At 37.8% G+C, this 72,089-nt stretch overlaps 1 protein-coding gene across 4 annotated transcripts; it reads left to right on the top strand.

Annotated features, from left to right (window-relative positions):
- Positions 1 to 11,712: 11,712 nt before the first annotated feature.
- Positions 11,713 to 48,958, top strand: ZNF326 (zinc finger protein 326). 4 transcript variants are annotated; one of them, XM_068964491.1, is made up of 12 exons: positions 11,713 to 11,841; positions 14,299 to 14,343; positions 22,087 to 22,122; positions 22,219 to 22,330; positions 24,427 to 24,832; positions 27,199 to 27,397; positions 33,154 to 33,265; positions 35,083 to 35,230; positions 36,355 to 36,454; positions 41,215 to 41,345; positions 42,430 to 42,525; positions 47,795 to 48,958. In XM_068964491.1, the coding sequence occupies exons 1-12, from the start codon at positions 11,826 to 11,828 to the stop codon at positions 48,131 to 48,133; spliced, it is 1,740 nt and encodes a 579-aa protein (XP_068820592.1). In that variant the 5' UTR covers positions 11,713 to 11,825; the 3' UTR covers positions 48,134 to 48,958. The 4 variants fall into 4 exon arrangements, with proteins under 4 accessions (XP_068820592.1, XP_068820594.1, XP_068820595.1 ...); XM_068964493.1 differs by lacking the exon at positions 22,087 to 22,122; XM_068964494.1 differs by lacking the exons at positions 22,219 to 22,330; positions 24,427 to 24,832 and having other exon boundaries at positions 11,785 to 11,841; positions 22,087 to 22,176.
- Positions 48,959 to 72,089: the final 23,131 nt, after the last annotated feature.

Below are 72,089 nucleotides of genomic sequence, written 5' to 3'. Positions count from 1 at the left end.
AAATGTAAACATTTAGTTCCAGTAGAGGATATAAAACACTATCACTGTTGTTAAACATTGTGAAGAGAAGAGTAGTATAAGATACATGCTAATTTTCATACTGTGAAATTGATTGATATTGACTAAAGTTGGTGGCCTTCCCTGTTGTTCAGAAGTAAAGAATCCACCTGTCAGTGTAGGATACACAGGAGACATGGATTTGATCCCTGGGTTGAGATGATCCCCAGAAGAAGGGCATGGCAACCCACTCCAGTACTCTGGCCTGGAGAATCCCAAGGACAGAGGAGCCTGGCAGGCTACAGTCCACAGGGTCGCAAAGTGTTGGACACACACACATAAAGTTGGTAATCCAAGAAGAGAGAGAAAGAATGCAGCGAAAGTAAAGAATGCAGCGAAAGTAAAGACTGAGTGATCTAACTCCAGGTAAAACCAGTTTTCCTCTGTAGAGAGAATTGAAACTAACAAAATCACTGCAGATGGTGACTGCAGCCATGAAATTAAAAGATGCTTGCTCCTTGGAAGAAAAGTTATGACCAACCTAGATAGCATATTCAAAAGCAGAGACATTACTTTGCCAACAAAGGTCCGTCTAGTCAAGGCTATGGTTTTTCCAGTGGTCATGTATGGATGCGAGAGTTGGACTGTGAAGAAAGCTGAGCGCAGAAGAATTGATGCTTTTAAACTGGTGTTGGAGGACTCCTGAGAGTCCCTTGGACTGCAAGGAGATCCAACCAATCCATTCTGAAAGAGATTGGTCCTGGGTGTTCTTTGGAAGGAATGATGCTGAAGCTGAAGCTCCAGTACTTCGGCCACCTCATGAGAAGATTTGACTCATTGGAAAAGACTCTGATGCTGGGAGGGATTGGAGGTAGGAGGAGGAGGGGACGACAGAGGGTGAGATGGCTGGGTGGCATCACCGACTCGATGGACTTGAGTCCGAGTGAACTCCGGGAGTTGGTGACGGACAGGGAGGCCTGGTGTGCTGCGATTCATGGGGTTGCAAAGAGTCGGACACGACTGAGCAACTGAACTGAACTGAGCTGAAGCAAGAAAAGGAAAGGTTATAGTTTTTCACTGGAATTTTTTTTATACTACCTGATTACCATGTGCACAAATTATTTGCTTTAAAGCCAAAGACAGTGTGTAGGGTGGTGTCAGGACTAGTACCAGATTACCTGGTATGATTCCTTTTGCTTTCAATGATCCAAGCAAACCTATCAACTGCCTAAACATCATTCACACAAACCATACTGTTGTATCATGTTTTGTTGAGGCAGGAACCTTACTTCTGAGAGAGCAAAGGGGTAATTTTCTTAGGTCTTTGATTTGTAGGAAAGGCACTTTTGAAAAAAGAACTCCTGTTGTTTAGAAACAGATTAGGAAGGTTTCAGCTGCAAGAGAAACTTTCTGAAAGATACATCAACTGTTTCTGGTTGAAAACTATTGGCAGACAGTGGAATCCTTTGTGTGCTTCCTGTGTTTAGCATTATACAACATGTTTCAGTTTAAAAGCTCTGTACAGTCATTAGCTAATTACCTCCCAAGGGCTGCAGGGTAGTTAGAGGGAATACTGGAACCAAGCCAGATTTTAGAGCTGAAAGATGTGTATGTGTCTGTACCAGCCCTGATTCAGGGTGTACTTGTTATACAGTTTCACACACAGGGATCGATCAGTTAATGTGTGGCTATTCAATCTATAAAATTTTTTTCCTAGACTCAGCATCTCCTAGAGAAATACAAGTTACTGAAACAGAAAACTGATTCTGATATCATCTTTTATAAGTGTCTTGAAAATAAACATTGATAACAATTTTAGATTCATCATTAAATCAGAATCTTCAAAGTGAGGCCTGGATTATGGAATTTATTAAAAGTACTCAGATTATTCTAGAGTAAAGCCAGGCTTGAGGACTACTGACTTCAGTGGAAAATAGCTGCTTCTTTTCCTACCCCCAACAGTAACTAAATCTACAATGAGAATCAAATACAATACTTGGCTAGGGAGAAAATTTATTAAAAACACTAATTATTAATACATATTTCCTTTTGTATAAAATTTATGTTTTACATGATAGAAGTGCTTAAGAAATTTGGATAGAAGAGTAAATATCTTTGTCTATGTGCATATGAAAAGTCATCACAAAAAGAATCATTGTTTATGTTTTGGGATTTTTCTTTCCATTTTATTTTCATGCTTTGTCTTTTTAAGAAATATGGATGTTTCTCTTGTAATTCCACGTACAATTTTGTATCTTGGTTTTGAAATATACCAATATAAGCTTTTTCTTGATTCATCCTTCAAAAATCATCTCTAAAACTGAAATGTAGTGAAATGAGGCAAACAGGGAAATTTATATCCACAATTAAACCAAAATAGAAATTCAGGTACCTGTAGAGCACAGGCCCAGAGGAACAGTCTCTATGTCTATTTAGAACACTCAAACCAGCACTGAAGAACATGTGCTGACTTTCTGCAGCTGAATTTTGACTATATTTGGTGTGTGGTGCCCTCTACTGGCTCTTTCAGGGTTGTCCCTTTTTTTTTTTTTTCTATTCGTAAACTTTGTGTTTGGGTCCTAGGTGCCTCAGATGGTAAAGAATCTGCCTGTAATGCAGGAGACCTGGGTATGATCCTTGGGTTGGAAAAATCCTCTGGAGGAGGGAATGGCTACCCACTCCATATTCTTGGCTAGAGAACTCCGTGGACAGAGGAGCCTGGCAGGCTATAGTCACAAAGAATCAGACACAGCTGAGCAACTACCACTTTTACTACTTTTTCAACGACTCTAAAGAAGGGTGTTAAATTGTATGTGTGCATGTTTGATTTTTGCATGTCTGTATTTTTATTAATATGTGTTGCCTTAGTGTAGAATTGAAGCTATCTAAATTCTGGATTTGACTGTGGGTCTGTTTCATTTTTATTTATTCCACAAACATTTTCGAGTCTACCAGGGGTATTGTACCAGTGGTCTGGAGACGAGCTGAAATCTCCTCCTTCAAGTGGCTCATTGTCTATCCTAGGCAGGATCACGATCTCACATGCTTTGGCTATTCCAGCAGAAGAAGCTGCCTCCTTAAGGACCCTTGTCCCTGCTCTGTCGAAAATCAGCCTCTTAAATGGCATGCACAGTTTTGGGAGAGACAGGTGTGGCACAGCCAGGAAGAAAGAGGAAACCTTTCCAACAAGGCAGATCTACCAAGTCGATTCTGGCAACTGATTGCCAGATAAACAGATGTCACAGACAGCTTGTTCTTGACTTACTTAGGGAATTAAAATTTATGATGGACCATTAATAGATAAAGTGAGTAGTAATAATTCAGAAGCTTAATTGAGCCCCTGTAAGGGTATAAACCTCATTTTCTAGAAATGTAAACTTCATGTAATATGTACCCAAGCGAAGGGAGGTAATTATTACATTTTGAAAGCACTTTTGCATTTAAAATTTTACCTCCATTTGGGGAGAAGGAAATGCCTATGAAAAGAATGGAGTTTTTCTAATCTGAGGAAAGCCAAAAGCATAGAACAAAGTGAGGAATTTCTAGAATACTCATGATCACCTCTTTTGATTTGTAGTTTCTTTGACCACACTATGTACAATGATGCAGATGATACATTAGCAAACTCCTCTCCTCTTTTTAACCTGAGAACCCGGATGATGACATTGGGCCTATAAAGTTGACTCCATACACCAATGGACACAAGCACGCCCATAAAATATTTATGATGAATATTAAACAAGTTTATATTATATATATACATATATTATGTACACATATTACATATATTATGTAATATATATGTATATATAATATAAAGTGCCAGACATCCTGGAGTGCAAAGTCAAGTGGGCCTTAGGAAACATCACCACAAACAAAGGTAGTGGAGGTGATGGAATTCCAGTTCACCTGTTTCAAATCCTGAAAGATGATGCTGTGAAAGTGCTGCACTCAATATGTCAGCAAATTTGGAAAACTCAGCAGTGGCCATAGGACTGGAAAATGTCATTTTTCATTCCAATCCCAAAGAAAGGCAATGCCAAAGAATGCTCAAACTACTACACAACTGCACTCATCTCACAGGCTAGCAAGGTAATTAACGCTTAAAATTCTCCAAGCCAGACTTCAACAGTAAGTGAACCATGAACTTCCAGATATTCAAGCTGGATTTAAACAAGGCAGAGGAACCAGAGATCAAATTGCCAACATATGTTGGATCATCAAAAAAGCAAGAAGGTTCTAGAAAAACATCTGCTGCTGCTGCTGCTGCTAAGTCGCTTCAGTCGTGTCCAACTCTCTGCGACCCCATAGACAGCAGCCTACCAGGCTCCCCCGTCCCTGGGATTCTCCAGGCAAGAACACTGGAGTGGATTGCCATTTCCTTCTCCAATGCATGAAAGTGAAAAGTGAAAGTGAAGTTGCTCAGTCGTGTCAGACTTAGCGACCTCATGGACTGCAGCCTACCAGGCTCCTCCGTCCATGGGGTTTTCCAGGCAAGAGTACTGGAGTGGGTTGCCATTGCCTTCTCCAGAAAAACATCTACTTCTGCTTAATTGACTACGCCAAAGACTTTGACTCTGTGGATCACAACAAACTGTGGAAAAATTTTCGAGAGATGGGATTACCAGACCACCCTAGCTGCCTCCTGAGAAATCTGTATGCAGGTCAAGAAACAAGAGTTAGAACTGGACGTGGAACAACAGCTTGGTTCCAAACCAAGGAGTTTATCAAGGCTGTATATTGTCACCTTGCTTATTTAACTTATATGCAGAGTACATCATGTGAAATGCGCAAGCTGGAATCAAAATTGCCAGGAGAAATATCAATAACCTCAGATATGCAGATGACACTGCCCTTATGGTGGAAAGCGAAGAGGAACTAAATAGCCTCTTGATGAAAATGAAAGATGAGAGTGAAAGAGTAGGTTTAAAACTCAACATTCAAAAAACTAAGATCATGGTATCCAGTCCCATCACTTCATGTCAAATAGATGGGGAAACAATGGAAACAGTGTCAGACTTCATTTTGGGGGGCTCCAAAATCACTGCAGATGGTGATTGCAGCCATGAAATTAAAAGACGCTTGCTCCTTAGAAGAAAAGTTATAACCAACCTAGATAGTATATTAAAAAGCAGAGACATTACTTTGCCAACAAAGGTCTTTCTAGTCAAAGTTATGGTTTTTCCAGTAATCATGTATGGATGTGAGAGCTGGACTAGAAATAAAGCTGAGTGCCGAAAAATCGATGCTTTTGAACTGTGGTATGGGAGAAGACTCTTGAGAGTCCCTTGGACTGCAAGGAGATCAAACCAGTCAATTCTAAAGGAAATCAGTCATGAATATTCATTGGAAGGACTGATGCTGAAGCTGAAACTCCAATACTTTGGCCACCTGATGGGAAGAACTGACTCATTGGAAAAGATCCTAATTCTGGGAAATACTGAAGGTGGGAGGAGAAGGGGATGACAGCGGATGAGATGCTTTGATTGCATCACCAACTCTGTGGACATGAGTTTGAACAAACTCTGGGCGTTGGTGATGGACAGGGAAGCCTGGCATGCTGCAGTCCATGGGGTTGCAGAGTCAGACATGGCTGAGTGACTGAACTGAACTGACATCTAAGAGTATGAAAAAGTAGCTAGACAAAGAAGTAACTAACGAATGCCAACTAAAATTCAATGTTACTAACTGCTCTTAAGGTAACATAGAGGGAAGGGGATTCGTACTAAGAAGGAGGGATTTGAAAAGAGATAACATGGATACTGAACCTTTAGAATGGGGGAGGAGAGGGAACATAATAGATGCAGAGAGGACAAGATAAGCAAAGGCATAGAAAGGTGAAAATACATGACTCTCATGAGGGACAGCAGACGATCCTATGTTGTTGGAGCAGAAGGTATGTAGGTGGAGGGTTAGGAGATGAAGAACAAAGGTCCCTGGGTTCTCAGGAAGTTCACCCCCTGGCTCTTCTCAGGTTCTGGGGAGTGTGGGATGGTGGGGCTTCTGACAGCTCCCTCAGGATCACGTCTTAGGTGCGGCCCCTCATTTCCTCCTTCTGCCTGAAGTCTTTCCTTAGTCTCAGCCTACACATCCTTTAACCTCTGCACTGAAAAACCCCTATTCTCTCTCTCTCTCTCTTTTTTTTTTTCCCCAAGGGACTCTGCTGGTCTGGTCTTTATTAACCTTGTATCTCTTGCAAAATAGATGGAAGATGAAACGATGTAAGACTTTGCATAAAACATTGGTCCCTCAGGGTAAAAATCTGAGCCTAGCAAAGCCGGAAAAGACCAGGTAGCCTAGCTAGACTCTGGGGAGCAGGAAAGAGATAACAAATGGGGAAAACTATGTTTGGCACATACTTGGTGCTTAACCAAGATTTGTACAACAAATAATTGGTGATGTTGTCATTTAGTTGCTAAGTTGTGTCCAGCTCTTTGTGCTACCATGGATTGTAACATGCAGACCCCTCTGTCCATGGGATTTCCCAGGCATGAGTATTGGGGTGGGTTGCTATTTCCTTCTCTAGGGCTCCTCGCAATCCAGGGATCGAACTGTGTCTCCTGCATTGGCAGGCGATTGTTTACCACCTAATTGCTAGGGAAGCCCAAATAAATGACTTAGGGAATGACTTGATAGTCTCCTGAGTATTATGGAGTACCTCAGGTATTGTTACCTGCCTCTGCAAGAACACTTTGTATTAGGGAAGGAAGAAGGAAGGAGGGAAAAGATCCATGTCTTCTGGTATTTCCTGGAGTTATGAGTTTCTGACCTGGCAGTTTTCTCTTTCAGGGAAATAAAGGATGTGTGTGTGTGTGTGTGTGTGTGTGCACACACGCACATATGTGCACGATTCACAAAGTGACCCAATATTTATTTTCTTCCACTCATGCCAAGACCTGAATACCTTGAATTATAAAATCACTTCTTTACTCTGATAACAAGAAAAAAATTTAAAAGTCTCAGAGAGAGCTCAGTTCTAATCGTAAAACTTATGTGCTTGGCACTTAGGATACCAACAAGACTTGGATCTAATCTCAAAGGGCTTTTAACATGGAGAGATATAGTATTTGATGCAAAGGAGAAGGTGCTAGAGCAGAGCCTGTCCCAGGAAACTTAGAGGAGGGGCTTTTAATAGAGCCCAGGGTCTTGCTTCTTATTCCAAGTATAGTCTGACTGCCAGCAGCAGCATCTCCTGGAAAATTGTGAGAAATGCACACTCACCAGCTTCAACCCAGACTGACTGAATGTGAATCATATGCACATTCATATTTGAGAAGCACTGGTCTAGGGGCAAGGGTGGGATGTGAGAGTGTTCTTAGAGGAAATAAGTTCTGAACTGTTTTGAGCATGAGTAGGGTCAACCAGGGGGCTTCCCAGGTGGCTCAGTGGTAAAGAATCTGCCAGTCAAAGCAGGAGACGCAGGCTTGATCCCTGGGTCAGGAAGATCCCCTGGAGGAGATGGCAGGCAACCCACTCCAGTATTCTTGCCTGGGAAAGCCAATGGACAGAGGAGCTGGCAGGCTATAGTCCATCGGATCACAAACAGTCAGAAATGACTGAGTGGCAGAGAGAAAACCGTAAGCAAAAGTTCAGAGTCATGAAAAACTATTGGGGTGTTTTGGGAACTGTATGTAGCTTAAAATTGCCAATCAATAGGGAAAGAGTAGGGGAGAGAGGAGAATGGAGAAATGCAGGAAGGTGGCAGGGTAGGCAGAGGCCAGACCCTGCTGGTTGTGCTTTATGTTAGAAGTTTTGCCTTCACCTAAAGCATCTGAATGCAGAGTTCCAAAGAATAGCAAGAAGAGATAAGAAAGCCTTCTTCAGTAATCAATGCAAAGAAATAGAGGGAAAGAACAGAATGGGAAAGACTAGAGATCTCTTCAAGAAAATCAGAGATACCAAGGGAACATTTCATGCAAAGATGGGCTCGATAAAGGACAGAAATGGGATGGACCAAACAGAAGCAGAAGATATTAAGAAGAAGTGGCAAGAATACACAGAAGAACTGTACAAAAAAGATCTTCATGACCCAGATAATCTTGATGGTGTGATCACTCATCTAGAGCCAGACATCCTGGAATGTGAAGTCAAGTGGGCCTTAGAAAGCATCACTATGAACAAAGCTAGTGGAGGTGATGGAATTCCAGTTGAGCTATTTCAAATCCTGAAAGATGATGCTGTGAAAGTGCTGCACTCAATATGCCAGCACATTTGTCCAACTCTTTGCGACCCCGTGAACTGTAGCCCACCAGGCTCCTCCGCCCATGGGATTCTCTAGGCAAGAATACTGGAGTAGATTGCCATTTCCTTCTCCAGGGGATGTTCCAGACCCAGGGATCGAACCCAGGTCTCCTGCATTGCAGGCAAATGCTTTAACCTCTGAGCCACCAGAGAAGCCCTAATGCCAGCACATTTGGAAAACTCAGCAGTAGCCACAGGACTTGGAAAAGGTCAGTTTTCATTCCAATCCCAAAGAAAGGCAATGCCAAAGAATGCACAAACTACCACAAAATTGCACTCATCTCACATGCTAGTAAAGTAATGCTTAAAATTCTCCAAGCCAGTCTTCAGCAGTACATGAACCATGAACTTCCTGATGTTCAAGCTGGTTTTAGAAAAGGCAGAAGAACCAGAGATCAAATTGCCAACATCTGCTGGATCATCCAAAAAGGAAGAGAGTTCCAGAAAAACATCTATTTCTGCTTTCTTGACTATGCCAAAGCCTTTGACTGTGTGGATCACAATAAACTGTGGAAAATTCTGAAAGAGATGGGCATACCAGACCACCTGACCTGCCTCTTGAGAAACCTATCTGCAGGTCAGGAAGCAACAGTTAGAATTGGACATGGAACAACAGACTGATTTCAAATAGGAAAAGGGGTACATCAAGGCTGTATATTGTCACCCTGCTTAGTTAACTTATATGCAGAGTACATCATGAGAAACGCTGGGCTGGAAGAAGCACAAGCTGGAATCAAGATTGCCGGGAGAAATATCAATAACCTCAGATATGCAGATGACACCACCCTTATGGCAGAAAGTGAAGAGGAACTAAAAAGCCTCTTGATGAAAGTGAAAGAGGAAAGTGAAAAAGTTGGCTTAAAGCTCAACACTCAGAAAATGAAGATCATGGCATCTGGTCCCATCACTTCATGGGAAATAGATGGGGAAACAGTGGAAACAGTGCCAGAGTTTATTTTTGGGGGGGCTCCAAAATCACTGCAGATGGTGATTGCAGCCGTGAAATTAAAAGATGCTTACTCCTTGGAAGGAAAGTTATGACCAACCATAGATAGCATATTCAAAAGCAGAGACATTACTTTGCCGACTAAGGTCCGTCTAGTCAAGGCTATGGTTTCCCCAGTAGTCATGTATGGATGTGAGAGTTGGACTGTGAAGAAGGCTGAGTGCCAAAGAATTGATGCTTTTGAACTGTGGTGCTGGAGAAGACTCTTGAGGGTCCCTTGGACTGCAAGGAGATCCAACCAGTCCATTCTGAAGGAGATCAGCCCTGGGATTTCTTTGGAAGGAATGATGCTAAAGCTGAAACTCCAGTACTTTGGCCACCTCATGAGAAGAGTTGACTCATTGGAAAAGACTCTGATACTGGAAGGGATCAGGGGCAGGAGGAGAAGGGGACGACAGAGGATGAGACGGCTGGATGGCATCACGGACTCGATGGACGTGAGTCTGAGTGAACTCCGGGAATTGGTGATGGACAGGGAGGCCTGGCGTGCTGTGATTCATGGGGTCGCAAAGAGTCGGACACGACTGAGCGACTGAACTGAACTGAACTGAATCGGTGATAGAGATGCATGATGCGTTCAGATTTGCCTTTATATCACTGAGGCCCTGAGGAGCCTGAGAAGGTCAAGGTGGAAAGCAGAGAAATTACTCAGGAAGCCATCTCAACAGTTTAGGAGAAAGATAATGAGAGTCTAACTCAGGTAGTGCAGTGAATTGGAGATCACGGGCAAACTTATTAAGACATTTTAGGAGGTAATAAGCAGATGAACAACTTCAGTATGGACTGAGGATGAGAGAATGGGAGAGGGCTGAGTCTTGACTGCATTAGTAGTGGGTGGTTGCTCATGATGCCACTCACACAGCATTATTCACAGATGAAAGAATAAAAGAAGATGAACAGGTTTGAGGAAGGAAATTATGAGTTCAGTTTTCAACATGTTCTGCTCTGGTGAATAGAAAACATGCATAGGAGGGAAAAAAAGAAGAAAACACTGTAAGGGTGGAGAACTGGGTGAATCAATGAGGGTGGAGAAGGAAAGCGAGGAGGAAGGAACAGTACCCTACCCAGATCTGGGGCTGTGCTCAGTCGTGTCCAGGAACTGTAGCCCGCCAGGCTCCTCTGTCCATGGAACTTTCCAGACAAGAATACTGCAGTGCATTGCCATTTCCTACTCCAGGGGATCTTCCCAACCCAGGGATCAAACCCACATTGCTTGTGATTCCTGCATTGACAGGTGGATTATTTACCTCTGCGCCACTGGGGCTACAGTCATACACCTTCCTTAGTATACCTGTGAGTTTTTCCTTTAGTTATGTTTCCAGAGACTGTTTCTTGGAACTTGGTTCTGGAAACTCAATGGACTTCAAAGAAGGGCAAACGGCTTTATTCATGATTTCCTATCCTGTGATCAACTCATCATTGACACGATTTGCTCTATGAAAAAATATTATCTAACCTGGAGTTCAAGCTGCTCCAGGATTAGAATGACCACACAGTTGTCTTTTCCCACACTGTCTTATTGGCGAGTGACTTTGCCCACTGTCCTCAACACTATTTCCAAAGTGACAATAATACAATGCTGAGTGATAACTTGCTCAGTCGTGTCCGAGTCTTTGTGACCCCATGTACTGTAGCCTGCCAGGCTCCTCTGTCCACGGAATTCTCCAGGCAAGAATACTGGAGTGGGTTACCATTTCCTTCTCCAAATACAGTGTTAATATGTACCAAAATATGTTGATATGTGTTTGCCCGTGGTTGTTCTTCAAGTTCTGGATGACTCCTTCCAAAAATCTTCCCTCTGTTAACTTTTACAACACTTTCATTTTGCACCTTGAAATTCAGAACTCGACCGTGGTCTGTCTTGGATCACACTCGTAACTGTTCCCTATTTAGCAATCTGTTCTCTGCTCAGTCAGTCAGTTCAGTCGCTAAGTAGTGTCCGACTCTTTGCGACCCCAGGAATTGCAGCACGCCAGGCCTCCCTGTCCTCTGCTCACAGAGGTCTAAAAATATCCTGGCCTTCTGAATCGCCACGGCAGAAACTCCATAAGGTTTTTTTGTTGTTTTGTTTTGTTTTTTACATTTTCCGATCAGTCATTATCAGCCAATAAAAAGGGAAAGGTCGGCACGTGGTATATTAGTTCGGGAAGAGGGAAGGTATTCCAAGCAGATCCTTTCGCTCTTGCCAGAATCAAACATGGCGGGCTTCAGCCCGACCTTCCGGAAAACCCGGCTTTCTTTCCCTTGAGCCCGGCCAATCTTTCGGGCTCCTTTTTAACCTTCCTTGCCCCTCGGCGGCTCCGAGAGGGTCAGCACCTGGGAGCGCGACAGCAGACCTGCTTCCCGCCCCCATTCGAGGGCCCGCCCCCCAGCCCGCGCCAGCCAGTCGCGGGCTGCGCTGCGGCGGCTGGCAGCGCTGGCCGGGCCCGCCCCCCAGCCTCGCTGTGGCCTGCGGCTCCCGGGCCGGTAGCGCCGCTCTTGGTCGCGCTGACTCGTAGTGTGGAACCGCGGGTCACGGGTGCTCTTCTCCGGCCACAGAGTAGCCAAGCGCCGCCGAGGCCGTCGGCCCCGAGCCTCCGCCATGGACTTCGAGGACGGTAAGCGCGGCCTCTGGCTGGTCACCGCGGCGGGCGGCAGGCGGGGTGGCCTGCCCCCGGGGTCTGTTTACCGTCTCAAGATGGCCGTGTGGGCTTTGTTCTGCGGGCCTAGAGGCCGTCGGCCCGCCTGCCCGCCTCGGGCCCAGTGCCTGGAGTCGGCCTCGGTGGGGACCCGCGCGCCCGAATCGCCCCGCCCGGCGCCCGCTGCGGCCCGCGACCCTGAATTCCGCTCCGGCCTCGGCGCGGGGAAGGAGGCTCCCAGAGCGCCGCGGCCTCCGGAGTCCCCAGATCGGCCCCCGCCCCGCTGCGAGCAGATTGCCAGGAAGCCTCCAACTTCCCGTTCTGGGCAAGAGGGCGAGCGGGCCTCCCCCGCCGCGGCTCGCGCTCGCCCGGTGGGCAGCGACCCAGATCGTCCTTTTAGTAAATCCCCAAGTCCAGGTTACTACTTGCCAGATAGGATTTTCTGAGGCTTGTTCATGATCGTGTTCCTTGGTTGTCTTAGTTTTTAAGATGAGTTTAAAGGGCGTCTGTAAGTGATTAAGTATAGTAGATCTCCATCCAGAATGGAACGTTAAGGTATTTCTGGTTAGCAAAGTGGGATGTTTATCCGCTAACAAAGAGTGTCCGGGCGTTAATCCCTAAATTTAAAATGCTTCTGTGAACCAAAGCGTTTTCTCTGGACATTGTGTTAAGTTAGTCAAAATTTTGGCACAGCATCACGTGCCCTTCAAATTCAGACCTACACACAGCCGCCTGGGATGGACTGCTGTTTAATTAAATGAGCAGTACCTTTCGGTCGTCTCTTAAACACCAGTTCTTTAAACCGTTTAATACGCTCACGAAATAAAATTAATTTGGTCTTCATATTGTCTTCAAATCTTGCTCAACTTTTATAGTGATTGGTGTCAGGATAAGATGAGTACGTAATGACAGCATTAGGGAGACATGAAAAGGGATGTGAATATACTGAATTTACTCCTGAGTTACCGGGCGTTTCTGAATAAAATGGCTTCACTAATTAGTCGTAAGCCTCTAACCCAACCAACTTTGAATATGCTGAGCCTGATTAAATGATCTTTTGATCTTTGATTTGATTTCATGCCACAAAGAATTAAAGCTGCCAAGTCTAAGTGTATGAAAGTGAAGTCACTCAGTCGTGTCCGACTCTTTGCGACGCTATGGACTGTAGCCTACCAGGATCCTCAGTCCATGGGATTTTCCAGGCTCTACCTGAGTGGGTAGCCATTCCCTTCTCCAGGAGATCTTTGCGACCCAGGGATCGAACTTGGGTCTCCCGCATTGTAGGCAGACGCTTTACCGTCTGAGCTACCAGGGAAGCTAAGTATATGAAAAGGGACTGGAATAACCTTTTGTGGATACTTTTAAGTTACTTTGAAATAGGAAGTTCAGATATTAACAGTAGCACACTCTAGTGTTTGTTTTAGTTGAACTTTGACTCATTTTGATATCGTTACCTTTAAACTGAATATTTGAAATGCCAGAGTTGGGAATGAATTTAAAAAATATGTTGCTCTGTGTTCACACCAAACTTTGGTGACAGTACCAACACCCAAGGTGCAGCAGAAACTACCAGTGTGGGAGGAGGGAGTGATGGAAATGGTTCCCTCCCCCCATGAAGGAACCCATTGTCTTAGGATGTTTACTTTTTATTATCACCATCTGCCCACAGTTCTAAACAGTGTGAAGCATAAAATTCTAAACAATGTCACTGATAAAATGTTCCCTCCCTCCTGCTCCCTCCCTTCCCCTCCTGCTTTTTTTGGGGGATGGAATTTGCCTGACAATATGTTGAACTCTAATCCTGTACAGTGTAGTTGGAGTCTATTGTATCCAAAGGACTGCTCTATTAAATTCCTATTTGTTAGTAGAATTAACTAAAGGATTTAACAATTGCCAAATTAGTTTTGACAAAGAAATTATGATCTTTGATAATGATGCCACATCCTGAATAGAAATAGCACACACAGGTATACACATATGAATGTGCATTTCTCAAATAAGATCTTAAAATCTTTATAGAGAGCAAATTAAGCGCTGAGAAATAGTACATTGGGAAAAAAATATATATAGAATCAATTCTCACATGTCCCTGTTTTTTGCATTGTTGGATATATAATTTATCAGCCTTCCCTTTTGTTATGCTGTATAAATCAGTACTAGATCTCCTTTTTTGGCCTTAATTATATATCAGGTTTTATTAACTAATTTTTGCATTACCATGATTTGGATGATAAACCTGCCATTTGGGGAGATAGTGAAAAGAAAGGGATATATATTTTCCTATATGAAGTATATATAATTATTAACACCCTGTTTTTGCAGATAGTTGAGTTAATGGCAGTTTAAAAATTGTGTTTGTTTTTAGTAAGTGGGTATATCATTCAAGATTTTTGCTAATATTGCACTAATTCCTTTCTGTTAAATGTGTCTTCATAGATTATACACACTCTGCTTGCAGAAATACTTATCAGAGCTTTAATGGTGAGTATCCTCTTTCATTTGATCTAAAATACATTAAGGGAATGCATCTCAGTTTTTTTGTCACCCATCTAAAGTACCAATGTAAGAAGGAAATTCTACCTTGTCTCAGTCATTGTTTAGTCTTTGGATGTGTTAGTGTTAATGTTGTCATACTATGTATAGTATTTGAGTTAGGAAATTTGGAATCAGAAAACCTTAGGGCTATTCAGAGTAGTTTGACTCTTTATTTGAATTCTGAGTTCTTTATTCCAAAAGGCCCTGACTGTATTGAGTGATGGCTTATAAGAAACTAGCTGAGTTATTTTTGTTGAGTTAGAGGCTTTGGTATTGAGTAATGTAGATTAAGTGGATTATTGGCTTGGTTTTATATTGCTGCTTTCATAATTCATTTTGACCTGTTTTTGAGGTCATTTGCTTTAATGTGTCCAAATATGTTAGTATATTAAGAACTGTCTAGAGCGTATAAAGAAGCCTTATCAATATAAGTATGACATCAGAGTGACTAAAGAGCTAGATAAAATCATGACATATGCAGAATACAATTGGGGTAGAGTTTTGATAGTTTAGATTAGAGATAAGGCTTTGCCAGACGGGCTAAGAACATAAAGAAGAGCATGGAACAGTTCAAGAGGTTATAAAAGCATTATATGAAGGACCCCAGAGAGTGGAATTAAATTCCCTGATTGCCAGAAAAATGCAACTTTCAACTGTTGTACAGAATGTAATCTATTCACAAAATAAAACTGAAGCAAATGTACTACTAAACAAAGAAGACTGTGTCATTTCATGAGAATAATTACCATACAGTTAATTGCTACTTATCATCTCTAGGAATTTAGAGAAACTTCAAATTTGATGTCAGCTAAAAAGGTTAAACATATAGGAAAAGTCAATATATATTGAGTGCTGAAAAACATATTTTTGGGCAGGAGAGTGATATAATAAAGTTACCAAAAGAAGTTTAATTTTCATCCACGTGTAGGTTATTTTGAAAACTGGAAAATTATCAAGAAGGAAGATTATCAAGTTTCATAAATTCAGGTGTAGGGATTTTACACCTTGGGAGGTAATGACAGTAATTTTTAAAATATTAAGCCATTTCTTGAGAAAGTTAGCAGAACTTTCAGGCTGCCTAGTAGTGAGTAGAAAATTGAGAGGGATGCATAACAATGAATCCAGGATTGGGAACTGGAGTGAACAGTACTTGTACTTTTACCAAAGAGATTTGGAATGATACAAGGCCATGATTTCCATTATTTCCATGATTTCCAGAGAGTTGATGCCTAAATATAGGACTTTGAAATACAGAATCATAGAGGGTCAGAAGTTTATTTTCTTAACATACAGGATTGTGGGGAAAAAAAAAGAAAAAGCTTAAAATAATTCTGTCACTGACGTTAGGACCTTCTTTTGAAAACAAGCACATTGAGGTGTAGTAGACATCTAACATACTAGGTTACAGGTATACAGCATAATGATCCTGTATTTATATATGCTGTGAAATGATCACAACAGTGAGTCTGGTAACCCTTGATCACCACATATAGTTTTCCTGCAATGAGAACTTTTAAGATTTACTTTTCTTAGCAACTTTCAAACATGCAATACACTATTATTAACTATAGTCACTATGCTGTATATTACATCCCCCTGATTTATTTATAACTGGAAGTTGTTACCTTTCAACTCCCTTCACCCATTTCAACGACTCCCACCCCCTTCTCTGGTGATTACCAATCTGTTCATTATGTCTACAAGCTTGGATTTTTTTGCTTTGTTTTGTTTTGATTTTTTTTTTAAATTCTACATGTAAATGAAGTCATACAGTTTTTATCATTCTTACTTCACTTATTTCACTTAGCATATGCCCTCAAGGCCTGTCCATGTTGTTGCACATGGCACGATTCCATTCTTTTTCATGGCAAAAGTAGTATTCCATGTATATGCATACATATATATCACATTGCATCAACTTTATCAATTCATCTATTGATGGACACTTAGATTATTCTGTATCTTGGCTATTGTAAATAATGCTGCTGTGAAAATCGGGGTGCATGTATCTTTTCAAGTTAGATTTTTTTTCTAGCAGTTAAATGTTAGACTTTTTTTTCTCTTAATTTTAGTTCCATTAGTGGTTTTCCTTTAAGGGTGATTGTTAGACTCCCCTGTGGAGCTTTTTCAAAATGTATCTATTTAGGTCATACTCTATTCCTCTTGAATCTTAATTTTTAGGGTAAATGGTCCCAACTGTGTCAGCTTTAAGAACTATTGATACTTTGAATCATTTTAGAATGCACCTCTGGTTAAAGAACACTGCTTGACAACACTGAGGCCTGAGTTATCTACATTTTATAAATGAGGAACTTAATTTCAGGGTTGTAATTTGGCTTCATTCAACAGATATTTACTGAATGTTTTGTATTAGATAGTGTTATTGGAGCTGGCAATACAGTAGTGAACAAAACGGACAAATATTCCTGCCTTTGAAGTGTACAGTCTAGTGGGGTGAAATAGTAAACAAGAAGTAATATTTATTGTATTGCAGCAATTGCTTGGGAGAATAATAACACAGGACAGCTGTGTATGTGTGTGTGTTAAAATTTTAAAGAGATTAGCAAGGGTAAGAATCGCTAACAGGGTAACTTGAGCACAGAGTTGAGGGAGATGAAGATGCAAGCTATGCCATTGTCTCCATATTTCCTTCTTCTTTTATAAATAGACAAAAAAAGGGAAAGCATTTCTGATAAAGGGAAAGCAGGAACACAGGTAGGGCTGAGTGCATTGTGCTTCAGAGTGACTTAGGAAGATGGGCTTGACTACAGCAGATGATTTTTGCTGAGTGATCTTAAAACAAGGTTAGAATAGGGAGGAGTATGTAGCCAGAAGTCAGTGAAAGTCAAAGACAATATGCTTAACACACAAGAAGTAATAGAAAGTGAAGACCTTAAAGAATTGAGGGTGTGAGCAGCACAGACACAGAGGAAGAACATTCCAGGCAGAGGGAATAGTAGATGAAAAAATGGGTGTATACCTGTTGTCCTCTAGGAACGGCAAGGGACCTAGTATAGCTAGAGTGGGGTGAGTAAGGCGGGATCACAGATGATGAAATTAAGTGGAAATAGATCAAGTTAAGAGGTAAAGGGAAAGATTTCTCCACTTTGTCTCTGTTGACATTTTGGACTAGGTAATTCTTTGTTGTGGGGGAGTGTCCTATGCACTGTAGAATGTTTTAGGAGCATTCTTGGTCTCTTGTCATTTGATGCAGGCAGCACCCATTACTCATTTTGGTGACAGCCAACAATGTTTTCATTGTTTGACCCCCTCTGGGGGTCAAAATTGCCCATGGTTAAGAACCACTGATATAGGGTCTTATAGATCATCTAAAGGCTTGTTTACTTGGAGTAAGTTGGGAAGCCACTGGAAGGTACTGGGCATTGAATATAATTTAACTTACACTTTAACAGAATTCTGCTAGCTATTTTCTTGAGAATGAACAGAAAGGTTGCAGAAATGAAAACAGGAAAATCAGCTGGGGGGCTGTTGCAGTAATGTAGATGAGATATGCTGGTGGCCTGTACCGGGCTGATAGTAGTGTGGAGGTGATAAAAAGTGGTCTCATTCACGACTTAGTGTTACACAACTTGTTAGTTATTTTGATCATGTCAGTTGTTTTTTCATACTACTCCACGCCTCTTGTGATTTAATTATAAGTGAACGTAACATTTGTTGAGCTTATCATTTATGAAAAGTGAAAGTCACTCAGTCATGTCTGACTCTTTGCAACCCCATGGACTGTAGTGCATGGAATTCTCCAGGCCAGAATACTGGAGTGGGTAGCCTTTCCCTTCTCCAGGGAATCTTCCCAACCCAGGGATTGATTCCAGGTCTATCGCATTTCGATTCTTTACCAGCTGAGCCAGAAGGGTGTAATCAAATCAGTAGAATAGATTTGATTTAAAATATGTCAGATTAATTTTGAGTGAATAGTTTTCTTATTTAATATATATTTTATTCAGGGATAATTGATGGAATGCTAAATATGTCAGATGTATAACAGTGTCTCACAATTTTTGAAGGTTATATATAATATAGTTATAAAATACTGCAGTATTCCTTATGTTGTACAGTATATCCTTGTTCTCATTTACTGTTAACAGTAAAGATATGTTATAGTCTTAATAACTTTATTTTTAAAGTGACTTTTAAATTCATTCAGTAACCTGGAAGATATGTAAATGGTCATGGTCCTCTTATAGACTCTGTCCCTATAATCAACACTGATTATATGCAGTATCTATTAAGACTTTTACTCTTCTCCTTTTTAACTAACTGATTAGTGACAGTACTGTGAGCAATAAACCAAAAGACATTGCTGTGTAGAGATAGCTCTATTAATCTTTGTGTACTCTCTAGTGCCTGGGAAAAGGTGAGTGTTCAATAAATGTTAGTAATTTATGACTTTGTAGTGAAGTAAAAATATACAGAATCAAAAAACTGAAGGATTTAGTATCCAAAGGCAGCCTCTGCTGACTGAAAATAGAAATTAGCAGAAGTAGCAATTTAAGTTTTTTTGTTTTGTGTACCTAACTGAACCTAACTCTAAAATTACTTTTTAATACTTTTTAGAGGAAAGCTTTTTATTTTGAAGTCTTCATCTTAATGTCAAAATTGTCCTCTGTTTGAGAGATATGAGCGACTTATATTGTATACTTATCAACTCTAAAGACAAATGACTTTCATTAGTCTGGAACTGTGTTATCTGATGTGGTAGACACTAATAGACACTAACCATGTATGACTGTTGAGTACTTTCAGTGTGGATAGTCTGAATTGAGGTGTGCTGTCTTAATATGAACTTGATTTGAAGTCTTAGTATAGACAAAAAACATTTAGAATAGCTCATTAATACTTTTTGTATATTGGTATGACAAACTTTTTGTCATTAAAATCCATTGTTATGCCTTGTACTTTGAATGGATCTTTTAATGATGTGTAATCCTGTAATATCAGGTATTAGTTATTTGAAAAATACTGGTTTATTCAGATTTTTCAAATATTGGCAGATTTTATTGTAGAAATTAAAAAGTTGTATTCAGTAATACCAGTGTCAGTTTCATCAGAAAAGCCTTTTAAGTATTGGGAAACCGTCAAACTCAAGTTTTAAATTTTAATTTTCACATGAGTGCTTGAATTTTATCTTTGGCAACAAATACTATCAATTGTTCTTTGAAGTGACAGTTCCACTTCATTTTTGAGAAAGTGTTTGCCAGATGCTCAAGTCTGAAAGCCATAGTTTTTGAATGTCAGTCTTTCCTTTTAGTAAAAACAGTATTCCTTGTAAAAAAATGGCTAATTCAGTGGCTTTTCCTAAAGAGAATGATGGCACTTAATGAAACTTTATGCAGTGATATGCAGCAAAATTGTTTTATGTATACTTTCCATTTTACTATCCAGAATATCGTAAAGTATACACAAAGGTCATGATTTAATAAAATTGCCAATTTTCACTTCTTCATCAAGGACATTCTTTAAGTGAAGATTATTTTATTATTTTTATTATCTTTGGTATTTTACTTTTTACTGCAAGTGTGCAATACAGCTATCAATACTAGTGTGGTCTGGTGTCACTGCCTTGATTTGTGCTATAGCAAAAACTGTTTTACCCACCAGTGGTTTTGCATCTTCAATGCAAAAAAATTTTCATCACTGTGAAAAAGGCAAATAATGTTTTGGTATCAATAATGTTTATAAAAATAGTTTGATCTTGTGGATCCCCTGAAAGGGTCCTGGCAACTAGTGGTCAACGGGCTATTGAAACTTACAGGCCTGGGGTACATAAAAAACTAGTAAAAAAGAGACCTTAACCACAAGACTAGTGTACATTTAACGTGAGGTCACAGGACTTTCCTGGAGGTCCAGTGGCTTAAGACTACACACATCTACTGCAGGGTGCATGGATTTGATCCCTGGTTGTGGAACTAAGACCCCGCATGCCACATGGTGCAGTCAAGGAAAAAAAAAGATTAAATAAATGAGGCCACAGATAGCAGAATACTGTATAAGGCAGAATATCATAAACACCATGTAAAAACTACAGACTTTTGCAGATATTCAAAAGAAAGAGACAATAATCAATTGAGACAACATCAGCAAGGTGTTCTTAAAAGGGTTAGTATTTGAAATGGACTTTAAAAAATTAAAGAATTTCAATAAGCTATTATTTGGGCAATAGAGAGAGTGTTTCATGTAGAAGCAACAGTGTGAAGCTAAAGTGGTGGATATTTATAGACTTTGGGAAAATCATTTCATCTTTTTGGTTCCATAATCTATCAAATGAAAAGGTTAAATATGATCATTTAGGTTGCTTTCAGGTTTAAAGCTGCAAGATTTTGTTGTTAGGACCAGAATATTTATGTAATTATAATTAAAATTTAGTGTTTTTTAAAAAATAAAAATAAATGTACTTGCTTTGTGTATACTCTTAGTACATAAAACTTGGAGAGGGTGATAAATGAAGACTTTTAAAGGACTTTATAGGAAATACAAGGTAAACGGTTTTTAAATTTTTTTCAATTTTATGATCATAGTAAATTCATTTTATTACCTTTTTTGTTGTATTTGTTTTTTATGTCAGAGGTGGGGATGTAGGTGGAATTATAGGAATTGTAATTAAATACACTTAGTGCTTTGATTATAATTTTTTTTAGTGTTTACATTGCTAGAATTCACATTCATTCAAATACTTTATTCAAAGTATTTGAGGATTTAAATATTTGAGTCATTATTTATATGCAGAGTATCACATAATGGCCCCACTCTGATTTTACTTTTTAAAAATATCTATTTCAATTACTGTATGAACTATTTCAATTGGGCATATTTAAAATGAGGCTGCCTCGGATTTTTAGATGTTTTGAGAGGAGTTAGATGCAGAAAGGAGAAGGCAATGACAACCCGCTCCAGTACTCTTGCCTGGAAAATTCCATGGAGCCTGGTAGGCTGCAGTCCATGGGGTCTCGAACAGTCCAACACGACTGAGCGACTTCACTTTCACTTTTCACTTTCATGCGTTGGAGAAGGAAATGGCAACCCATTCCAGTATTTTTGCCTGGAGGATCCCAGGGATGGGGGAGCCTGGTGGGCTGCCGTTTATGGGGTTGCACAGAGTCAGACACGACTGAAGTGACTTAGCAACAGCAGCAGATGCAGAAAACGATACTATAAATTTTTTTTTCCTTTTAACATTATTAAATACCTTATTTTCTTGAGAATAGGAATTATTAACTATGTACTATTGTAGCACCTGACATAGGACCCTATGGTAGTATCCTAAGTCACGTAAATATTGGCTAAATTGAAGATAATTTTAATATAGAACTTTTTAGTTGATAGGTTTTTTTTAATCAGGTCTTATTGGCAAATCTGATTTTTCAGTAGATTATATGACATAGGACCCTATGGTAGTACCCTTGTCGTGTAAATATTGGCTAAATTGAAGGTAATTTTAATGTTGAACTTTTTAGTTGATAGCTTTTTAAAAAAAATTAGATTTCATTAGCAGATCGGTTTTTCATTAGATTATAATCTGTATGGTTTTTCCCTCAGTGTCTAGTGTGAATTTAGCTAATGTTAACAATGAATTATCATTTCAGGTGACTGATATGAATATCTTGTGTTTTATACAAAGATTCCTGAAGAGAATGGTATTTTACTGACTTTTTGTTATTAACTATCTTTTAGGAATGGATCGTGATTATGGCCCTGGATCTTACGGAGGTCTGGCATTCAAGGATGTTTATCTAAAAATTCTTCTTTTGAGTGCCAGTAAAGGTGAGCATCATTTAATTTTTTTTCTTTTTAAACTCTTTATAGGGATGGATCGTGACTATGGCCATGGATCCTATGGGGGTCAAAGATCCATGGACTCCTACCTAAACCAGTCATATGGCATGGACAATCACAGTGGTGGTGGTGGGGGTAGCAGGTAAATTGCTTCATCACTTAGCCAAATAAGTAGATGACTATAAGATTCTAGATGATTTAAGTATTCTTTAGGAATGTTATGATACTTAAACTATATTTAGAACTGAATAATCACCTTAAATGTTTAAAGGTGTTAATGGTTATAAAAACTGTCTCAACATCATTGGCAGACATTACTTTAGGAAAACCATTATTTCATTATACTAGAGTAAGATTTTCTGTCTTTAGCAGTGATTTTTTTTAACTCCTTGTCAGTCAAAATGCCCTAAACAAATGATATAAAAATATTATTGGAAATATTATTTGTGAAGCTTTTTCTTATGATTTTTCAAAAATGTATTTACTAATGTGGAATGCTTTATAGAGTAGCAAAACAGTCTTTGACTAAAATGAAATTAACCCAACCTGTTTAGCAACACTCAGTTTGTAAGAAACATTTAAGATAGTTATTCTTTTAATTTTAGTTTTAATGTGAGTTACAAGAGCATATTGTAATAATAAAAATATTCTTTAAATCATGTTTAGGTTATTTATTGGCAGGTTCTACTTATGCCAGAAACACTTGTGGTCTAGACTAGGAGCTTTATATTAAAGCCATGAATGAATACAATATCTTTGTTTATTTTAATGCAGTACAGTTTTGATTGTACTTATGTTTCATTGTTGATGCTGTGTAAAGCTTAAACCTAGCTGAACTGCTTTAGGCTTTAGGGTTGACCACATTTTAGGCCAAGGAGGTACAGAGATTCCTACTAAATATTGATATAAGTAAAACTAGTTAGGAAACTTTTTGAAAGTATTGTCCTTCTTCATAAATTGAAGGATCTGGTTTCCCTAAGGATGGATTGAATGATGCTTACTTTCCTTTTTCCTGCTTAAGTGTGCCATTATGGTTTATAGTAGAGAAAAATCAGGAAAATAGATACAACAATTTTGCTTATGTGATAGATATTTTGAAAAATGTAGTTGAAAAGAGGAATGATTTTTATATGGTTACTAGGGTTCAGAAGTAAAGTGCCTTCTATTTAGTGATAAGTAATTGAAGTAATGTAACACATTTAAATATTTTACTTTATCAGTTGCTGCCCTGTTACACTGTAAATGTAATGTGTGTGAACTATGTAGATGTTATAATTTATTTCATGTAATTGTGGGCCTTTATAAAACTATGTTGTAAGATAAGCAACTTTTGTAATCCATGCTTTGGTGAGAAGTATGATTTGTTTCTTCTGTTGACTCTATTAAAACCTTAAGGAGACTGTGTGCTCCCTTTTTTAGAGTAGCTTTATGTGATAATTTCATGTGATAATAGGAATAATTTTCAAATAATTGAAGATAGGGAATAATTTTTCAAATAATTGAAGACATTATAAAATGTATTCTTTCTAATCTGCCTTGAAAATTCATATGCAAAAGGTATATATTGGTGGTCTTTTATGTTCTGTTTTATGTGCTTATTCTTCTAGATTTGTAGATTTATTACTATACAAGTGAAAAGTGACTAAGAATTGATTATTAACGTTAACCAAAGTTTAGCAGGTTGTTAAATTGTATAACCAGATAATTCTCCCAATTTTGACTGCTGTAGACATACTGAAGCAGTTTTGTCATATAGATTATTGTGGGTGCAAAAGGATCTCTTCTGTGTCACAAGTAGCCTGCATCTTTGTAGTCTTCAATTTGTGTCCCTATTGAAAGCCAAAATGTTGTAAATATTTTGTATTTTACAGTATTAGAGATGGGTTCAAAGAAAGTTTGAGTCGTCTGTGAACTTTAACAAATGACTTTTTCCAAGACTAGGGCTGGGCTTAAATAATGACAGACAAATCTTTTCTAATAAAATAGCTGCCAAAAAGCAGATATTTAAGCTAAGGGTACTTAACTCAATTCATATTTAAACACTGACTCAGATAGCTTTCTATCTGGTCTCATGTTGAACTGCCCAGCCCTAATCAAGTGTGAATAAAAGTAGAACTGCAAACCAGTATGGTATAAATGAATTTTAGTTGATAAATGTCATCTGATAATTTGTCTTTTGAATTGTCTAACATTAGTAAGCTTACTTTTGTTTTTTCCCTCACTGTGCAACTCTTCCAGGTTTGGACCTTATGAGTCTTACGACTCCAGGTCTTCTCTGGGTGGGCGAGATCTGTACAGATCTGGCTATGGTTTTAATGAACCCGAACAAAGCCGCTTCGGAGGTAGTTATGGTGGTCGATTTGAGAGCTCCTACCGGAATAGCCTTGACTCTTTCGGAGGTAGAAACCAGGGCGGGTCTAGCTGGGAAGCACCTTACTCCCGTTCAAAATTGAGGCCTGGGTTTATGGAGGACAGAGGAAGAGAGAATTACTCTTCCTACAGCAGTTTTTCTTCACCCCATATGAAGCCTGCACCTGTAGGCTCTCGGGGGAGAGGAACGCCTGCTTATCCTGAAAGTACGTTTGGAAGCAGAAACTATGATGCTTTTGGAGGACCATCAACAGGCAGAGGCCGAGGCCGAGGAGTAAGTACAACAGAATCTTTTCAGATTCTTTTCACTAGTCACTCTTTTAAACCCTTTCAAGACCATGGTTTTCAACTAGAATAAACACTGTTCATCCCAGTGTATTTTGAAGCAAAAGCTGAGTCATAAGCATAATTTTTAGGTTGCCTGTAAAAGTTTTCCCAGTACCTTAGAAAATACATGGCAGTGTGAGATGACTGTTCATATAGTTTTGCTAAATCTCCCTTTATTAAAAAGGTGAGGATATTAGGTTTGGTCTAAAAGGGGTTAAAAGGAGTTGCATTTTTCCTTGTAAACACTAGCAGTTTTGCTAGTGGGACAGTTCTTGGATTATTTTAAAGGTAATGAACCCTTTTGGAGTTTCTGAGTAGGTTAAAGGTGCAATGTATGATAACATGTATATACTTTGCTGCTAAACTCCGGCACATAGAAATTCTTCAAAGCTTCATATTTCACATTAAACACAAGAGAGACTAACAGTTGGTGATAGCTGAGGGTACTTTAGCCAGGTTTACGTGGTGAGGAAGTTGATATGTATAGTAGATTGTAGATGAGTTGTGGTCAGTATAATTTTGCTAACTCACTCTCTTACAATATGTTGTATTTGCTGGGTGTTCTGTCTTACCTCTGTCACTAGTTTTACTGTTGAGAAATAATTTCCTCCCTATAGAAACATGTCTATGGCTTCTTCCCAGGAAGTAATATTTTATAAATTACTGCTTAAATGAATAAATATGCTAGTCTTCAAATATTTAATTTCAGGATATGTAGTATAAAGGTTATGCCTTTACATTCTTAGGTAACTTGACTGACAAGAAATTTTACCTAGGAAGTGTACATAGATTGTGGAGTTATTATGTAGTTTGATTTATAAAGAATATTGTATTTTTGCCATCATGTAAGAATTGTTTTTTTTTTTTTGGAAGTCAGTTGCTCTTAATATTCTCTTTGCAGAGGAAAGTGCTTCTATTAAGAAAACGTAGTAGGGCACATATTTTTGACTGCTCACTAATCTTTGGTACATCAGCATAGTTTGTCATACTTGTGTAGAAATTTTGCATTTTTAACAGTTACTCGTTACTTATGTAAAATGCATTGCACCTTTAATGGATAATTAATAAAGATTTTTCTGATGTAACTATTTAAATCACCTGGAAACACTTAATTTATTCAAGGTTAGATAGGTATTCCTAAGCATAATATACAGATGTAAGCAACTAGTATGTTGCTGTTCTACCATGCTTTATGGTTGTAGATTAATTGAAAATAGTTGGGATAATAGGCTTTGGATTTTGAAATTGAAAATCTACTCCAGTTTGAAAATTTGGAAAACTCTTAATGTTTTCCATGCTGTATATTACTTTAGGCAAACGATTTTTTCCTCAAAGACACTTGAAATGCCAATTTTGTTTTCATGATAGAAAAACAGGTATTCCTGTACTTTGTTTCCACCATTCTAGTCGAAGTCGACTTTTCTTTCTTTCTTCCTGTTAATGAAATAGATGAACCAATAGGTCTTTCCTTTTTAATCTTCACTTGTACAATTCCCATTGGATCCTTCTCTTCAGATTACTCCTCAATCTTTATCTTCTAAAAGTAAGGTTAGTAGAATAAATTTGTATGAACATGTGGCTTCTTGGTATAGTGGGTTTTGTTAACGACGAGAAGAAAGGACACAAAGAGTCGTTTGGTTGCATGACTCTTCGTCTGTAAACTTTTGCTTCTTGGGCTTCTGGGTGAGAATATGTTTCTCTAGGTAAGAATGTGAATGGAACGCCAGATGCAATTCTTTATCTGAAGTGTGTCTTGGAAGTTGATGCATGGTTATGCTTTAACTCTCCTATTTCATACTAATGTTCCATCTCGCCTTCTCATCCCTTTTTCAACAGGGAGAAATCCTAAATCATTTCTGGATCTTTTTTAACTTCAGACTTCAGATATGGTCTTCTTTGTGTATCTTAGTTTTAAGCCAGGTTTTAGTAAAGATTTCTTTTAAGGTCTTTTCATGGGAAAACATCGATTAGGAACTCTGAAGAGGAGTTGTCAGAGAGTTGTACAAGTGGTAATATTCTGACAGGCACATAATGTTGTTTATGATCTCAAGTAATTTTGAATCATAAGAATCAAACAATAGGAAATATCCATATTTGTTCTTGTGGAAATAAAAATACTGATTCACTGGGTTTGAGTTCCTGTAATAATTTACAGAATTTTTCAGTGTATTTAGAGTGGACTTGTAAAATTTAGTTACATTCTGAGGAATTTTCATTTGAAAAATTCTAGATAGATAAAATGTAATTTATATATGAATTCATACTTTTTCTTTGGATATTGTGCTAATATTTCTTGATTTCACAAATTTGCAGCATATGAGTGATTTTGGAAGCATTCATAGACCTGGAATTGTTGTTGACTATCAAAACAAACCCACCAATGTGACAGTTGCTGCTGCAAGAGGAATAAAGAGAAAAATGATGCAGCCATTTAATAAGCCTGGTGGAACCTTTATCAAGAAACCCAAGCTAGCAAAACCCGTGGAGAAGATGAGCCTCAGCAAATCACCCAGTAAGTTGGAAAACATAATTGCTGTGGTTCAAGGCAGTTTTCATTATTTTTTTTAACTCAGTGCATTTAAATAATTTTTTCACGTTTATGTAGACAAATTGTACAATAATTACAGTTGTAGAAATTAGATCTGTAGTCATGGATATCAAAATTACCAAAAGATACTTATAAATTCACATGCCCTGATTCACTCCTTTTCCCTAAATCTTGACTTAGGGTGGAACCAGAACATCTATATTTTTAAAAAGATCTTACACATGATTTTGATTTGGATTCCTTTCTTGGGTGTTATATTTATTGTTGGATAATTATTGAGGAAGTAGTATATTACATTGCATAGAGTCTCTTTCATGAGGTCAAAGGCAAGAAATTTTTCATTGTCCTTGGTGCCAGGAAAAGCTATATGTTCTAGAAAATTAATTTGCCTTTTGTCTTCTGGGCATTATTCCTAGAGATAATCATACTTCCATTTTTACATTGTTAAAAATTAAGAGCCAGTCTGAAAGTGAAATTAAGAAAACAATTCATGGTAGCATCAAGAAATAAATACTCAGGAATAAATTTAACAAAAGAAGTACAAAACTTACACTTTGAAAATTATAAAATATTGATAAAAGAAATTAAAGAAGATCTAAATAAATGGGATACTAAATAAATGTTCACAGACCAGAAGACTTAATGCTAAGATGGTAATACTCCCCAGACTGATCTACTGATTCAGCCCAATTCCTGTCAGAATGTCACCTGATCTATTTGCAAAAATTGACAAGTTGATTTCAAAAATTCATAGGGAATTGCAAGGAACCTACAATAGCCAAACAATCCTAAAAAAAGAAGAACAGAAAGAGCACTACTTCATGATTTCAAAGCTTAACTGCAAAGCCATAGTAATTAAGACAGAGTGGTACTGGCACAAGGACAGACATATAGATCAACGGAATAGAAGCGAGAGTCCAGAGATAAACTCATAAATCTATGGTAAAATGGTTTTTTTTAGCCAAGATGTCAAAATTATTTAGTGAGGAGAGAATAGTCTTTTCCACAAACGCTGCTGGAACAACTGGATAGCCACATGCACGAACTAACATACAGCACCTAAATGCAAGGGCTAGAACTATAAAACTCTCAGAAGAAAACAAGAGTAAGTCTTCATGACTTTGGATTTGGCAAGAAATTCATCTGACACTAAAAGAGCAACCAAATGATAAACAGGCAAATTGGACTTTAGGCTTCACTGGTGGCTCAGCAGTAAAGGATCTGCCTGCCAGTGCAGGAGACGCAGGTTTGATCCCTAGGTCAGAAAGCTCCCCTGGAGAAGAAGAATGGCAACCCACTCCCAATATTCTTGCCTGGGAAATTCCGTGAACAAAAGAGCCTGGTGGGCAATAGTCCACAGTCGCAAAAGAGTTGGACACAACTTACTGACCAAACAACAGTAAAACTGGATTTTATCAAAATTAAAAACTTTTGTGCTTCAGAGGACACATTAAGAAAGTGAAAAGATAGCTCACAGAGAAGGAGAAAACATTTGCAAATTATACCTCTAAGAGACTTGTATCTAGAATATATAGAATTTTTAAATTCAATAAAAAGACAAATAGCCCATTTGAAAAAAGCATCTGAACAGACATTTTCTCCCCCAAAAGATATACAGATAGCCAATAAGCCCATGAAAAAGTGCTCAACAGTTAGTTGCTGCTGCTGCTTCTAAGTCGCTTCAGTCGTGTCCGACTGAGTGACCCCATAGACGGCAGCCCACCAGGCTCCCCCATCTCTGGGATTCTAAAATCAAGACCATGTGAGATTGACCACTTTTACTTACCTGAATGACTAGAATCAAAAAGATAATAACAGGCCTTAGCAAGGATGTGGAGAAATCTTCATATACCATTGGTGGGAATGTAAAATGGTCCAGGCACTTTGGAAAACAGTTCCTCAAATGATTAAACAAATTACCATATGGTTCAGTAGTTCCACTGTTAGGTATGTATCAAGAAATATGAAAACATATGTCTACACAAAAATGTATGTACAGATACACATAACATCATTATTCAGAGTAGCCAGAGGTATAAACAACCCAGATGCTCATCAGTGGATGAATGGTTAAACAAAATGTGGTTCGTCCATATAGTAGAATATTTTCCAGCCTTAAGATGAACTACTGATATATGCTAGAACTTAAATGAACCTTGAAAAGGTTAATAAAATGAAAGAAACTAGTCACAAAAGTCCACATATATGATTCTTTTCATTTGGAAGTCTAGAATACAGAAATCTATAGGGTTAGAAAGTAGATTAGTGGTTGCTTTGGGCTGTGGGGTGTATAAGGAGAAATAAATAACAGGATTCCAGATTTCTTCGTGAGGTGATGAAAATGTTCTAGAGTTGATCAAGGTGATGTTTGTGCATATCTGTGAATGTTCTGAAAAACATTGATTACATACTTCAAAAGGGTGAATCATATGGTATGAATTATGTCTTAATAAATCTTAAACATTTGAGCTGGATTATTGTTACTTTCTGTTACTGTATTTTATTTAACTTTGTAATATATCTCTAAATGAAATCAAGTGCATTTGATCAAAATAGATTGTCAAGAATATACATAAATAAAAGGTAAGGGTCTTTTTCAGCATTTGTTGTGAAAACATAATAGCAAATACTGTACAATAGATACTTTACCATTTTTGACTGTACATTGAATTATGTTTTGTTTTTTATATTTATTTTATTTTTCCCTTGATGATTGAAAAGTATTTTATCTTTCCAAATTAGGTGACATTACAAGGGATTAAAAATTTCTCTCCTCTTTAGATTTAATATTGGATTACCTGTTATTGGGACTGGGCAAGGTGAAGATCATTGTAATGAATGAATATTTCAAATTTTTGTGATCTAATTTTTAAAACAGCCTTGTGTCCAGTTTAAAAAATAAGATACATTAATTGTTAAGATGAATTTATTACTTCCTTTGATGTTGGAGGTGCTAAATAAGTCATGATAGCCTTCAAATAATTATTTAAAAAAGAAAGTGGAAGGGAAGAAGCAAGGAGGCCTAGATAAGTCCTACTTTAAAACATGTTTTTTGTATATTTTTGGATACTGGCAGTATATTTATTTTGTTCTTTGAATTTCATTTCTGTTTAAATCGCTTCAGGATTAATACATGTATCCAGTTTGACAGAAAGATTGTGTGTGTAATTGTTAGTAAACTCGCACTTAACTGAATGCTTACTGCATACGAGGAAGCAGTGTGTTAAGGGCATAACAGACATTGCTTATGTAATTCTCACATCAGCCTGCTCAGGTGTAGGTAGTGTACCAAACCCTCTACAGCTGAAAAAAACAGGAACAGAACAGATAAATTTGCTGCCTGGATCAAACAACTGGCAAAGCCAGGGTTTATTCAGGGCAAGTCTTACTCTAGAGACCCTTCAGGTAAAGATCCATGTGATTGTAATGGAAAATTACTTTGTATTATATTATCCTTATTTAAAACAACTGTTTTAAAATAATTAGAACATTGCAGACATTTTAATGTATCATATCAAAAATATGATATTTGAAATTGTAAATATTGGATTTTTTCCTCAAAATTATGAATTATAATCCAAAACTCAATAACATTTTAAATACTATTTTTAAATCTACTTTCCTGCCATGCTTTGCATTGGACATCTATATTATTTAATAAAACATAACAATATTCTGGAATTCTGGAAACCTGATTAGAGTGTGTGTTAGTAGGAATAAGTTTTATACCGTTACTTGATGGATTGTTATTTACTGAATTGTGTACTCTAAATATTACTAGAATAGGCAATTCAGTTGATCTTCTTCGGATAGATTTCAAAGGTATATTTTGCTGGTATAGTTAAATAAATATTACAAAGTTTGATATAGATACTTATTTGTCACTAAAGCAGATATATGTGACTTAACTTCTTTTTTTCTTTTAAACAAAACTTGAGAGTAGTGTAGTATATAACTTAAGAATGAAACCAAAATTCTGTAGTCAAATCAGGTGTTCACTGTCAGGCGTGAGGTGGGCATTCTGAATGGTAACTGCTGAGTGTTCAGGAATAAGAAGTCTTGCTTTGCTGTAATATATAGACTGTATGATTTGTTGAAATGCAGTAGGAAAGGAATCATATTTAGTCGTTTGGATAGAGGTACAGTGTGTATCAGCTTTAGCATGTGAAAGGAAAATGAAATTGCTTCTAGTTTAAGGTCATATACAACCAATTTTTTCCATAGAGTGAGGGTTTGAGGGAAACTGAAAGAGGATATTGAAAATGATTAGTAAAATAGGAACGTATGTTTAACCTCTTATAAAATGATGAAAAATAATCTAGATACTGAATTTTAAGGTATTGAGTTTATATGGTTTTGAGACATCCTGCTGTATGCATTGCAGATACTTAATATTTGTTTATTGTTAAGTTCATGAATCCCCAGGTGTTCATGATTTTGTATTAGATATTTTTCCAAAGGTAATCCAAACGGATAAACAATGACTAAAAGGAAAAGTTGGAGGGCAGATGAGTTTTTTTTTTAAGTCTAAAATTAACTATATTATAAGAAAGAACCTTTTTTTCCTTTAATACGAGATATCACTTCCTATCACATATGAAGTTGATGGTCTTAAAAAAAAAAGAGAGAAAATAACAAGTGATGATAATGTGGGGAAATTAGAACCCTTATACATTACTATGAAAATATAAAATGGTGTGGCTGTTGTGGGGAACAGTTTGGTGGTTCAGTTCCATTTCTAGATATGTACTTAAAAGAACTGAAAAGAAGTATTCAACCAAAAAACTTGTGTACAAATGTTCATAGCAGCATTATTCACAGTTGTCAAAAGGTTGAAACAATCCAGATGTTCATCAGCAGATGAATGAATGAAAAGGCAATGTGATGTATTTGCACAATGAAATATTATTGAGCTTTAAAAAGGAAGGCGGTACTGATACATGGTACAACACATGGAAGAGCCTTGAAGACATTATGCTAAATAAAAGAAACCAGACAAAAAAGGCCACATACTGTATCCTTCCTTTTATATGCAATATCCAGGATAGGAAAATCTGTAGAGACAGAAAGCAGATTAGTAGTTTTACCAGGTGCTTTAGTGACTTCTCTTTGGACTGATTAAAAAGTTCTGGAACTAAATAGTGGTGATGGTTGCATGACCTTGTGATAAACTTAATGTCACTAAATTGTACACTTTGAAATGGCTAAAATAGTACATTTTGTGTATTCACATTAAGACATATTTTGAGAAAAAGAGGAAGAACCTGCTTTTATTCATTTTAAGAAATTTTAAGAAAGCTGCTATAATATTGAGTTTTTGCATCCAAGGTGCTCTCTCTAGTGCTCATTGTTTTTCCACTTTCATGCAAGGTCAGGTTATTTGTCAAATGTTTTCCAAGGTGTGATAATTCAAAATTATTTTAGGTAATGTGGATATTATTACTTAAAATGAAGATAAAAAATGAGTGGATCTAGAGAAAAATAATGTAGCAAATAATAAACATAGGTGAGAAGTAAATAGACAAAATTTATGATGAAGGTATTCATGTGAATGAAGTTTCAGAAATATTCAGTAATCTCAAAACTCTGATTTTTCTGGTGAGTTCAGTTTAGATAATGACCACCAAATAAATCATCTGTCTGTAGTTTATGAATTGGGGACTGGAAAAGGAGAATGGAGAAGTGATTTTTAGTTTTAACTTTTTTGTCTGATTCCCTAGCAGAAACTGATCCTAAAAATGAAGAAGAAGAAAAGCGGCGAATTGAAGCTCGGCGAGAGAAACAAAGACGCAGAAGAGAAAAAAACAGTGAGAAATACGGAGATGGATACAGGTTTGTGCTTAGTAGAGTCAGAAAATTGGACTCATTAAAAAACTGTTCCTAGGATTTGAGGGTGGGAAAATTGAGTAAAGGTGGCCAAAAGGTACAAACTTCTATTAAATGATAAATAAGTTCTGGGGATATATTGTACAGATGATGACTGTTGTTAACAATACTGTGTTATATATTTGAAATTGCTAAGAGAGTAGATCTTCAAGGTTCTCATCGTAAGAAAAAAATTACAACTAGTGAGGTGCTGGACAGTAACTAAACTCATAGTGCTCATCATTTCATAATATATACATATATCAAATAATTATGTTGTACATCTTAAACTTATACAATGTTATATTTTATAAAAGATTTTAAAAATCAAATTTTTAAAAAGACTATTTTAAAAAAATTTATTATTGTTGGTGTTTTAACCTGGTATTACAGTTACTCTACAGTTATGTAGAGTTAGCCTGTGTTTGATACCTGTCTCAAGGATATTGACAGATATGTTTAGTTTGCTACTGTCCACCTCCTCCTTAACGATTTGCTCCTCAAGGTCTAAAAGAATGCTTTATCACTGTCCTTGAGACTTTCAAGCCACTGACAATCACTCTATATAGATTTTACAGCTAGAATTCCTGGTTTTTCTATGTGCACAAGCAATAATCTATCTGGCCAAAAGAGATTGTGATATTTCATTAATTTTATGATACAGACTGATTTCAGAAATGCGATCAGGAAAAATATGTCTTAGAATCAATAAAATACTATGTTTAAGCATCAAATAAAACAAAAAAAACACCTAAACATGTTTCTTAGAAAAGGCAGATAAATTAACTGTGATGTGAAAAAATTCCTGAGAGTCAAATGAAAAGGATTGATTAAAGATATATAGGAATGCTTTTGATTTTTTGATATTTACAGTCATCCCTTGATATGCATAGTGAATTGGTTCTAAGATCACCACCTTTTCTACACAGCCTCCATATCCCCAACCCCGTGGAAGACCAAAATGTGAGGATGCTCTGTGAGGGTTCTCACCTCGTTAAGATTAGAAAACTAAGGCCCAGGGAATTTAAGTTGCCTAAAGTCACATAAAGATGCTAAGAAATAAACCCAGCAGTAGATTCCAGATTCTATACTCTTACTCAGGGAAATAAATATAATAGTACTCTAAGGAATTAGGTGGAAAATGGAGACTCAAGATAAAGGAACCCATTAAGAGACTGTTGTCATAATTTGAAGAAAAGGAAGTAACAGGGATATATGAGGTAAGAATAATTAAATGGGAGAAAAGGGAAAATTCATTTTGGAGTGACTCTTGAGCTTTTCAGTGAGTGCATATGTCCAGTCCAGGCCTGTTAGTCATCCTGAATTGATTTTTGATCATCTAAGAGCTCTAATAGAGTGAATTATGGTTTTCTGGTGTCCTACCTACGTTTGTTTCTACTTCAGTGATTTGGAAGGTTGAAGATAGAAGAGTGTAACGTTAGTGGAACTTTGGAACTGGATACTGCTTGAAGTTTGCTTTGGCTTTCTGATCTAGACTTGAAGTGGATAGTTAGGGTTAGATGAAATAGATCCACTGATTCTGTTTTTCATACCCAGTAACTCCAGTGTGGTCCAGAAATGCCAATTAGTATGATGACAGTGTTGTCCAGACAAGTACTTAAATGCTATTTTTTTTTCTGACTTGAGCTTGATTTAAATCAACCATTACTTAGAAGAGAGGAAATCATTTATGCTGGTAAAATTGATTTCATTGGGATAGTCTTATGAATGCTTTCTGAGTAAATAAGGTAATATTTAAACAAACACTTTTTTTCCCTTTACAGAATGGCATTCACATGTTCATTTTGTAAATTTCGAACATTTGAAGAAAAAGATATTGAACTCCATCTGGAAAGTCCTTCACATCAGGAAACATTAGATCATATTCAAAAACAAACCAAATTTGATAAAGTGGTTATGGAGTTTTTGCATGTAAGTAGTTATTTTTGAAGTGAGAGGCACTTGATCTGACATTTGAATTTCTTAAATTTTCATCATTACCCATAGTTCTCCTGTTTTATGTTTCTAAGAATTCAATTTACTGTTCACCTATAAAAGGTTGTGTTAAAATTAGTTTAGAAGTACATGTGAATTCCTCTTTCATAGATTGTAGATTTGTGATTTGAGAGTACATTTTACATTTTTTACAGAAGTTTCTGACAGAGGTGTCAGGAAAATTCCTTTAACAGCTGTTTATTGATACCAAATCAGCTGTCATCTATTAACAGTCTTCTATGCACCTGGTGTTGTGCTGGGGATTTTTCTTCATATTTCACTTCAATATACCAATTTGTCTTTATCCTAAAAGATTTTGCTGAGAGCAGTTTAGTGACTTTCAATAAATGGAAGTCTAAATTGAATTCAGAGCCAGAGAGCCTGTTTGTTTGGCGTCCTTTATCAGAGTGTGGTCATCAGTCAACAGTTTCTCTTGAATACTTAAGAGTAGGTGCTATGCAGGCACAGCACCTGAAGACACTGAAGACACAGACATTCCCTTTAGTGAACTAACAGAAATTGGAAATCAGACACACACACACAGATGACACTATTAAGTAGAAGAGCCCTGAGTGATAGTGTAAGTAGAAGTGACTTGGAGAAGGGTAGGGTAGTTTGGATCAGGGCTGAAGCTGGACTGCTAACTGTACTTGAAATTAATTTGGGCAAAAGAGATGGAATTGTTAGAAGGTTAGAAGTACAGTGATCCTTGGAGAATTGTGTTACCTTAATTAAATTTCTTTCTGTAATTTTGTTCAACTGATTCCTGTCATTTAGGACTTAAATATTCACTTGCTCCTTGAGATCTCTTGCCTATTCCAGCTGTCTTTGATCTCTCTCTATATATATGCCTAAAATATTAATACATCTTGAAAAGTAAATACTTTTTGCAGTTTCCTGGTATTTCATTATAGTCCTTTCAATTAGATTGTAAGCTCCTTGAAAACATTCACCAGTTTTATATAACAGGTACTATTACTTTTCATAGGCCAAGCATGGTGCTGGGCCCATACTACATACTCACTAAAAACTTTTTGGATTCTTTCTATTTTGTTTTCTAGGAATGTATGGTAAATAAATTCAAGAAAACATCTATTCGTAAGCAACAGACAAATAATCAAACAGAGGCAGTCAAAATAATAGAAAAGGATGTTATGGAAGGTAAGTTAACAAACTGATTTAGAAATTTACATATATATTTTATATACCATAACCTATTTCATTGTAAATGATGCCCATTAGAGTGATATAGTACATAGTCATATATGGTAGGTCTGAGTGTGTTATCAGAAATGAACTCCTTTGATTCCTGTTCTCAGGCTTACAAGTTTATCACTACCTTCTCTTAGGTCTTTCACTTCCTTTCCTTCATAGAGAAAGTATCAGCTTTGCCTCTACTGGAAGATACAGTCATCCCTAGGTATTTGAGAGAGAGAGAGATTTCAGGACCTGCTTGAGGTATCAGAATATGCAGATACCCAAGGCCCATAGTTGGTTTTCCAGTATTTGTAGATGCAGAAGCCATGGATACAGAGGGCTGCCTGTACTTGTATATGTCATCTATCTCTCTTATTCCTTGTCATCTCCTGAAAGACTTCTGCTCAAATCCTGAATTCTTTTCTTCTGTGTTTCAGTCTTTCCTTGTCTTTTGATTCTGTCTCTGAAGCCTATACACTTACTTAAACAAACAAATTAAAAAAGACCTAAAGAAAATAGAAAAACATAGACACTAATTCCTGTAAAACCTGTCTTTCTCTATAAACAACCACCCTTCTTTAAGCATAGTCCTCACTGTCTCTGTTTCTTCATTCTCACTTACTACTTTACCCACAGTGGACAAGTTTTTGCTATCATTAGTGTACTGAAACTGCTATGACGGAGGACACCAACACCAACTTCAGTTTTATTCGGCAACATTTTCCACTGATAACTGTTATTTATAAATCTGTTTCCTCCCTTGGTTTCTGTGGTACTCACTGCCTCTCTTTACTCCCTTGTCATTTTTACTCTTTGTGGTTTTCTTTCTCTACTAAGGTTTTAGAAGTTGATATTTTTCAGTATTCTGTCAGTCCTGTTAACATTTCTCTTTATATTTCTTCCTGATGAATTAATTTATATACAGAATTTAAATCAACATCTATATGTTGATTACTTATAGATCTATATCTCCAGCACAGATATCTCTTCTGAACTCCAGTCTCCTACATCTAGCTGCCTACTGACATCTCTCTTTAGCAGTCTCACAAATTGAACATACTAAAAAAATTTATCCTTCCCTTGAGTATCCCCCACCCCATGAAGGAAACAAGACAAAACTTAACAGGTATCTCCTTCATTTTCTTGGGAAGTGGCCCCATCAATGCCAGAACTGTGCAGTTAATCTTAGTACTTACACTTGCTTTACTGTGTCTGTAGTATTTTTGTTCAGTCGAGTCTCGATTCTGTCTTTTGAATACGTACCAAGTCTGTTTTCTTTATGTCTTTTTAAAATACTGAATTTGTTAAAATCTTTATGTGTTCTATTTTTCTAATTAGTTTCCTTCCTTTCAGTCTTATCTCTTATTCTACTACATGATTTTATTACTTGAAGAATTTAAGTAATAAAGTGGCTTCTGCATCCTCCACAGAATAAAGTTCAAATTCCTAGGCATGGCATACAAAGTTCTTCGTGATCTTGGCCCTGCTCTTTTTCCCTTTTGTTCCTTCTTTAGTCTGTGCCCCAGCAATAATGAATTACTTGCAGTTCCCAGAAAGTTCCATTTTCTCTTAGATCTTTCTTTTGCATAGACAGCTGTCCCTCTGGGTCTGACGGAGGTTGGCTCTAGGACCTTCCTGCAGATACCAAAATCTGTCATGCTCAAATCCCTTATACAAAATGGGTGTAGTATTTGCATATAAACCATGTATGTCTTCTTATATACTTTTATTTTTTGGACATTTTCTTCAATTTTATTTTAAATTTATCTATTTTTGATTGGAGAATAATTACAATATTGTGTTGTTTCTGCCATATTTCTTATATCATCTCTAGATTACTTATGATACTTAATGTAAATAAGTGTCAGTGTGGAGTTTTGATTTTTTGGAACTTTTTAGAAGTTGTTTTTTTTTTTTTTTAATATTTTCTGTCCATGGTTGGTTGAATCTGCAGAGTTGGAACCAGCAGATACAAATGGTCACCATATAATACCTTACAGTATTACTTCAAGAATGAAATGTGAAAGATCATGCAGATCTTTTTATTTAGTTGAAGCTGCATGTTATCTATTGTTTTCTTAATCAAATGTCATGATTAATTCAGTTGCCCAAGAAAGAGCCAAATCAGTTTTTCTCAACATAGAAAAATACATGATTCTTTAAAAATGATATAATTCTAAGGAAACTGGTGTGTTCCTAACAGTTTTTCACATGAAGCATTTAAAGAAAATTCCTGTGAACATACGTATAACTTACTGCTGCTGGTGCTAAGTTGCTTCAGTCATGTCCGACTCTTTGTGACCCCATAGACGGCAGCCTATCAGGCTCCTCCGTCCCTGGAATTCTCCAGGCAAGAACACTGGAGTGGGTTGGCATTTCCTCCAATGCAGGAAAGTGAAAAGTGAAAGTGAAGTCTCTCAGTCTTGTCTGACTCTTCACGACCCCGTGGACTGCAGCCTACCAGGCTCCTCCATCCATGGGATTTTCCAGGCAAGAGTACTGGAGTGGGTTGTCATTGCCTTCGCCATATAACTTACTAATTTAACATATTTACTAAAGTCCTATTATGTGGCTGGCACTGTTCCAAGGAACCAGAGATACAGTGATAAGCCTGGGAGCCAAAGCTGTTATTTTCTTTCTATTGAGATGTGTAGAAATCAACAAAAAAATAGGTTTTAAAAACATATAAAGTAGCCTTCACTTGTAATAACTCTCAATCACCGTTTTTAAGATCTAACATACATTTTTGTCTTTTATGAATCCAATTTTGACTTTTTCCCGTCTCTACCCACCCACATTCATAAGCATGAAAATTCTTATTTTACTACAGAAGCAACATTTTTATATTATATTTTTGGGGGTTGAACTTACAGGCCTCAGAAAATTGTTGTAAAAGATGAGTAGGAAATATAATGTAATTATAGTTTATAATTTTAATCTTTTATCCATATAGTTTTTTAACGGCCCATAGACTGTAAACCGGGAGACACTGAAACGAAGCCAAGAACATAAAACAAGGTGTAAAATGTCATGTGTTGAAATCCTAGTCTGTTCTGTCACTGTGGAGTTATGTTAGAAATCAGTATCAAAAGATACTTTAAAATAACCCACATATTTTAAAGTGCAATGTGACATTTACCAAGAGAGATCTTTAACTTAGCTATTGAAAGCCTTGATAAAGTTCACAAGCTGAAAAAACACAGGTGATGATTATAGAGAAGTGCCGGGAGCCAGCATGGGAGATCCCACCCGTGACAAGGTTTGCGGAGGAGACCTGACAAGCAAGGCGGATCAGGACTCGAGGGACTCCCTGGACCTGCTCGAGCATCTACCCCAAACCAAAATCTGTCTACTGTTTACTATATTATGCCTTTCACCAACTCTTCTGACATTAACAGGGGGCTATCCCCGACCACCTTTCTCTGGAGAAAATCAACTTAGGGCTCTAGTTGATAAGTCTCCTGGGCATGAAAGGAGCATTTCAATTCAAACCCCGCTGTTAGCATTCTAGCTTGCTTGGCAGGTTTATCCAGACTCTTCCAACTACACATATGCTTGTTCACAACATCCCAACCATGACACGGGAAGCCTAAGCATTCTAAAAATATAGAGCCCTTCGAGGGGTGAAAAAGTTTTATTAAAATAATACTGATGAAGGGTTTCATTGTTGAGCCAATGCTTGCTGCCAAGTTCCCATATCCCTTATCCATTGTGTGCCCGGGAGTGCATTAGTTAATGTAGTTGGAATGTAAGAAAAACAAGTAGTAGCCTTGGTATTAACCACATCAGACCTTTGAGCTAATAAGTTCTTTCTTTGTTGTGACCCACTGCACCTTTACTCCATGAGAATGTAACTCTGTTTCGTACTTTCTGAGGCTGACACAGATTAGAAATATAAAGAAAAAAAACACTTCAAGGGAAAACAAGTTTTCTGGTTGATCAACCTTTATCAAAAAAGGGTCATAAAATGTCAACAGGCCTCCAGGCCCGAAGATAATGTACATAACATAAGACCCTTGTTTATGGAAAGGCATACAGAAAAAAATCCTGGTTTCGATAAGGGCAAAACTGCTCCAGTGTTTGAGCTGACTCTGCATGACCTTGCATCTTTCATTTTCCTCTGCGTATAAGTCAGGGTATAAAAGCCCCTTTTGAAAATAAAGTTATAGGCCTCGCTCACTGAAGCTTGGTCTCCCCGTGTCTCTCTCTCTCTTTTTGCCAATGCCATCCATCCTGAGGGTATCCCTGGACCCTGCTGAGGCTGGACCCCGGCAGAGAAGAAAGAATTTAAATGAGAAATTAATATCATAATGAGAGATTAATATCAAAATGAGAGATTAATATCAAAGATACTTTAAAAACCTCATGTATTTAGAAATTAAATGTCCAGTTTTAATTGATATGTGTATCTAAGCAGCCATAACAAGGAAACTATTTGTAACAAAAATGAAGAGAGAATTTATCAGGTTTTGTTACATGCATTCTGAAGTTGCTCAGTGCAACTGAATACCATGTGGAATCTTGAATAAAGTATGAAAACATAATTATCCTTTCATTTTTAATCTATGCAGATTTATGAGATATGGTAGAATAACTCTATACTCTGATCCTTTTTTTTGGAAGAAGGAGTATAAATCATAATGGAAATGAAACAGTGAAAGCTTGATATGTCAGAAGCATGTGAATCATTGCTGTTCTTATTAATAGTTGCATTTCTTTTGTAGGTGTTACTGCAGATGATCACATGATGAAAGTAGAGACTGTTCACTGCAGTGCTTGCAGTGTGTATATCCCTGCTTTACACAGCTCAGTTCAGCAGCACTTAAAATCTCCTGATCATATCAAAGGAAAGCAGGTCAGTTTTAATCTACCTTAATAAAGTCAATGAATTATTTATTTGATCTCTTATTGCCCTTTAAAGACTATTGTTTCACACCTGCCTACTTGTGTACAATCCAGTTAATCTCATGAGTGACTTACTGTAAAGATACTTAGAGAGGCAGTGTAGTATAGTGGTTAAGTATAGTATTGTGGGCTCCAGAGCAAGACTTCTGTGAATCCTGGTTCAGTACATACATATGTTAAGCAAGTAATAAACTTTTCTTTGTCTAAGTTTCCTTATCTATAAAATGAGGATGGATAAATCTTCTGTGATTGATTAAGGATTAGTTTAATTAAAATGTAAAAGGCATCTAAAGTAGTACCTGGCACATAGTATGTATTCACGAAATCATAGCTGTTATTGAACTGCTTTTTTTATTGTTAACATTTTTTAAAGGTGGTGCAAAATTGTTTTATGAGTGTGTGTTCGTGTATTTTAGAACAAAAAAGAAAGCCTTGTTTTTTGATGATTAGGAAACATAAAAAGCCAGTTACTTTCTATTCTTACATTTTCAGTAGAATTTATTCAGAAATTCTAGGAAACTTTTACTATTTTCTTCTTGATTAGTATTATTTTGTTCCTATGTTGATTAGTTAGTATTATTTTTGTTCCTATGTTGGTTAGTTTTATTTAGTCAAATTTATTTCAAATAAAAACATTTATTTTGTGAGAAATTTTTTTGAAAAGCAAATTAAAAATTCAAGTATTAAAGGCTTACGTTTGATAGCATGAAAATTAATAGTTGGAATAGCTGGGGCTGGAGAAGGTAGCTCCAGAATAGATAGGAGAGAAAGCAAGAGTTTAGTAGACCTGGACTTAAAGAGTATTTAGTGACTAGGTGTTTTTTGTTAAAGTTCACTGGACTTTTGAATCTTCATTGTTTTAATTTATAGATCATTTAGATTGTAGTTATAATAGCTTTTGTTTTTCTATAGCTTTATTTGCCAGAAATTAAAGTCATTTAATTCTAAGAGTTTGAGCATGCAGTCATTTTAATTAAGGAAATATTTTTCATGGCATCATTTTCAAGTGTCTCAGTGTGTTCTGTTTTTCATAGGCTTATAAGGAACAAATAAAAAGAGAGAGTGTCTTGACTGCTACAAGCATTTTAAATAATCCGATAGTGAAGGCACGATATGAACGTTTTATTAAGGTAAGGCTTGAGAGCAAAAACTGGGTTATATTGTAATGTTGTAACAGTTAAATATAGCATGATAACTGTGATATTTAATATAGCACAAAATTAGGAGAATTTTACTTGATGTCATACATACAGGTAAAATGTCTTTTTTCCTAATTGTTGGGATTTGTTGGGGGTGGGAGCAAGACACCATTCCTTTCTTATTCCCTTTCTAGCTCTGGTTCATTTGAGAGATACATAAGAATCTTGATAGAAGACTCAAATGTCAGCTTTATCCTTGATTTTTTTTTTTAAAGGGTGACTTGGATGATATGTCTTAGATAGTTATTGTGGACTTTCTAATGTTTCACTCCTAGATAGACTTACCTCCCCCCAACTTCTGTGACTGCTTCAGCTGAACAGCAGTAGGATTCGCTTAGTCAACCACATTACAGAGCAGACTAGAATGCACCCTTTCCGTTGCTTAGAAGACACAAAAGAGGGTCTTGATGCCCAAGTGAATCCCTTCTGTCCCCTCTTTTGGGTGTTCCTAGTGAAGGGAAATTCCTAAGAGGAATGAGCTATCCAACTGGTATTTCTTCTTCTAAGCATGCCAGTTGGATAAGTCATTCCTAGATAACACTTGGATGGGAAGCAGGAAGTTCAGATACTTTGCTTCAGAAACAAAGCTCCTGCTCATAGCATCACAAGACCAGAAGGAAGGAGGTTTGCTTCAGTTAGGAAACTCAGAGGTGAACAATTAGGTGGGTATACCTGGCCTACTGCTTCTCAGGATTTTTGCCATATATTATTCCAGTGATCCTTCTTTACATATGATTCTTCAACCAGATGACTTCCAAGCTGAATAAATCTCAGTTCTTTACGCTTGTTCCAGAAGGCCCTATTTTCTGATTATTCTATTTGGTACTGTTGACTGCACTCTTGACACCATTTTTAAAAGATGAATACTGCCCTAGTTTGAAATCATATTTTGTTGGAGATATGGTGTCAAAAAGATTAAAGCATCATAGCTAAATTAGGAAAGATTAGATTTTTATTATCCTTGCTATATCACAAACTTGAGAGGTTAATTGTTTCTAATGATGTATGAAGGTAATTTATAATGAGAAAAGAATACAAAGTAGAATTTCTGTGTAAAGTTTTCAAGCTACACTTTAGAGTCACTTCATGGAATGGGAGATGTTGGAATATCTTGCCTCTCATGCATACTGTGGAGAAAGTAACTTAACTGAGAATCTTCTAGAACCTTGTTACTCTGTGCGATCCAAGGATCAGCAGCATTGACATCACCCTGGAGGCTCTTTAGACATGTAGAGTATCAATTCATATCCAGGCCTATTGAATAAGAATCTTCATTTTAAAAAAGATCGTAGTTGATTTATATGCATGTTAAAATTCAAGAAGCACTGGTGTCTCATTACTCGGAGATGCTCTTTGTCTGGCATTTTCTGTCCAGCAGTCCTGTCTTCTCCGTTTCTTGCTGTTCTAGAGGCCACAGAAAACTTCTGCTCATAATCAGCTCTGGTCATGGCTTGAAAACACTTCGATCTTTAAGTGCTTAGAATGACAAAATACCTTTTAAAATCTTTGTCCTGTGAAATAATCAGTTCATCAGTTTCTCCCAGTTCTCCACTTATATATGTTCTGCCTTCACTCTGGCCTGGACACTCATGGTCAGCCCTTATAACAGTGCAGTGCTGCCACTCTAAAACTCTTTTCTTAATTTTTCTACTGCTTACTAGTTCTCAACTCTGCCATTTATGGTTAGCTTTACTAACTCTCTTTCCTGCTAAAAATATCATGGAATTGTGCCAGTACTATGTTTGCCAGATTTCACTGCAGTTCACAATAATTTTACTTGCTATCAATCAATGTAATGTGCTTCCTGCAGTGACTGTTTCAAACTTCATTCTTCACATATCCATATTTTATTTACTTCCTCCACTTACCATATTATTATCTCTTCTCTCGCTCTAGGGAGATTGAAGACCACTGGATGTGAACTCTAACTTTTCTGCTTTCTACTTTAGAATTGTTTATTTTTTTTCTCATTGTTATATGTGAAGGAAAATATTCTTTGTGCTTTATCTGTGTTCTTGTTTCATCAGTTATCTCCTTATTTTCATCTGATTCCCCCCCATTTATTATCTTACTACTTTATCCCAAAGAGACATGTTTATGAGTTTCTTAAACTAAAAATGACTGAACTTTTCCTAGACTTCAGCCGTTCTTATCTCTTCTCTTATCATCATACTTGAAAAAGTGGTTTACCCTGCATTGTGCTCTTTACTTTCTATATATTATTCACTCTTTAATCTAGTATTTCCCAGTAGGAAGTGTATGATTAGAATCCCCTGTGAAGTTAAAATCAATTAAAAGCTACCCAGGCCCCTTATAAGACCTTCTGAATTAGGGCTTCTTAAACTTTTCTGATAAAGATATCTCTAAATATTGACTATGCCAAAGCCTTTGACTGTGTGGATCACAATAAACTGGAAAATTCTGAAAGAGATGGGAATACCAGACCACTTAACCTGCCTCTTGAGAAATCTGTATGCAGGCCAGGAAGCAATAGTTACAACTGGACATGGAACAACAGACTGGTTCCAAACAGGAAAAGGAGTACGTCAAGGCTGTATATTGTCACCCTGCTTATTATATGCAGAGTACATCATGAGAAACGCTGGACTGGAAGAAACACAAGCTGGAATCAAGATTGCCGGGAGAAATATCAATAACCTCAGATATGCAGATGACACCACCCTTGTGACAGAAAGTGAAGAGGAACTAAAAAGCCTCTTGATGAAAGTGAAGGAGAAGAGCGAAAAAGTTGGCTTAAAGCTCAACATTCAGAAAACGAAGATCATGGCATCTGGTCCCATCACTTCATGGCAAATTGATGGGGAAACAGTAGAAACAGTGTCAGACTTTATTTTGGGGGGCTCCAGAATCACTGCAGATGGTGACTGCAGCCATGAAATTAAAAGACACTTACTCCTTGGAAGAAAAGTTATGACCAACCTAGATAGTATATTCAAAAGCAGACATATTACTTTGCTGACTAAGGTCCGTCTAGTCAAGGCTATGGTTTTTCCACTGGTCATGTATGGATGTGAGAGTTGGACTGTGAAGAAGGCTGAGCACCGAAGAATTGATGCTTTTGAACTGTGGTGTTGGAGAAGACTCTTGAGAGTCCCTTGGACTGCAAGGAGATCCAGCCAGTCCATTCTGAAGGAGATCAACCCTGGGATTTCTTTAGAAGGAATGATGCTAAAGCTGAAACTCCAGTACTTTGGCCACCTCATGTGATGAGTTGACTCATTGGAAAAGACTCTGATGCTGGGAGGGATTGGGGGCAGGAGGAGAAGGGGACGACCGAGGATGAGATGGCTGGATGGCATCGCTGACTCGATGGACGTGAATCTGAGTGAACTCCAGGAGTTGGTGATGGACAGGGAGGCCTGGTGTGCTGCGATTCATGGGGTTGCAAAGAGTCGGACACGACTGAGCAACTGAACTGAACTGAACTGAAATGCTTCTTAAATATGCAGATTACCAAACTTCTTTCCTGGACACTTGATTCAAGAGGTTTAGGTCTGAAATTATTTCATTTTGTGCTTTTAGCAAGAGCTTCAGTACTTGATTAAATCAGTATCTCAGAGTAATGGACTCTGGGCCAGTGTGTTTTGAGAGCTTCAGTTCAGTTCAGTTCAGTTGCTCAGTCATGTCCGACTCTTTGCGACCCCATGAATCGCAGCACCCCAGGCCTCCCTGTTCCTCCCCATCTCCCGGAGTTCACTCAGACTCACATCCATCGAGTCTGTGATGCCATCCAGCCATCTCATCCTCGGTCATCCCCTTCTCCTCCTGCCCCCAGTCCCTCCCAGCATCAGAGTCTTTTCCAATGAGTCATCTCTTCTCATGAGGTGGCTAAAGTACTGGAGTTTCATCTTAAAAGGGAATTATGAAGATTCATTCATGGGCAGTCATTGCTATCCAACTTCCATTTACATTATACTTTTGAAACTGTTCTTTCTAAGGTTACCAGTGACTTAATTTAATTTTCAAATAAAAATTTGTGACATTTTATTGTTTGTTATTTTAAACATACAGAAGTTAAGGGGATAGTACAATAAATCCCTCAGGTACTTTTCCTTAGCTTTAGTTACTACCAGCTTTGGTGAACTTCTTCAGTTGTTTTCTACTGTTACCTATTTGCATCATATAACAGTGTTGATCTGTTAATTCATTCTTGAAACTTTGTTTTGCTAGATGATATTTTATAATCCTAGGTTTCTGCATTAAATATTCCTTTTCTAACTTCTGTCCCCATGTACAAGCTTTTTCAGTAGGCTTTATTCTCAGCCATTTTTTTTTTTTTTCATCATTCCCTCAGCTCTGCCCTAGGCTATCCTTTTTAAGACCTGGCGTCACTATTCACTGTGCAAGCAATTCACAAATCTAAATATCTGACTTTGAAGTCTTTCCTCTTCTGAGCTGCAAATTTATAGTTGCCCTTTAAACATTTAGACATCTTAAATTCAAATTATATATAGTATATACCTGCTGCTTTTCCCCATCTTAATTTACCCATTCTGTCAATGGTGTCACTTTTACCCTTTCATTTCCTGGGCTATTAGAGTAGCCCAATGCTAATAGTTTTTCTTTTGCTACAGCCACTCAACCTGTATCTTCCTACCTAGTGTATCTTAAAGTGTAGCACTAGTCTTATACTTCCCTGTTTTAATAACCTTCATTGCCTCTTCATTTCTTATATTACTAATATAGCCTTCTGATATGCTCTGTGAGACATAATCCAGATACATAATTATTTAAGTAAATTAAAATACTAAAGCTGTGAATGTTTAGCGAATTACAGATTTATCTTTTTTAAAGTAAAAGTAAAGTATGATACCTAATTTGTTTCTGATTTTCATTTGAGTTTTCAAACGTACTGATTTTCATTTGAATTTTTTAAAGAGAACTTGCAACAGTAGTGCATTGAATACTGATACAATTAAGTAGAACATAAGTCTTCATCTGCTTTGTTTTATGGAGTATAAAGTACTGACTTCAGGAATATAAATACCCACATTGGTATGAAATAGATACTCAAAAAATATTAAGTAGATTTAAAATACTCAAAAAATATTAAGTAGATTTAATATAAGTTGAAGTTAAGTTTCAAATAGTATTTATTTTTAATGATATAGCCAATAAAAATTTCACTGATTAAAAAATAAATGCGCTCTTTTAAAAGGTTTTTTTTTCATGTTTTTAGGGTGAGAATCCCTTTGAAATTCAAGATCATTCTCAAGATCAACAAATAGAAGGAGATGAGGAAGAAGAGGAAAAGATTGACGAACCTGTGGAAGAAGAGGAGGAAGAGGAGGAAGAAGAGGAGGAAGTGGGGGAAGTGGAGGAAGTAGAGGAGGGAGGGGAAGGCGGAGGAGTGGAAGGAGTGGGGGACACAGAGGAAGGAGGGGACGTAGGAGGAGAGGGGGAGGTGGGGGCAGTAGGGGAAGGAGAGGGGGAGGGGGAGGGGGTAGGGGAAGGAGAGGAAGAAGAAGCAAAGGAAGAGCCTGTCGGCTTTTCTGTTGACCAAGCAGAAGAAAATTAAATATAAGGTATTAGTCAGTTTTAAAAGAAGCTTTAAATTTTTGTCCCAATGTGGAAAAGGGTAAGAATTTCGGTAGTTTAAAATATGAGAGTTAACACCCATGTTGCATGCATTCCACACATTACAATTTGTTTTATATAATTTCTAAGTGTTTGGCATTTGTTTAATAAAATGAAGGTAAGACTATTTTAGTTTAGTTTTTATAGCTACCTAACTTAGTTTCAAGAAATTGTTTGTATAATTTTTAAGCTTAATTTTTATTACTTTATTGGTATTAAGGATAACAGATGTGTATTGTTAGTATGTCTGTTCTAATCATTTGAACTTAAATGCTGCTCTTGGGAGTATATATTCAAGTGTGCATTAATGTTTTGAATACTTACCCTAGAAGAGATAAGTTGGGCAAGTATTTTGTGCTCTGTGTATTTTTTTACTGCATTGGACATTGAATATAGTAATTTGCGTTAAGATACGCTTAAAGGCTTTTTGTGACCATGTTTCCCTTTGTAGCAATAAAATGTTTTTTACAAAATTTCTCTCCCTGGACTAGCAATTTAAAATGAAACAGAATTAATCAAATGAGTATATAAAATTGGAATTTGCCTTAATATATGAGTTCATCTTGGTATATGAGTGTTTTAAGATAATTAAGTTGACTTGAATTAAAGAAAAAAAAATTTCACTTTTTTAAAAGTATGATTAAAATATTTTTAAACCTAATTCAACTAGAGATCAACCTGTAACTGACCTGTTTATACTTGTTTTAATTCACTCATTTTCTCTGTGCCTGTGTCAGATCTTGAAATCTTCTTGGAAATACATTTGAATACAAATAATTTTTCATAGTGATGTTAATTCTTTTGTCATGGCTGCTTTTGGCTGAAGAACCAAGAAGCAAACAATCACTTTTTTAAAAAAGAATTATTTCTCTCTTGAATATTTCTCTCCTTTCTATAGCTCATATGCTTCATACTCAAAAGAGAAGATGAGATTGATAGACTGTGTACTCAGTCACTTCAGTCGCTTCAGTCATGTCTGACTTTTTGTGACCTCATGGACTGTAGCCCACCAACCTCCTTAGTCCATGGGAGTCTCTGGGCAAGAATACTGGAGTGTTTGCCTTGCCCTCCTCCAGGGTGTCTTCCAGACCAGGGGATCAAACCCGGGTCTGCTGCATTGCAGGCATATTCTTCACCGCTGAGCCATTGGGGAAGATAGATTGATAGATTGTCTTATCTTCAGATGACTGTGTCACTGAAAAAAGTATTGCTCTTATTTGAATCTTAACTCTGGTAAGGAATCTTTTGGGAGGGGGATTCTTCCAGTGAAATTAGCTTCTGAAAAATTTGAGGCATTGGATAGATGAACATATGGGTATATAATTTTAAGGCAATAAGTGGGTGAATGTATGGGTATTTGTAGAATTTCGCAGATAATCTCTTTTTGTGTACAACAGACTTCTAAAAATAGATTTTTTAAAGGTCAATTTGGGTTTATTGTAGTGGACTAGATTCAGTTCAGTTCAGTCGCTCAGTTGTGTCTAACTCTTTGCCACCCCATGAATCGCAGCACGCCAGGCTCCCTGTCTTATCACCAACTCCCGGAGTTCACCCAAACTCATGTCCATTGAGTCAGTGATGCCATCTACCCATCTCATCCTCTGTCGTCCGCTTCTCCTCCTGCCCCCAGTCCCTCCCAGCATCAGGGTCTTTTCCAATGAGTCAACTCTTCACATGAGGTGGCCAAAGTATTGGAGTTTCAGCTTCAGCATCAGTCCTTCCAATGAACACCCAGGACTGATCTCCTTTAAGCTGGGATTGGCTGTCAAATAAGAGAAGGTTAGTTGAAGATTAGAGAAATTTAGGTCCTATCTAGGAGTCTGTATTTACTTAAAGAGACATCAGAGAGCCTTTGTGCTCAAAAGTTATAGGATTTGATAGATCTTCCTATTTCTCATTTATTTTAAAATTTTGGGGAAAGATTAAGAGAAAAGGAGACCAAATCTCTTTAGATTAGAATTGCAGCTGGTCCTCTATATCCACAGGTTCTGTATCTCCAGATTCAACCCACTGCAGATCAAAAATATTCGGGAAAAAAAAATTGAGAAATTTCCAAAAAGTAAAACTTGAATTTGCCAAGCACTGGCAACAATTATGTGGCATTTACATTTTATATAACACATTTATTAGGTATTATAAGTAACCCAAAGATGATTTAAAGTGTAGGGAAAAATGTACATAAGTTATATGCAAATACTGTGTCCATTTTATGGCTTCTCAAGTGGTTCAGTAGCAAAGAACCCACCTGCCAGTGCAGGAGATGTGGGTTCCATCCTTGGGTCAGGAAGATCCACTGGAGAAGGAAATGGCCACCCACTCTAATATTCTTGCCTGGATAATCCCATGGACAAAGGAGTGTGGTGGGCTGCAGTCCATGGGGTCTCAAAGGAGCAGGACTTGACTTAGCAACTAAACAACAACAAAATGTCCATTCTGTATAAGGGACTTGAGCATCTGTGGATTTTGGTATCTCTGGGGGTCCTAGAACTAACCCCTGCAGATACTGAGGGATGACTGTATTGGATTCTTTTGGTGTACCAGTAGAGTACTTTTTTGAAAAAAAGGGTCCCAGGTAATTTGATATGTGAAACTTTTGAAAAGATTTCTGTTTAACAAGAGTTTCTGTAACAACTTCTAAACATTTTAGAAGAGAGATAAAGAACATCTAAGTAGTAATTTTGTTCAGAAACATGTAAAAACATTTATTCAGATTATTTGCAAAGTATTAATAAAATATATTGTGTTTGTTTGATTCAGAGATTTAAATTTTGTATATCTTTTCAGATGATTTGTAGAGAGGCAGTTTAGTTTGCAGGCAGATTAATTTTTGTGATCCTTAGTGTTTATATTTTCAATATTTTTGTGATATTACATAAATGTAACACTTTAACACACTTTTAACTTCTGTTATCCAAGTATTACTTTTTTTTCTTTATCAAAAGGCTAAACATACAGTTCTGTAACCAAAGAAATTTATATACAACATACACAGCTGTTTAAACGAGATGCCTAGGGACTATCCTGTAGTAGTCTCTTTTTATCACTGTCTACTTCCAGTGTCCTTCCAGTGAATATTCAGTGTTGTTTTCCTTTAGGACTGACTGGTTTGAATCCTTGCAGTCCAAGGGACTCTCAAGTGTCTTCTCCAGCACTGCAATTTGAAAGCATCAGTTCTTCATCTCCTAGCATTCTTCATGGTCCACTCTCGCATCAGTACGTGACTACTGGAAAAACTATAGCTTTCACTATATGGACCTTTGCTGGCAAAGTGCTGTCTTTGTTTTTCAATATGCTGTCTAGGTTTGTCATAGCTTTCCTTCCAAAGAGGATCTTTTAATTTCGTGGCTGCAGTCACCGTCTGCAGTGGTTTTGGAGCCCAAGAAAATAAAAAAGTCTGTTACTACTTCCAGTTTTCCCTCTTCTATTTGCCATGAAGTGATGGGACCGGATGCCATGATCTTACTTTTTTGAATGTTGAGTTTCAAACCAGCTTTTTCACTTTCCTCTTTCACCCTCATTAAGAGGCTCTTTAGTTCCTCTTCACTTTCTGCCATTAGAGTGGTGTCATATGCGTATCTGAAGTTGATACTTTTCCTGGCAGTCTTGATTTCAACTTGCGATTCACCTAGCCCAGCATTTTGTGTGATGCACTCTGCATTTGGGCTTCCCTGGTGGCTTGGTGGTAAAGAATCTGCCTGCCAAAGCAGGAGATGCAGGTTCAGATCAGAATCAGGAAGATCTTCCTGATCCAGGGAATTGAAGGAAATGACAACCCAGTCCAGTATCCTTACCTGGGAAATCCCATGGACAGAGGAGCCTGGTGGGCTACAGTCCATGGGGTTGCAAAAGTCAAGCATGACTTAGTGACTAAACAATAACCACCGCCTCCATTCTATCAGGAGGTCTGTGTTTTCTACTTCCTGAATTTATCTGCTCATTCTTCACCTCAGCTGCTACCAACTCCAGTTCAAGTCACCATCATCTCCTTCCTGAACTATTGAAATAGCTTACTAACTAATCTTGCTTCCACTCTTACCTTGTTAGGATTCAGTTTTCCACACAAAAGTATAATCTTTTAAAAATGTAATTCAGATAATGTTAGTTTTCTGGGGGCTTTTCTGGTACCTGTACAATCCAAACTCCTTATCATGGCAGTCAGGCCTTGTTTAGATCTCTGACTTTATATCATTCTTGCCACCGGTTCTGATGGCCTTTTTTTAGTTTTCTAATGAAACTTGTCTATCTTCAGAACTTTGCATTTTCTGGAACCTGTACCTGTCAGCTTTCATTAGTAGACGCTTCATCCTTAGGGTACCTTAAATTTTAGAAGAGGTTGCTCTGAGGAAAGATAAGGATAGTAGTTCTTAATTTTTGTTAAAGTGAGAATTTAGGGGCACCTGTGCCCCAGATGTCCTAGGTCATATTCTTGGGCATTGGTGTGTTTTTAAGAGGTATCCCAGGTGATTCTGTGGGTAGTCGTCATTGATTGCATTTGAGAATATTTGTAGTGCTTTTACAGAAATTTTAGTGAATTTACTGAAACTCTCATATCAAAGCAGGGGCATTTGTCCTTTAATAAGCTGTTACAAGTTTAAGAGAGTCTCCATGATATTTTATGAAAGCATTGGAATGACCTGTTACAAATGTTTTTGTTCTTTCTCCTCTTACTGAATTATTTCTTAGAAGCATTTTATAAAGTCATAATAATAGGAGGAGTAGTTTCTCCATATAACAAGGTTTCTCTTATGTTATTCCCCTACTTAAAAATCCTTCATTGGCTTTCAATACCAGCCAGTGTAATTAATATCCAAATCTTTTTAGGGTGGCACCTGTGGCTCTGTGTTTTGTTCCTCTTCTGTTTCTTTAGCCTTATATATCAATCTTAACATATTTTTATTAACTGCCTCTCCCCATAAACATTTGAATTTATGATCCTACTTCAGAAGACAGGAGTGGATTTTAGAGTAGCCAAGATTTGACTATAACCTGACTATATCATAACATCTGGATATTCTGTGTGTGTTTTACAATATCACACTATTGTAGAACATACTTATTTATATCATTTTATAGTAGTATATAATCATGTAACATAGTCCTCTCTTAAGAATGAGGTTGAGGTAAAAATGAGAAAAGGAAAGATTTACCCATCTGAAGCAGAGTTCCAAAGAATAGCAAGGAGAGATAAGAAAGCCTTCCTAAGTGGTCAATGCAAAGAAATAGAGGAAGACAATTGAATGGGAAAGTCTAGAGATCTCGTCAAGTAAATTAGAGATACCAAAGGAACATTTCATGCAAAGATGGGCACAATAAAGGACAGAAATCGTATGGACCTAACAGAAGCAGAAGATATTAAGAAGAGGTGGCAAGAATACACAAAAGAACCATACAAAAAAGATAGTCATGTCCCAGATAATCATGATGGTGTGATCACTCACTTAGAGCCAGACATCCTGGAGTGCAAAGTCAAGTGGGCCTTCGGAATCATCACTATGAACAAAGCTAGTGGAGGTGATGGAATTCCAGCTGAGCTGTTTCAAATCCTGAAAGAGGATGCTGTGAAAGTGCTGCACTCAATATGCCAGCAAATTCTGAAAGCTCAAAAGGGGCCATAGGACTGAAAAAGGTGTTTTCATTCCAATCCCAAAGAAAGGGAGTGCCAAAGAATGTTCATACTACCACATAATTGCACTCATTTTGCACACTAGCAATGTAATGCTAAAAATTCTCCAAGCTAGGCTTCAACAGTATGTGAACTGAGAACTCCCAGATATTCAAACTGAATTTAGAAAAGGCAGAGGAACCAGAGATCAAATTGCCAACATTTGTTGGGTCATAGAAGAAGAGAATTCCTGAAAAACATCTGTTTTATTGACTATGGCAAAGACTTTGACTGTGTGGATCACAACAAACTGTGGAAAATTCTTCAAGAGATGGGAATACCAGATCACCTTACCTGCCTTCTAAGAAATCTATACAGGTCAAGAGGCAACAGTTAGAACTGGATGTGGAACAACGGACTCGTTCCAAATTGGGAAAGGAGATGTCAAGTTTCTATGTTGTCACCTTGCTTATTTAGCTTATATGCAGAGTATATCATGAGAAATGCCAGGCTGGATGAAGCACAAGCTGGAACAAAGACAGCTGGGAGAAATACCAATAACCTCAGATACACAGATGACACCACCCTTATCGCAGAAAGTGAGGAGGAACTAAAGAGCCTGTTGATGAAAGTGAAAGGATTGTGAAAAAGCTGGCTTAAAACTCAACATTCACAAAGTGAAGATCATGCATTAGGTCCCATCACTTCATGGCAAATAGATTGAGAAACAATGGAAACAGTGAGAAAGTTTATTTTCTTGGACTTCAGAATCACTGCAGATGGTTAGTGCAGCCATGAAATTAGAGGACACTTGCTCCTTGGAAGAAAAGCTATGACCAACCTGGAGCATATTAAAAAGCAGAGCCATTACTTTGTTGATAAAGGTCCATCTAGTCAAAGCTATGATTTTTCCAGTAGTCGTGTATGGGTGTGTGAGTTGGACCATAAAGAAAGCTGAGCACTGAAGAATTAATGCTTTTGAACTGTGGTGTTGGAGAAGACTCTTGAGAGTCCGTTGGACTGCAAGGAGATGAAACCAGTCAATCCTAAAGGAAATCAGTCCTGAATATTCATTGGAAGGACTGATGCTGAAGCTCAGTCCAATACGTTGACCTGAACTCCAATACATTGGCCACCTGATGAGAAGAGCTGGCTCAATAGAAAAGACCCTGATGCTCAGAAAGATTGAAGACAGGAGGAGAAGGGTTTGACAGAGGATGAGATAGTTGGATGGCATCACTGACTCAATGGACATGAGTTTGACCAAGCTCTGGGAGATGGTGAAGAACAGGGAAGCTCAGAGCTCTTTGGTTCATAGAATCCTTCAAGTGAAAGCCATTGCTACAGCTTGCTTTTGCTAAATGGAGTGAAACTTCTGATGTAGGAGACTCCTAGAGGTTGTATCTAAGGGCCATCAAAGTGTGGAAACACCTTATGTGTTCTGTGGATACCACAAGGAGCTTTGATTCCTCATACTTAGAAAACCAGCAAACAAAAACCTGGGGCTGTCCTTTTCCCATTTTTCCTTCTGACTTCCTCCCTCCTTTCTCAACAAATATAGAATGCTAGCTTCCTCGAAATAAAAATAAACCAGGTAACAATAGTGAAAAATCTAGTAGTTGGCAGACTACCATCTGTAAGACTCCCACTGCCTGTTTTCATATGAATTTTGCATTTTTAAAGGGCTTTAGGAAGCAAAAACGGACTACATGACAGATACCCCTCAAAGCCTAAAATACTTTGCTAACTGGGGCTCTTTACAAAAATTTTGCTGATTCCTAGGTTTTCATATTAAACAACAACCTAGAAGCAATAAAAATTGAAGGGAAAGAGCAATGTGAAAGATAGGCAGTAGGTGGCTCAGAGGTTAAAGCGTCTGCCTGCAATGTGGGAGACCTGGGTTTGATCCCTGGGTCGGGAAGATCCCCTGGAGAAGGAAATGGCAACCCATTCCAGTATTCTTGCCTGGAGAATCCCAAGGACAGAGGAGCCTGGTGGGCTTGAGTTCACGGGGTTGCAAAGAGTCGGACACGACTGAGCGACTGAACTGAACTGAACTGAACTGAACTGAACTGAACTGATCTTAACAAGCAAAAATAATTTCTAGGAAAATAAAACAGGAGGGAAAAAGAACTTCAGAGTAAGTATAATTAGTATTACATGAAATAATAATTAGTAATTATAATAATGAACTTTATATATAATCCTTGGACAGTGTTACGTATTTTAATCTTCAAAGAGATTTGCGAGATCTAACTTTAAAAATGCAAACTGCTATGAAAAGGAAATAACTTGAAAATAAAAAATAGTTGCTAAAATAAAAATTTCTCTTTTAGGCCAAGTAGTTGAATAAACATGACTGAAAATCAAACTACTGACCTAGAATTTTGACCTAAGAAATAATTACAGAATCTGATAAAATGAAATAGGTGAAAAATAGAAAAGTAAAGACACATAGAAAATCCAGGTAAATACCATCCATTTAAAATAAAGCTTAATGACTTTAGAGGCCGTGTGTGCTCAGTTGCTGTCTTGTCTGACTTTTGAGACCCCATGGACAGTACCCTGCCAGGCTCCTCTGTCCATGGGCTGACCCAGGGGTTGAACCCACTTCTGAGTCTCCTGCATTGACAGTTGAATTCTATATCATTGGGCCGCCTGGGAAGCTTAGGAGCCATATATAGACAGAATTCACTATGCATACATCATAGTGCCAGGTGTTTGGTAAGTGATCAATATTTTTGAATGAATGATTCATGCATGTATATGGGTATGAGTTCCAGAAGGTGGGAACAGAAAAAAAAAATTGGAAAAAAATTTTAATTGCTTAAGATGAAAGGGATATATATGCATAATTATGCCTGATCTGCATTGGTGTATGACCAAAACTAACACAGCATTGTAAAACAATTTTCTTTCAGGTAAAAAAAAGTTCTAATGAGAGATTGATCTCATATTAAAAAGCCTATTAAAAAGTACTGAGAAAAAATAATGGAAAAGGAGACATTTGAAAAATAAATCCTGACAAAGTTTATGTAATTCCAGGATAAAAAGACAATCTTAAAGTATCTGAAGAAAACTTATAAGGGGAAAAGAATAACACTAGTCTCAGACTTTGTATCTGTACATTGAGATACTAAAAGATACTGTTACTTTTAAAGGTATGAAGACAAATTGTTTTGAATTTAGAATTCTATCAAGTTAAACTTTTACTTTGAGAGAGTACACAATGAATGCATTTTAGAAATTCTAGAACATGGAAAGATTTGGAAATTAACTGTCATACTGTGTACTCAATAATATGTTGTTGAGTTGTGCAGTTGTATCCAACTCTTTGCAACCCCATGGACTGCAGCATGCCAGGCTTCCCTGTCCTTCACTATCTCCCAGAGTTTGCTCAAACTCATGTCCACTGAACCAGTGATGCCATCCAACCATCTCGTCCTCTTTGCCCCCTCCTCCTCCTGTCTTCTATCTTTCCCAGCTTCAGGGTCTTTCCAGTGAGTCAGCTCATCAATTCAGGTGGCCAAAGTATTGGAGCTTTGGCTTCAGCATCAGTCTTTTCAGTGAATATTCAGGGTTGATTCCCTTTAGGATTGATTGGTTTGATCTCCTTGAAGTCCAAGGGACTCTCAAGAGTTTTCCACAGCACCACAATTAGAAAGCATCAGTTCTTCAACACTCATCCTTTATGGTCCAACTCTTCCATCCATACATGACTACTGGAAAAATCATAGCTTTGACTATATGGACCTTTGTAGACAAAGTGATGTCTCAATAACATGAAATCAAGTTAATTATGTGATAAAAAACTGTTGACAGAAATAAATTTGTTACCATAGCTAAGTATTTGAACATAGCTCTTTCAAAAATTATTAGATGAAGAGTTCAAAGTTGAGGACACAGGTGTTGTATCATAAAATTCTAAAACTTTAATAGTTATATTTATTTTCAAATACTATGAAAACTAATCATAAAGCAGGCCACAAAGAAGTCATATAGGTTCCATTCTATTACCACAATATAATAAAGTAGAAATTAACAGGTGGATAACAATCAATACAAATCAAATCAGAAAACTTTCCTTGTGATGCTTGCTTTAAAATAAAAATAAAATGTCAAGAATTTCCATTTTATTTAAGCTATTCCAGATTATACAGAAATCTGAAACACTTCTGAGTTTGGTCTCTGAGACTAGTATTACTTTTATTCCAGAATGTTGTCTGTCAAAGATAACTATAAAGCAATCTCAGTCAAAGATAACTATAAAGCAATCTCAGGAACAAATGTAATCATTGAAAAAAACATTAACAACTTAAGTCTGAAAGACTTGGTCATGGAAAGTAGGATTTATCCAAAGAATACTAAATAATCTGTTAATGTAATGCAATACTATGACTTTTTTAAAAGGCAGATTAAATGGGAAAAAAATCATATGATAATCTCAACAGATGCTGGAAAAATATTTTCTGAAGTTTAACACTCCCTGCAGATTTAAGTCTTGTCAGGCTAGGAATAGATTAAAAAAAAAAAAATTTAATTGGCTAAGGACATCTACCAAAAACCTTCAGCAAATGTCCACATTCAAGTCAGGATCAAGCCTGTTGGTTACACAACAATCATTTAACCACAAGAGGTAGAAATATCAGGGAGAGACAACAATGTCATTTCAGGTAATGTGACTGTGGAGACGATACCTCCAAGAGATTCAAGTGAAAAGCTATTAGAAATTATGAAAGGTAGCTTTGTTTAATAGTTGAACATACAAAAGCCTGTAGCTTTCTATGGGTTGGTAAGGGCCAATTTGAAATGTAATTTTAAAAATCCTATTTGCAGTAAAAATCTGTACTATATATACTATTTACAAATAAACAATTGGAAAGTATAAGATCCATATGAGGAAAACTGCACTTTAATGAAGGATGTAAAACAGCTAAAAAATAAGCATTTAATATTTTTGTTGGTAAAAGTTCAGTATTGTCCAGATGTCAGTTATCTTCAAGTGAATTAATGAATTTACCACCCCAGTGGGTTTTCCACAATGGCCACCCAGCTCCATTTTGAATGCTTGAACCATAGTTACTCCATTTTGATTTTTAAATGCATTCTTTTCTTAAATGGTTGAAGCAGGTGTACAATGCATGTTTAATAGACTACAAACTGGCTGTTTTGATTAGCCTAAAGTTCAAGTTAAATTATGTATCAGCTAGAGTGACTTCCCCACACCTCAGTATGTGAATATTACTTCCATTAATCCCATTGCTTGAAACACCCACATGAACACACCTGTTAAAAAGGTAGGGAATTGTATATATTTTATATTGTTATGTTTCTGGTAAAAAGCAGGGACCTTTTATTCAGATTTTATAGGGAAGGTGAAAATGGAGGTTGGCGTACTATTAGCAGTATGTGCCATTTAAACTGACTTAAAAATTCATACACAAAGTAAATAACCAAGAAAAACAAACTTGAAAATACAACAATGAGGAGAATTTGGCTTATGTTTCTTACTAGAGATGAACAACAAAACTACAGTAATACATTAAAGATAAATAGATCAGTAGATCAATGAAATGGATTAAAGAAATAGACATAATATGTAGATACATAGTATACAGTGAAGATACCAATTTGAACCAAGGATAAACGATAAAGTACACTGAATGATTTGGAGACAGACAGTATAGAACAGTCACACTGGAGGAAGGTAAATACCTATGTCACTTTATACATAAATTTCAAATGGATAAAACAGACATAGCTAAAATGTAGGAAAATCATAATTTGGGGATGGAGTTCTATCTAAGCAAGATATAAACCCCAGAAGACATTAAGAAAAATGCTGACATGAAATTTGGGACATGAAAGAAACTATTGCAGAGTGAAAGACACCCTGAACGACATTGAAAGGAGCGACAGAAGCGGAGAAAATATTTGCAATATGTATAAGCGATCAAAGACTAAGTCAAAGAGCGCCAATTTATCAACCATTACGTTGATAAATATTCAAATATCATAGCCACTTTGGATGAGGAAAGTGGGCCCTCTTTCAGATGGTGGATGACTGAATAAATTGTTTCACGTTATCTAGGAGGGCAGTGTGAAAGTAACTTGCAAAATTTAAAAAGCACGGATTATTTGATCCAGCCCTCTTCATAAATAGCTATTCATTTTCCTGAAATCTGAAATGCACATGAATGCAAAGATAACTTGTTACATCTAATCTAAAATGTATTGAGGTTGATGCTTTTTTATGAGAAGGTGTCAAAAACATGCCACTTGGTTGACAGCAATCATAAGAAAGTCATCAATTGTAAAATGCATTCCAGTTCCAGAGATGATAAACTATGGGGGAGGGGGGAAATGTGCCTAGAAATTACTGAAGCAAAATATATCTAAAGAAATGGTCTTTGCAATATTTGTAATAATGAGAAATTGGAAACAACCTAAATATTTAATAAGGGGAGTAATTAAATTATAGTACAATCATGACAGTTGAATACTAGATGGTCCTTAGAAAGAATGGGAGAGACCTGTACATTCTGACATGGAATGATATCCAAAGACAAGCAAGTTACAGTATAATGATATATTAGAATTGTACTTGGGAAAACTGCATGTATGTGTGTGTGTGTGTGTATATATATATATAAACTCCAAACTATATATTTGTATGTTGTTGGTGTTTAGTTGTTAAGTCATGTCTGACTCTGCAACCCCATGAACGGTAACCTGCCAGGCTCCTCTGTCCGTGAGATTTTCCAGGCAAGAATACCAGAGTGGGTTGCCATTTCCTTCTCCAGGGGATCTTCTCGATCCAACAATCGAACCCATGTCTCCTGCATTGGCTAGTGAATTCTTTACCACTGAGCCACCAGGGAAGCACATATTTGTATAGAAATGCATAAATGTGTTTACACAGAAAAAATTCTGAAAGAATAGTGTTAACTGTAAAGTGGGAAGTTCCATTGGGAAAGCAGTAAGTTTTTGTTTTTAACTCTACCTATTTGGTTTTTTGTTTGTTTGTTTTCTAAACAAGGATATAACCATGTTAATACTGTTCCTTGAGGTAGGAGATGCAAAAAGAACAAGTTTAGGTGAGGTGGATGATAAATGAATTTGGGGGCATGATAGGTTGGTATTCCCTGTGGGATATTGAAATGGTGATATCAAGTAAGCAGCTGGATACATGAGCGTGGAGCTATGGGGAGCTTATAATCAGCTTATAGTGTTAATGTTTTCTCTTTCAAGTGATGAGTTTAATATTCATGTGTCTGACAAAAATAAAAATATAATTTCTTGTGGCAGCATAGTGAAACACAGCTTCTTAGGCTTGGAATGAAGCAGATCTTTTTTCGTCTTTGTTCCCCACCCCTATGGCAGTGGTACCATGTTCTAGTTTTGCCTATCTTGAGAAAAACATTTAAATTAAAAAAAGCTTCAGTTTTCTCATACTTAAGATAAAGACACTACTATCTTCCTTGTATGACTGAAGCAAAGATTAAATGAGTATAAGTTAACACCTAGTATTGTCTGGGGTACTTATCTGGCTTTCAGCATTTACATTTTACTTTTCTTACTGTTACCTAAATGTCAGAGTTTATTTATTTATTTTTACTTAGAGATAAAAGAGAAAAAGAAGGGATTTCCCTGGCGGTCCAGTGGTTAAGACTTCACGCTACTAATGCAGGGGACCTGGGTTTGATCCCTGGTCAGGGAACTAAGTTCCCACATGCCCTGTGGTATGACCAAAAGATTAAAAAAATAAATAATAAAAAAATTGCTAATTTAAAAAAAGAGAGAAAAGGAAGTATAGGCTTGGTAAATCTTTATGTAAAATTAATACAAAAATTTGGTTTTTTTTTCACATTTATTTTAAACAAGTCCTGATCTTTCATCATATGTTTTGGAGATTATATCACATCTACTTGTTTCTCCATAATATTTGTATAGGCCTTTGGGCAAAATTAATTATGACCTGATAATTTGATATAAAGAGAAATGATAAATGGCTCATAGGACCAATCATAGTTGTTCCTCATAATTTTTTTCCTTCAGTATCAGAGGTCCTCCGCTGTCAAGGATATTATTAACCTGCTAATATTGGAGCTCCAAACTCAGCCACCGCAAAGAGTTAAACAACTCTCCTCACCTGGGGTTTGAATTGCTTGTCAGAGCCGAGGTCAATCTCACTGTTAAATGACAGATGTTTGCCTGTAAATCCCTTGTATCTCTTCACGGGATATAAAGTTCAGTGCCTGGAACAACAGGGTGGTATTCTTTAATAACTGTTAAATTTATTCTTTAGAGATTTTACAAAGATGTCCTATTGCTCCTGGAGGGCTCCCTTGACACCCAACTCTGCAGTTTCTTTTTGCATAATGCCTACAATTTAGAGGCACCAGGCTCCCTGTTGTATAGCTCCTGTATCCTTGGTTCAGTATAACCAAAATACTCATAAATCTCCTTCTCTTTCAGTAGCTTTCTGCAGCAGCTGGGGTATGACAGTGATGTCCCTGATCTATAATTCCAGACAGCCCTGGGGTGAACAGACAGACCAATCCAGAGCCACTACGTCACATAAAATGATGTTGTTTGCACAACTCAGTGTCCTCAAGAGGTAGTCATGTAATACTCCCAATTTGTATTCTGCATAAAACTCCTTTTACAAGTTATAAACTTCCTACAGGGAACAAACGTATCCAGCTAAAGGATGCTGAACATACGACTATGTAATGTAATTTTAAACTCAAAAGGAATGTGCTAAGCCTTTTACATCCTATAAGCTGAAAGCTATAAAAGAACCTACAATATCTGTTTGTGTGACATTCTTCACTTTGAAATTCTAATCAAGCAGTGTTTTCCTAAGACCTTGTGTTTGATACGCAGTGCTAGGAACATGGCTGATTAATATAAATATTTGAACTGTACATATCTTGAGACTTTATTCATAGTTATTACAAAAAATAGATTGTTTCATTACTTGTGTTTTATTGACTTACATTTGAGTTGGCTATTAAATGATCCTATTATCACATTAATTATATTAGAGAAATTTTGATTAAATGATTTACTTGTATATTTATTTCCATTGTTGTTGTCATTGTTGTTCAGTCCCTCAGTTATGTCTGACTTTTTGCCACCTGTGGACTGCCGCACACCAAACTTCCCTGTCCCTCACCATCTCCCAGAGCTTGCTCAAACTCATGTCCATTGAGTTGGTGATGCCATCCAACCATCTCATCCTCTGTCGTCTTCTCCTCCTGCCTTCAATCTTCCCCAGCATCAGGGTCTTTTCCAATGAGTCAGTTCTTTGCATCAAGTGGCCAAAGTATTGGAGCTTTATCTTCAGCATCAGTCCTTCCAATGAATATTTCGGACTGATTTCCTTTAGGATTGACTGATTTGATCTCCTTGCAGTCCAAGGGACTCTCAAGAGTCTTCTCCAACACTACGGTTCAAAAGCGTCAATGCTTCAGCTCTCAGCTTGCTTTATGGTCCAACTTTCACATCCGTACATGACTACTGGAAAAACCATAGCTTTGACTACATGGGCCTAGGTTGGCAAAGTAATGTCTTTGCTTTTTAATATGCTGTCTAGTTTTGTCATAGCTTTTCTTCCAAGGAGCAAGCATCTTTTAATTTCATGACTGCACTCACCATCTGCAGTGATTTTAGAGCCCAAGAAGATAAAGTCTGTCACTGTCTCCATTATTTCCCTATCTATTTACCATGGAGTGATGGGACTGGATGCCATGATCGTAGTTTTCTGACTATTGAGTTTTTTGCCAGTTTTTTCACTCTGCTCTTTCATCAAGAGACTTTTTATTTCCTCTTCGCTTTCTGTGATAAGAGTGGTATTATCTACATATCTGAGGTTATTGATATTTCTCCTGGCAATCTTGATTCCAGCTTATGCTTTATCCAGCCTGGCATTTCACATGATGTACTCTGCATGTAAGTTAAATAAGAAGGGTGACAATAAACAGCCTTGACGTTTCCTTTCCCAATTTGGAACCAGTCGTCCCATGTTAAGTTCTAACTGTTGCTTCTTGACCTGCATACAGGTTTATCAGAAGGCAGGTAAGGTGATCTGGTATTCCTATCTCTTGAAGAATTTACCACAGTTTGTTGTGATCCACGCAGTCAAAGGCTTTGGCGTAGTCAGTGAAGCAGAAGTAGATATTTTTTCTGGAATTCTCTAGCTTTTTCTATGATCCAACAGATGTTGGCCATTTGATCTCTGGTTTCTTTGCCTTTTCTAAATCCGTCTTGACATCTGGGAGTTCTCAGTTCATGTACTGTTGAAGCCTAGCTTGCAGAATTACTTGGAACATTACTTTGCTAGTGTGTGAAATGCATGCAACTGTGGTAGTTTGAGCATTCTTTGGCATTGCCGTTTTTGGGGGGATTGGAATGAAAACACCTTTTCCAGTCCTGTGGCCACTGTTGAGTTATCCAAATTTGCTGGCATATTGAGTGCAACACTTTCACAGCATCATCTTTTAGGATTTGAAATAGCTCAGCTGGAATTCCATCATCTCCATGGTACTTCCTAATTCTTCTCTCATTCGAGATCATGGATTCTTAATCTTGGCGCTGTTGACATTTTGGACAGAATAATTCTTTGTTGTGGAAGGCTGTCCACAACATAATGTCCTGTGCATTATAGAATATTTAGCAACATGCTTGACCTCTGTTTCATGTATTCCAGTAGGATACTGCCAGTCGTGACAATTGAAGATGTTTCTAGAAATTGGCAAATGTCCTTTTGGAGGCAAAATCTTCCCTAGTTAAGAACCACTGATCTAGATATATTAAAAACAGCTGGGTATGGAATTTGAACTCTAAATGTTTTGCTTAAATATATTAGGATTAAAAAAAAAGACAGCCTTAAATTCAGTTCTAAGGAGCATGTGTAGGCTTTTTTGACCTTTTCCCTCTCTACTCACTAATAAACCATAGTGTAGGTATTTCTTTCTCCACTCTGTGTTGTAGGCCTCTGCATCCCATTAGCATCTGTGCCTTACTCTTTTTTTTTTTTTTTCCCTGTCTCCAGCTTCTAGTACAATGCATTGTATATGGTAGGTGCTCAAAAAATGAACTGGTCGTATGACTGAATGTTACAGTTATTTTTCTCTTGGAAGTATATATCTGTAAATATACAGACCTTTTGAGAATAGATGTATCCAGCTATTTTATTGTGTTTTGCATTATCTAACTTTTATAAGTTGGAGACTATTTTCATGAAGCATTAAAAAAATAATTTTATTAATATTTGGCTCCGCTGAATCTTGTTTGCTTTGCATGGGCCTTCTCTAGTTGTGGGGAGGTGGGGCTACTCTTCATTGTGGTGCATGACCTTCTCATTGCTGTGACTTCTCTTGTGGAGCACAGGCTCTAGGCATGTGGGTTTAGTTGCAGCACACAGACTCGGTAGTTGCAGCTTGGGGGCTTTAAATCGTGGGCTCAGTAGTTGTGGCACACAGGCTTGTTTTGCTCCTCGGCACGTGGAATCTTCTGGACCAGGGATCAAACCCATGTCCCCTGTACCAGCAGACAGATTCCTATCCACTGCACCACTAGGGAAGTCCATGAAGCATTATTTGTTCACCTCACATACCCTGAGTGCTTATTAGATATCAGACACTAGTACTAGGAGCTGAGGATACAGTTAAAAATAAACGGACATAATCCTTGTCCTTGGAAGTCTTACCGAGGCTGAAAGTGGGGCAATTTCAATTCAGAAGTGATCTGCTCACTTAGGTCTATTTGACAGTATTGGTTTCCATAAAAAAAAAAAAAAAATTGTGTGTGCCTAGAAACCACCTCTGGATACATGGCACGTTATAAACTTGGCCTCTAGACTTTCAGGGTTTCCCTTCTGCTTAAGAGGTCCTAAATGATTTCTTTTAGCTTTTCCCATGCTCCAGATCACCAGAGGAGGAAATCTGGAGCCAACAGCCGTGGGGTTATCTTTGGGAAGTAGTCAGGAGGCAGTGCTCTGGTCTTCAGAACACAGTGCCTGCCAGGAATGAGGAGGCACAGTCCAAGTAAGCACGACATGTTGTGTGAGAGAAGAAAGTGCAGAATAGTTTTCTCCTCTAGTTTTGGATGCCTCCCTAGGTTTCATTAGGATCAATTGGCTGTCTGTGGGATATGGTAACAAAAATAATTCAAATTCTCCTGCTCTCACCCTTACCTGCTTATTAGCTTATTCTCTTTAGTTCAGTGTAAAGCCTTCACCCTGACTCCAGCTTTCCACAAATACCAGGGAAACATTCTACCCACGTGTTCATGAATATTTGCTCACACTGCTTGTGGTCACTGCCAGACACCAAGCTCTCCATGGCATGGCATCTCTGAGAGCTTCATTTGAATCTGCGTTTGGTATCTTGCCAGCAATATGGGATCCTGCAGAGGTCTTTCTGAGCTCATCTTCTACCTTACCCAGTATGCCGCAGGTACACTGGCCTTCTTTCTGCTCCACTGATATCACACTTGCTTCTGTCTCATGGCCATTGTGTTTAGTGTTTTCTCTGCCCAGAATGCTCTTTGCCCAGACCATGGCATGACTGGGTCTCCTCATCATGACGTTAAACTCAGAGAGGTCTTCCCATGTAATCATCCTCTATCCCATTACCCTTTTACTACTCATTAGATCTAAAACCACGGCTTCCCAGGTGGCTCAGTGGTCAAGAATCTGCCTTCTGATCAGGAGACACAGGAGACGCAGGTTTGATTCCTGAATCAGGAAGATCCTCTGGAGAAGGAAATGGCAACCACTCCAGTATTCTTAACTGGGAAATCCCATGGAGAGTGGAGCCTGGCCGGCTACAGTTCATGGGGTCGCAAAAGAGTCAGACACAACTGAGCATGCGTGCATGTCAGCACGAGATCTAAAATTGTTTCACTTATTTATCACCTGTCTGCTTCAGGGGAACGTAAGGTCCATGGAAATAAAAATTGCTTCTTTTAATTCAACCCTGGTTCCTTGGCATCTGGAATGGTGACAGGCATTCACTAAGTATTTATTCATGTAACTAGTTAATCAGTCAATGTTGCCACACACATACACACCCCTAGGTGTTCTTTTGGCTGAGTAGAGGTGTGTGGCAAAAAGGGAAAGAATATGTCATCCTTATTAGCATTTTACTTTATTAGGACAAGGTTTCTCAAGTTCAAAACTACTGACAGTCTGGGCAGGATAATTCCTTGTTGGGGAGCCTGTCCTTTGCATTGTAGGATGTTTAGCAGTGTCCCTGGGATCCACCCACTGGATACTACCCATCCCAATTTACTACAAGCTAAAATGTCTCTGGCTACTTGCTAAGTCACTTCAGTCATGTCCGACTCTTTGCAACTCCATGGACTATAGTTGGACAGGCTCCTCTCTACATGGGATTCTCTAGGCAAGAATATTGGAGTGGGTTGCCAGTTTCTCCTCCAGAGGATCTTCCCGACCCAGGTTTCCTGAATTGCAGACGGATTCTTTACCATCTGAGCCATCAGGGAAGCCCCCAAAATGTCTCTGTGCTGTGCTTAGTGGCTCTGTAATGTCTGACTCTAACACTGTGATCCCATGGACTGCAGCCCGCCAGGCTTCTCTGTCTGGGGGCAAAATTGCTCCTGGTTGAGAACCACTTTATTAAAGCGATCCAAAGCCAGGAACCTTGAACATCTGTATCTTACAGAGTTGTTGGAGACATAGTTTTTTACAGTTATTTTTATGATAACGTTTAGTAATGTACCCTAAACTCAATGGTGTACAGCAATATACATGTTTTGTTTTCCATTTTGTTTTTCTCACGTCTGCAGTTTTCCTTGGTTTGATATAATATCGGCTGGGCTGGACAAGGTTTGACTTCAAGCTGATGATTATCTCTCCTTCTCTTTGGATCAGTGGCCAGCTGAGTCCATTCATGATGAAAAGCAGATGTGCAAAAAGGGAAATCCAATCATGCTACTATATTTCAAGCTTCTGCTTTTGTCACATTCTCAAAAATATAATTGAAAAAACAAGACACATGGCTAAGACCAAAGTCAAAGGGCAGGGAAATACACCTGCAGTGGGAAGGGGAAGGGGATTGAGTATTTGCTGAATGGAAACCCAAAGGTTCACACAGAGCCTTCAGTTTCACTCACAGTTCTCTATTTAGACATAGAACAGTAGACTAAGAACAGAGCTATTATTAATTTGCTTTAAAAAAAGAGAGATTTATTTACTTAATCATTCTTGGCTATGCTGGGTCTTCATTGCTGCGTGGGCTTCCTCTAGTTGTGGCGAGCGGGAGCTACTCTGTAGTTGCAGTGCTCGACTTCTCATTGCGGTGGCTTCTTTTGTTGCACAGGCTCTAAGGTGTGAAGGCGTCTGCAGTTACCGTTTCTGGTCTCTAAAGCACAGGCTCAATAGTTGTGGCACACGGGCTTATTTGCTCCACAGGATGTGGGGTCTTCCGGGACTAGGGATCGAACTCATGTGTTCTGCATTGCAAGGCAGACTTTCAACCACTGGACCACCGGGGAAGCTCTAATTTGCCTTTTAATAATGTTCTCTTACACATATCATAAAGTACTTTGGGAGGTTGAATCCGTTGTGATTGTGTTTTATTGCAGATGATAAAAGCTGACTTACATTGGCTTAAACAAAAAAGGTTTACTTTTCTCACATGAGGAATCTGGAGTCAGACAACTACTGATGTTGGCTCAGCTGCTCAGTGTTGTCTGAGTCAGCCTGTCGATTCTTCTGGCTTTCCCTCATCAACTCAAGACACTTCTGCAGCTCCAAGCAATGTGTTACCTACATTTAAGGCAGGAAGGAGAGACGGCAGGAAGGCAGTTCCCAGTCATATCCATCTCTGTTAGTGGGAAGGCAAATATCTTTCTGGAAATTCTCTGGCAGACGTTTGCTTATGTCTCTTTGGCCAGAACTGATCACTGGCCATCTCTAGCTCTGCTGAGTGGAAGATGGCAAGAAAGAAGATGACTGGCAAAGACAATTGAGTCAGTTTCCCAACAAGCCTTGGGGAATGGTTTTGATATGCTATGATTCAGAGGAAAGCAATAGCAATAAACAAATAGCTATAGTAATAGCCTCACTTGGTCAAACATGGACATGTTAGGGACTGTGTTAGTTCCCTTGCATTTATTGTTATTTAATCCTCATCCAAACTTGGCTTAGGAAAACTGAGGCTCAGAGTGGTTAAGTAATTCCCCCAGATCCATCATAGTGTAGTACACACAGCTGGTAAATAGAAAAGCTGTAATTCATGCCAGTTCTATCTGATTCTGAAGTTTGTGCCCACAACTTTGTTATGAGTATAGTTTAATAGGTGAATAATTTTAAAATCAAGAATTCATAGATTTTTTGCACTCTCCCACTTAGTGGAGTTGATGCAATTCCAGCTGAGCTATTTCAAATCCTAAAAGTTGATGCTGTGAAAGTGCTGCACTCAATATGCCAGCAAATGTGGATAAGACTGGAAAAGGTCCATTTTCAGATGTCCATCAGCAGATGAATGGATAAGAAAGCTGTGGTACATATACACAATGGAGTATTACTCAGCCATTAAGAAGAATACATTTGAATCAGTTTTGATGAGGTGGATGAAACTGGAGCTGATTATACAGAGTGAAGTAAGCCAGAAAGAAAAACACCAATACAGTATACTAATGCATATATATGGAATTTAGAAAAATGGTAATGATAACCCTGTATGCGAGACAGCAAAAGAGACACAGATGTATAGAACAGTCTTTTGGACTCTGTGGGAGAGGAAGAGGGTGGGATGATTTGGGAGAATGACGTTGAAACATGTATAATATCATATAAGAAATGAATCACCAGTCTAGGTTTGATGCAGGATACAGGATGCTTGGGGCTGGTGCACTGGGATAACCCAGAGAGATGGTATGGGGAGGGAGGTGGGAGGGGGTTCAGGATTGGGAACACGTGTGCACCCGTGGCAGATTCATGTTGACGTGTGGCAAAACCAATACAATATTGTAAAGTAATTAGCCTCCAATTAAATAAATTTAAACTAAAAAAAAGAAAAGGTCCATTTTCGTTCCAATCCCAAAGAAGGGCAATGCCAAAGAATGCTCAAACTACCACACAATTGTTCTCGTCTCACACGCTAGCAAAGTAATGCTCAAAAATTTCCAAGCCAGGCTTCAACAGTATGTGAACTGTGAACCTCCAAGATAGTCAAGCTGGATTTAGAAAAGGCAGAGAAACCAGAGATCAAATTGCCAACATCTGTTCGATCATAGAAAAAGCAAGAGGATTCTTGAAAAACATCTACTTCTGCTTTATTGACTATGCCAAAGCCTCTGACTGTGTGAATCACAACAGACTGTGGAAAATTCTTCAAGAGATAGGAAGACAAGACCACCTTACCAGCCTCCTGAGAAATCCGTATGCAGGTCAGGAAGCAACAGTTACAACTGGACATGGAACAACAGACTGGTTCCAAATAGGAAAAGGAGTACGTCAAGGCTGTATATTGTCACCATGCTTATTTAACTTATGTGCAGAGTACATCATGAGAAACGCTGGACTGGATAATGCACAAGCTGAAATCAAGATTGCCAGGAGAAATATCAATAACCTCAGATACACAGATGACACCACCCTTATTGCAGAAAGCAAAGAGGAACTAAAGAGCATCTTGATGAAAGTGAAAGAGGAGAGTGAAAAGGTTGGCTTTAAACTCAACATTCAGAAAACTAAGATCATGGCATCCGGTCTCATTGCTTCATGTCAAATAGATGGGGAAACAATGGAAACAGTCAGAGACTACTTTTTTGGCTCCAAAATCACTGCAGGTGGTGACTGTAGCCATGAAATTAAAAGACGCTTACTCCTTGGAAAAAAAGCTATGACCAACCTAGACAGCATGTTAAAAAGCCGAGACATTACTCTGCCAACAAAGGTCCATCTAGTCAAAGCTATGGTTTTTCCAGTAGTCATGTACGGATGTTAGAGTTGGACTATAAAGAAAGATAAGCACCGAGGAACTGATGATTTTGAACGTGGTGTCGGAGAAGACTCTTGAGAGTCACTTGGACTGCAAGGAGATCAAACCAGACAATCCCAAAGGAAATCAGTTGTGAATGTTCACTGGAAGGACTGATGCTGAAGCTGAAACTCCAATACTTTGGCCACCTGATGCAAAGAACTGACTCATTGGAAAAGACCCTGATGCTGGGAAAGATTGAAGGCAGGAGGAGAAGGGGACGATAGAGGATGAGATGGTTGGATGGCATCACCAACTCGATGGACATGAGTTTGAGCAAGCTGCAGGAGTTGGTAATGGACAGGGAAGCCTGGTGTGCTGCAGTCCATGGGATGGAAAAGAGTCAGACATGAGAAAGCGACTGAGCTGAACTGAGCTTAGAGTTACTCAGTTCCTTAAATTTGGGAAGTGAATAATGACCCTGACATTCAGCTGTCTAGGTACCCTTAATACATTTATTGGTTTATTCAAATACTTACTGAATAATAAACACATGTAATACACTCTGCTTGGTGCTATGTATGAGAAAGGCTTAAAAAGTGTCTGGGAGATTGAAGCATTGATAGTCATTTATGAATTTTTCAGGCTAGAAGGGAAATATATAGACAGGAAGAGAATATAAGTTGGAAAGTATAAATATTAGACTGTAAGATACACAAAGATGGTGAGCATGTCTGTTTGTGTTTCTCTCAATGTTCCCAGAGCCTGTATATTCCCTTATATTGTAAGAGCTCAATAAATATTTGCTCACTTGAACAGAAGAAAGGAATAGATAGAATGTGATTGGACTTCAGACAAAGCTTTTGTTCTAGCTGAAGAAATTAGAGAAGGCTGTGTGGAAGAAGTGGCATTTGAACTAGAACTTGAAAGATGCAAATGACTTGGATGTAAAGAACTGGGGAAATGGAAGTGGTGGAAGAAAACCAGTGAAGGAAGAGGTATCATCCAGAGTGAGGCCCAGAGGAAATTTTGGACTGTCTGGGACCAGCATTATCCTCCACGTGGCTGCAGTGCAGGACTTGCCCACGGTAGTGGCATCAGACGGTGGCAGATCCTGGAAGGCCTCGATGCAGAGTGAAGTGTTTGCAGTTTATTCTCAGGCCAGAGGGAAAGAGTGGGGTGACATGGGCAAAGCTGCGCTTCAGAAAGATGAACCCTTCTGCAGTTTTAAGGTGCACTGGAGTAAAGAAAAGCTGGCAGGAGGTGAAGACTAGATGGAGGGCTAGTGGGACATTCCAGATGCAGAGTGAAGCCTCACCAGGCTAACAATGGAGAAG

Source organism: Capricornis sumatraensis, chromosome 2, assembly GCF_032405125.1.
Source record: "Capricornis sumatraensis isolate serow.1 chromosome 2, serow.2, whole genome shotgun sequence".
Classification (NCBI taxonomy): Eukaryota; Metazoa; Chordata; class Mammalia; order Artiodactyla; family Bovidae; genus Capricornis; species Capricornis sumatraensis.
This window is presented reverse-complemented; position numbering and strand designations above follow the sequence as displayed.

Bases quoted from the DNA above. Each gene is read 5' to 3' on its own strand.
- ZNF326 (XM_068964491.1), top strand. The intron at 24,833-27,198 runs GTAAGTACAACA...ACAAATTTGCAG, and splicing joins GCAGAGGCCGAGGCCGAGGA to CATATGAGTGATTTTGGAAG. The intron at 35,231-36,354 runs GTAAGTAGTTAT...TTTGTTTTCTAG, and splicing joins TGGTTATGGAGTTTTTGCAT to GAATGTATGGTAAATAAATT.